This window comes from Haematobia irritans, chromosome 4 (assembly GCF_050003625.1).
Source record: "Haematobia irritans isolate KBUSLIRL chromosome 4, ASM5000362v1, whole genome shotgun sequence".
In the NCBI taxonomy this organism is placed as follows: Eukaryota; Metazoa; Arthropoda; class Insecta; order Diptera; family Muscidae; genus Haematobia; species Haematobia irritans.
In genome coordinates, this window is record NC_134400.1 from 43,254,249 (window position 1) to 43,322,754 (window position 68,506).

At 36.0% G+C, this 68,506-nt stretch overlaps 2 protein-coding genes across 3 annotated transcripts; one reads left to right on the plus strand and one right to left on the minus strand.

Annotated features, from left to right (window-relative positions):
• Positions 1-116: 116 nt before the first annotated feature.
• On the minus strand, positions 117-6,826 carry LOC142232850 (sulfotransferase 1 family member D1-like). Of its 2 annotated transcripts, none has more exons than XM_075303548.1 (5): positions 6,413-6,826; positions 6,204-6,336; positions 883-1,207; positions 756-828; positions 117-316 (listed from the first exon to the last, which is right to left on the minus strand). In XM_075303548.1, the coding sequence occupies exons 1-5, from the start codon at positions 6,733-6,735 to the stop codon at positions 181-183; spliced, it is 990 nt and encodes a 329-aa protein (XP_075159663.1). In that variant the 5' UTR covers positions 6,736-6,826; the 3' UTR covers positions 117-180. The 2 variants fall into 2 exon arrangements, with proteins under 2 accessions (XP_075159663.1, XP_075159664.1); XM_075303549.1 differs by having other exon boundaries at positions 117-338.
• A 21,772-nt stretch (positions 6,827-28,598) lies between these two features.
• Positions 28,599-56,322, plus strand: LOC142232846 (serine protease inhibitor 77Ba-like). Its single transcript, XM_075303540.1, has 6 exons — positions 28,599-29,091; positions 44,363-45,218; positions 51,336-51,612; positions 51,675-51,870; positions 55,814-55,992; positions 56,055-56,322. The coding sequence occupies exons 1-6, from the start codon at positions 29,073-29,075 to the stop codon at positions 56,313-56,315; spliced, it is 1,788 nt and encodes a 595-aa protein (XP_075159655.1). The 5' UTR covers positions 28,599-29,072; the 3' UTR covers positions 56,316-56,322.
• The last annotated feature ends 12,184 nt before the right edge of the window (positions 56,323-68,506 follow it).

Genomic DNA, 68,506 nt, shown 5'->3' on the forward strand with positions numbered 1-68,506 from the left:
CCGTGTAATATTAATTTTATTATCTCGAATAAAGAATTCCTAACGGCATTTGTTGGTCTAAAATATTTTTTTAGGATTTTTGTTTTGCGTGGACTCCTAAAATTATAGGCTGGGTCTTTTCAATTGACCTGTTATACATTTATTTAGTTTCTATCTTTATTTTTGCATATATTTTTAAATTTAAATTTCACCAAATATATCCTCAAAATTGATATTAAATTTTCTTAAATTTTCCTCTGTCCATTTATCCAACATCTCTTGTGATTCGCGAGATAATTCGTCTTTGAATGAGCCAACTATGCCGCGGCGCATAAACCTACAAAAGACAAAAGGTGTGACTAATATCAATTAATAGAAAAAAAAACAGAAAAAATATCTTCAACATTTTTTTAATTAAGTCCTCAATTGAATTCGTTTGAAATATTAAATTTTCAAAGTCAATAGATTCATTTAAAATTTTTACCATAAAAAAATCAGCGATATAAAGTAATTGAATCTTCCGTGTTCCAAAAATTCGAAATCGGAAATAGCTTTCACTTTCTTTTTCTTATAAAGAAAAAAAATCGAAATATTCTCGGAAATCAATTCGAATCGAACTTCTCATTAAAAAGAACTAGATTCCAAAATTTTAATTTTATGCAGTTTGGTGTTAAAGTTAGTACTAATTTTTGATTAATTAATATCGCCAAATGAAAATTTAGCTATTTGCTATACCGAATATCGAAACACGGAATTATAACTTTTTTCCTACTTACTCAAAATCCGAAGCAACATGAGGACTTCCAAGACCAGCTTTTATAGTGAATGTTTGATTGGTACGGGGACTTGCTGCAAATGGAAATCCATGAAAAATATATCAATACATGTACTATTACACCCTACCCTTCATATTTGCAAAGGATAAATGATTTGTTAATTTTTTCAAATTTTCTTCGCTCAACGGAGGTTTTTCCAGAAAGCGATTTAGATCGATGAGTACTTTTTTCAAATCCTTATGCATTCTCTCATACGTGGTAAAGAATATATTCTCGATATCACGCATTTGCCAAAAATCCAAGACGTGATGCCAAAATGGTGTATACATGATGTCATTATTGATTAAATCCTCAATAAATTCATTGATGGTACCCTCCCACGTGCCGAGTCCCTTATGAAAATGAAAATAAGACACAGCGGTATCTTTGGGATTTCGGGCACAGTAGATAATCTGAAAATTGATACAAAATATTGTTATTTTAAATTAATTTGAAGTATATTAAGATATTTATCCGCTAATAACGGATGGCTACATTGAGATCAATGTTGATAAAAAACAAAAATTATTTAGGAAATTTTTTTTTCTAAATAATTTCCGAATTTCCGGAAAGTTCAAAATCTAGAGGTATTTTCGGTTCATAAACAAGTGTGCCGATGATGGTGTGTATTGGTCCATACTTCGGTATAGCCCCCATATAGCCCGATCTCTTGATTTGACTTCTTGGGTTTCTGGAAACGTATCCCATTTGCCTTAAATTGTAAATCTAAAGTTATTTCAAGTCCACACATAACTGTGCACACAAACAAATATTTTTTGTCTTCAATCACGAAATTAATTGATCCAATTAATTCTTAATTGAAATGTCTTCAATCGCAGAAATGATAGTATCAATTAAACATTCAATTGAAAGTCAATTACAAAATTAATTGATCCAATGAAAATATTAATTGATGCTATTAATTATACCCTGCGCCACACTATGGAACAGGGTATTATAAGTTAGTAAAGGGTGATTTGTTAAGAGCTTGATAACTTTTTTTTAAAAAAAAAACGCATAAAATTTGCAAAATCTCATCGGTTCTTTATTTGAAACGTTAGATTGGTCCATGACATTTACTTTTTGAAGATAATTTCATTTAAATGTTGACCGCGGCTGCGTCTTAGGTGGTCCATTCGGAAAGTCCAATTTTGGGCAACTTTTTCGAGCATTTCGGCCGGAATAGCCCGAATTTCTTCGGAAATGTTGTCTTCCAAAGCTGGAATAGTTGCTGGCTTATTTCTGTAGACTTTAGACTTGACGTAGCCCCACAAAAAATAGTCTAAAGGCGTCAAATCGCATGATCTTGGTGGCCAACTTACCGGTCCATTTCTTGAGATGAATTGTTCTCCGAAGTTTTCCCTCAAAATGGCCATAGAATCGCGAGCTGTGTGGCATGTAGCGCCATCTTGTTGAAACCACATGTCAACCAAGTTCAGTTCTTCCATTTTTGGCAACAAAAAGTTTGTTAGCATCGAACGATAGCGATCGCCATTCACCGTAACGTTGCGTCCAACAGCATCTTTGAAAAAATACGGTCCAATGATTCCACCAGCGTACAAACCACACCAAACAGTGCATTTTTCGGGATGCATGGGCAGTTCTTGAACGGCTTCTGGTTGCTCTTCACTCCAAATGCGGCAATTTTGCTTATTTACGTAGCCATTCAACCAGAAATGAGCCTCATCGCTGAACAAAATTTGTCGATAAAAAAGCGGATTTTCTGCCAACTTTTCTAGGGCCCATTCACTGAAAATTCGACGTTGTGGCAGATCGTAAGTCTATTCATGATGAAATGTCAAAGCATACTGAGCATCTTTCTCTTTGACACCATGTCTGAAATCCCACGTGATCTGTCAAATACTAATGCATGAAAATCCTAACCTCAAAAGAATCACCCTTTACATATGTTTAAAACACCCAGAAGGAGATGAGATAGACATATGGTGTCTTTGGCAAAAATACTCAGGATGGGCTCCTGAGTCGATATAGCCATGTCCGTCTGTCTGTGAACGCATTTTTGTGATCAAAGTCTAGGTCGCAGTTTTAGTCTAATCCACTTCAAATTTGGCACAAGTATGTATTTACCAAATAATATATCACAACCCACACTTCACCACATATCTTGTCAAGATCTAACCAATATCCTTGTAAAATCGTCACTGCTGAGTAGCAAATCTCGAATACATAAGTATCGCCTTGTAAATCATAAATGTTCTTTTGTACAATTGCATTAAAATTTCTCTCGCTTCATATTTCGCATATGTTTGCAACACCGAGAAGAAGACGAGATAGACACATGAAATCGGTTCAGATTTAGATATACCTCCCATATATATCTTTCGCCCGATTTTCCGTCATATGACCAAAGAGTTCAAAGTTGTAGTCCGATTTACGTGAAATTTTGCACAGGGAGTAGAATTAAAAGACTAAGTATGCATGTCAAATTTGGTTGAAATCGGTTCAGATTTCTATATAGCTTCCATATATATGATTTTCCGATTTGGGCAAAAATGACCAAAATACCAACATTTTCCTTATAAAATCGCCACTGCTAAGTCGAACACTTGTAAAAGTGACTCAAATTTGCCTTTATTTATAATACATATCTATCGGCCGATAAATCATAAATACACTTTTGCGAAGTTGCCTCAAAATTGGTTCAGATTAAAATGTTTCCCATATTTATACCTTGCGCCACACTGTGGAACAGGGTATTATAAGTTAGTGCATATGTTTGTAACACCCAGAAGGAGACGAGATAGACACATGGTGTCTTTGGCAATAATGCTCAGGGTATGTCCCTGAGTCGATATAACCATGTCCGTCTGTCCGTCCATCCGTCCGTCCGTCTGTCTGTGAACACATTTTTGTGATCAAAGTCTAGGTCGCAATTTAAGTCAAATCGCCTTCAAATTTGGCACATGTTCCTAATTTGGTTCAGAATAGAACCCTATTGATTTTGAAAGAAACCGGTTCAGATTTAGATATAGCTCCCATATATATCTTTCGCCCGATATGCACTAATATGGACCCAGCAGCCAGTGTTTTATACCGATTTGGTTGAAATTTTGTACAAGCATAACACTTAGTCGTATAGTCAAGTGTGCAAAATTTGATTGAAATCGGTTCAGAGTTAGATATAGCTCCCATATATATCTTTCGCCCGATATGGACTTATATGGCCCCAGAAGCCAGATTTTTGGCCGAATTTGGTTGAAATTTTGCACTAGGAGTACAATTAGTAGTATAGTCAAGTGTGCAAAATTTGATTTAAATCGGTTCAGAGTTAGATATAGCTCCCATATATATCTTTCGCCCGATATGCACTTATATGGACCCAGAAGCCAGAGTTTTGACCGAATTTGGTTGAAATTTTGCACAGGGAATAGATTTAGCATTATAGCTATACGTGCCAAATTTGGTTGAAATCGATTCAGATTTAGATATAGCTCCCATATATATCTTTCGCCCGATATGCACTTATATGAACCCAGAAGCCTGAGTTTTATCCCGATTAGCTTGAAATTTTGCACAAGGAGTACAATTGGTGGTATTGTCATGTGTGCTAAATTTGATTGAAATCGGTTCAGATTTAGATATAGCTTCCATATATATATTTCGCCCGATATGGACTTATATGGCCCCAGAAGCCAGAGTTTTGGCCCAATGTGGTTGAAATTTTGCACTAGGAGTACAATTAGTAATACAGTCATGTGTGCCAAATTTGATTGAAATCGGTTCAGATTTAGATATAGCTCCCATATATATGTTTTTCTGATTTCGACAAAAATGGTCAAAATACCAACATTTTCCTTGTTAAATCGCCACTGCTTAGTCGAAAAGTTGTAAAAATTACTCTAATTTTCCTAAACTTCTAATATATATATCGAGCGATAAATCATAAATAAACTTTTGCGAAGTTTCCTTAAAATTGCTTCAGATTTAAAGGTTTCCCATATTTTTTTTACTAACATTGTGTTCCACCCTAGTACATTAGCCGACTTAAATTTTGAGTCTATAGATTTTGTAGAAGTCTATCAAAATCTTTCCAGATCGAGTGATATTGAAATGTATGTATTTGGGACAAACCTTTATATATAGTCCCCAACACATTTGACGGCTGTGATATAGTATTGCAAATTTAGATCTACAAAGTGGTGCAGGGTATAATATAGTCGGCCCCGACCGACTTTAGACTTCCCTTACTTGTTTTTTACTAAAATTGTGTTCCATCCTAGTGCATTAGCCAAATTAAATTTTGAGTCTGTAGATTTTGTAAAAGTCTATCCAATTCTGTCCAAATCGAGTGATATTTAAATGTATGTATTTGGGACAAACCTTTATATATAGCCCCCAACACATTTGACGGATGTGATATGGTACCGAAAATTTAGATATACAAAGTGGTGCAGGGTATAATATAGTCTGCCCCGCCCGATTTTAGACTTTCCTTACTTGTTTTTTACTAACATAGTGTACCATCCCAGGGCATGAGCCGACTTAAATTTTAAGTCTACAAATTATAAATTTTGTTCAGATGGAGTCAGATTTAAATGTATGTATTTGGGACAAAAACCTTTATATATGTAGCACCCAACACATTTGACGGATTTGATATATTATCGAAAATGTGGATTTACAAAGTGGTGCAGGGTATAATATAGTCGGCCCGTCCGACTTTGAATTAAACAAATTTTTGAATGAATTAAATTTTTAATTGAATACTTTTTAAAACTCAATTAGGGCTTTAAGTGGAACAAAATTCGTGATTTTTTTCTGTGTGACGAAGTTTGTGTGTATCGGTCCATGTTTTGGGATTTCCCTCCCGATGTGAGCGTCTAAATATTCCAATTTTTTCCGATTTTCCTAAAAATCAAAATCTAGAGGGATTCTACGTCCACATATAAGTACCCAGAATATGTGGCGTATCGATCCATTTTTGATATACCACCCACTAAAACCGGTGCAAATTGCATCCGTGTGCAAATTTCATCCGATCCGATTGAGATATAGACCTCTAATAACCGTGCGAAATGTGGGTCCCATAGGTTCATAATTATTTGTAGTTTCCTCTATGTAAACCGATCAAGAACTTAATTGTTTTATGTAGATAATTAATCTGCTTCCATATGGGTTAAGGCAACTCAAGTTATTCAAGATTTTTTAAGATACCTTGCCAAACTTTAACACAACCGAATTAATTCGAATTTTGTACATAAGATTCGGCCTGGACGAACTTACGACCGTATATACTTGTTTCGATTAAATTCGCTGACAATAGGGCATATAGGACGATGCACCCCGATATAAGCCAATTCTCTGTTAATTAAATGTAGGCCCCTTTTTAAATCGTTCATCATCAACCCATGGACATACAAATTTCTTACCTTCTTATCACCCCATTACCTTGTTTTTGTGTTGCCATATTTGTTTGGGTATAAGATGAGCTGGTAAATGAGTTTTCAATAGCCTGGGTTCTTTAGCATTTCTGGCCAGTTCCACGGTATTGCTCGGTACAGATTCATACAAAGCTGTTAATCTAGAAAAAATACAAAAGGCAAACAATTTATTTATTTATCTCTGAAAAAAAAGTTTTTTTTTTTTTTAATATTTACTCCATGAAAACACTGCGATAAGGTAGATCGATATTTTGGGCTGTTTCAAAATCCAAATTGTTCATTAGTAACCATGAGGCTTCTTGTATCCAAGTTGTACCACATTTAGGATAGGTGACCAAGAAAACATCATTTGATTTTACTTCGAATTCATAGACTTCTTTTATATACCGTTCTCCATCCATGGGTAGCGTACACCATCGTTCTGTCCAATCGATTTCAGTCAATGGAATATTTGAACCTGATGCAGTTACATTAAGAAATTTTCGTTGTTTTTGTCTTTTGGAAATATTTTCCGATAATCGTAAGTGACTTGTAAACATTCTTGGTCAACTGGTTGTCCATGGACACTTATCGACGATAGTAGCCCAGCAATGTCATTCACTTTTTGCATTGGCTGAGAGACACACTTTGCTATGCTTGCCATTGATCAAGAATTTTAATTGCAGATATGAGCCAGGGATGGAAAATGCTGTTGAAAAAAAAGTACTAAAAATGTGTTAAAAATGTACTTTTCAAAATTTTATTTTTGCGGAAGTTTTATCAAAATTTTATTTTTGCTGAACTTTTGTCCAAAATTTTATTTCTGCGTTAATTTTGTAAAAATTTTATTTCTGCGGAAATTTTGTAACAATTTTATTTCTATAGAAAATGTTTTCAAAATTTTAATTCTATAGAAAATTTGTTCAAAATTTTATTTCTATGGAAAATTTTGTCAAAATTTTATTTCTATAGAAAATTTTGTCAAAATTTCATTTCTATAGGAAATTTTGTCAAAATTTTATTTCTATTGGAAATGTTGTCAAAATCGCATTTCTATAGAAAATCTTGTCAAATTATTATTTCTATAGAAAATATTGTTAAAATTGTATATCTATAGAAAATTTTGTCAAAAGTTTATATTTGTGTATTTCGTCTCCTTTTGGGCGTTTCAAATATATACACTATGTATGTATCAAAAAAAGCACAAAAGTGTCAACTTTATCAACCCTGATATGAGCTCTATGTAAATGATTTTACATGAGAGAGTGAGAGAACGAATGGGAGATATATAATAAAGAGAGTCAATAATATCTTGAACTATATACGAGGTTAGCTTAGAAAGTTTCTAGAAGGCAGTGTTGGCTGGTTAGGGGTCCCCCCCCCCAAATTTAGGGACCTTTTTCAAGTTTAGGGGGATTTTTAGGGGTAAAATTTATTTGGGGGGATTTTTGGGGGTAAAAAAAATATTAGATCTTATAAAGTGCAGCAATTCTCAACCTACCCAGCAAAAACTAGGTAACCACATCTCATTACAATTGACATTACCAGGAGTAAAGCTGTCATTACACGTTGCATTACATTGCGGCGAGTTATAATGACTAACTTGTAATGACAAAAATAAATACTTCTCGGTAATTTTCGAATTGTTATTCTCAAATTTTTAGGCAGTTGTAGTTAACGAATTAATAAAAAAGAATAAATGATGGTACCATTAGGTATAATTATTCACATAATCGAGCACTTACATAAAATATCAAAAAGAATATGTAATGTAACGGTAATTCTGAAAATTGTTCCGTTAAGAAATTTTTATCACAAATATTTCATAATAATTGTGTTTAATGACATTGTCATATTATGTTTTAAATAAATGCTTTCTTATACCTCATTCACATTACACTTCCAAAATGCGCTTAAACTAAATTTCAAATGCCATTTGCCTTATAAAAAAAGAGACTTAAAATCCACTTTTAGTAGATTTTGAACCTTATGTGAATTGGTAATTGGATATATTATAACGTAATTCCCGAATCCAATTCCCTTAAACAACCTACATTTATTTCTATTTTAAGTGTGAAATTAATTTGCATCTTATTTAGATTATTTATTAGATTTTTTGTTTATTTATACAATATTCGTTTCTATTCAAGTAGTTCTTCTATTACAGCATCACTCGCCATATTTTGATTCATTGTAATCGGCGATAGAAATCAATATTTTCGAGATTTGGTTGCCTGAGGCAATAAGTGGCTATTTTGCAAGGTTTGGTGTATCTACGAATAAGTCATTACATATTAGCTGATTATATGCTTTAAATGCACTACTTATTTTATGGCCGAAAGTATGCCTGGGGAGAAGTACTTTCCTTCTAGGACATGCGTATGTAAATGTAATCCGAAGCGATGCCAATTAATAAGTGGTTATTAATTTTTAAATAGGCTTACCTACAAGATTACCGGGTAATGAGAGTTTTTGCTGGGTAGTTTTGAACAATTCTGGCATGAATTTGGAGAAAAAAAGATACAGGAAGCCAACCAAAGTTCCTAAATATAAGCAAGTATGCATTACCATTATTTTCATTATCGTTTTCACAAGCAGAGAAGGAATACGATCACCCCAAAAATGTTTTAAGAGCAAAATGTTATTTTTGGACGGTGAACATGGAACGGACACCCAGATTTGGTTTGCGGAGCCTCTACGAGAAGCATATTTCATATGATCCGGTTGAAATTTGGTACATGATGTTGGTATATGGTCTCTAACAGTCATGCAAAAATTGGTCCACATCTATTCATAATTATATTTAGCCCCCATATAAACCGATCCCCAGATTTGGCTTGCGGAGCCTCAAAGCGAAGCAAATTTCATCTGATCCGGCTGAAATTTGGTACATGATGTTGGTAACATATATAGTCTCCAAAAACCATGCAATAATTGGTCCACATCGGTTCATTATTATATTTAGCCTTCATATAAACTTCTCTCCTGTTCTGAGAGAAGTTTATATGCCTTCCAAGTTGTTCCTGCTAACCTATCTCATCTGTCAGCAAATTGTTCCTGCCTCTACCGTTCCATTTGTCTCTTCTATTTACTGTACTCCTGTATTCCTGTAATCTGATCACTTCAATTTTTCCTGTCACCGGCTTACATTTTTTTTGTTCCTGCTTGTGACTATTCCGTTATTATGCCAACGTACACCAGTTTTTTTTATACCCACCACCATAGAATGGTGACGGGGTATAATAAGTTTGTCATTCCGTTTGTAACACATCGAAATATCGATTTCCGACTATATAAAGTATATATATTCTTGATCAGGGAGAAATTCTAAAACGATATAACGATGTCCGTCTGTCCGTCTGTCTGTCTGTCTGTCTGTCTGTCTGTCTGTTGTAATCACGCTACAGTCTTCAATAATGAAGCAATCGTGCTGAAATTTTGCACAAACTCGTCTTTTGTCTGCAGGCAGGTCAAGTTCGAAGATGGGCTATATCGGACCAGGGTTTGATATAGTCCCCATATAAACCGACCTCCCGATTTGGGGTCTTGGGCTTATAGAAATCGTAGTTTTTATCCAATTTGCCTGAAATTCGAAATCTAGAGGTATTTTATGACCATAAAGAGGTGTGCCAAAAATGGTGAGTATCGGTCCATGTTTTGGTATAGCCCCCATATAGACCGATCTCCCGATTTTACTTCTTGGGCTTATAGAAACCGCAGTTTTAATTCAATTTACCGGAAATTAGAAATCTAGAGGTGTTGTAGGACCACAAATACGTGTGCCAAAAATTGTGAGCATCGATCCATATTTTGGTATAGCCCCCATATTAACCGATCTCCCGATTTTACTTCTTGGACTTATAGAAACCGCAGTTTTAATTCAATTTACCTGAAATTGGAAATCTAGAGGTATTACAGGACCACAAATACGTGTGCCCAAAATTGTGAGTATCGGTCCATGTTTTGATATAGTCCCCATATAAACCGACCTCCCGATTTGGGGTCTTGGGCTTAAAGAAATCGTAGTTTTTATCCAATTTACCTGAAATTTGAAATCTAGAGGTATTTTATGACCATAAAGAGGTGTCCCAGAAATGGTGAGTATCGGTCCATGTTTTGGTATAGCCCACATATAGACCGATCTCCCGATTTTACTTCTTGGGCTTATAGAAACCGCAGTTTTTATTCAATTTACCTAAAATTGGAAATCTAGACGTATTGTAGGACCACAAATACGTGTGCCAAAAATTGTGAGCATCGGTCCATATTTTGGTATAGCCCCCATATAGACCGATCTCCCGATTTTACTTTTTGGGCTTATAGAAACCGCAGTTTTTATTCAATTTACCTGAAATTGGAAATCTAGAGGTATTACAGAATCACAAATACGTGAGTATCGGTCCATGTTTTGGTAAGGTCTCCATATAAAACGACCTCCCGGTTTGGGGTCTTGGGCTTATAGAAACCGTAGTTTTTATCCAATTTGTCTGAAATTGGAAATCTAGAGGTATTTTAGGACCATAAAGAGGTGTGCCAAAAATGGTGAGTATTGGTCCATATTTTGGTATAGCCCCCATATATACCGATTTCCCGATTTTACTTCTTGGGCTTCTAGAATCCGAAGTTTTTATCCTATTTGCCTGAAATTGGAAATCTAGAGGTATTTTCGGGTCATAAAGAGGTGTGCCGCAAACGGTGAGTATCGGTCCATACTTTAGAGTAGCCCCCATAGGAACGATCTTCCGATTTAACTCCTTGGGTTTCTAGAAACCGTAGTTCTTATCTGATTTGCCTGAAATTGTAAATATTCTGGTATTTTAGGCTCACAAAAACGTGTATCGGATTAAGTTTTTATTGGTCCATTTGGTAATGCCTCCATATAGACCGACTTCACTTCTTGAGGATGTAGAAGGCGCACTGATCATGAAAGTTGCTTGAAACTCAATGTAAAATTTCCAGATTTTAGTTCTACAGATTTAAGATTTCAAATCAAGACGTTATTTTATAATTTTCTTGCACACTTACAAGAGATGTTAATGATTCCTCTAAAATTCACACAAAAACGATTCTTATAAATCCAGAATCTGATATAGTCTTCATAGGTGAAATCTTTAAATTTATCTTCGGGAAGTGTCCACAAGTCCTCAAGCCCTGAAATTTCAAAGGAAACCCTAATATTTGGTTCATGGTGGTGGGTATTTAAGATTCGGCCCGGCCGAACTTAGTGCTGTATATACTTGTTTTCTTCTCAACTTCTTTTTTTCTGGTTGTAATAGTCACATTTTAAAGAAGTTGAATCTATATATTTTGTTCATAAAACCCAGTTAGGGTATAAACTTCAAGGTATAAACATCACCACTACTGTGGTGCAGGGTATAATTTTTATCCTTACTTATTTTTTTCTGGTCCGTATTTGTTTTTAACTTTAACGTAATTATAAACTTATTGTATTATTGAATTTATCTTCAATCTGGCTTACCATAGCTGAATAAATAAACCGATCCCCAGATTTGGCTTGCGGAGCCTCTAAGAGAAGCAAATTTCATCCGATCCGGTTGAAATTTGTTACGTGGTGTTAGTATATAGTCTCTAACAACCATGCCAGAATTGGTCCGGATCGGTCCATAATTATATATAGCCCTTATATAAACCGATCCCCAGATGTGAACTCCGGAGCCTCTTAGAGGAGCAAAATTCACCGGATCCGGTTGAAACTTAGTACGTGGTGTTAGTATATGGTCTCTAACAACCATGCAAAAATGGTCCATATCGGTTCATAGTTATGTATAGCCCTTATATAAACCGATCCCCAGATTTTACCTCCGGAGCCTCTTGGAGGGGCAAAATTCATCCGATCCGGTTGAAACTCAGTACGTGGTGTTAGTATATGGTCTAGTATATGGCCGATAACAACCGTGCCAAAATTGGTCCGTATCGATCTATATTATATATAGCCCCCAAATAAACCGATCCCCAATCGCAAAAAAATCACCATTGCCAATCTACCAAAATTTTATTGCCATAGAAAATTTTATCAAAATTTTATATCTATAGAAAATTTTGTCAACATGTTATGTCTTTAGGAAATTTTGTCAAAATATAATTTCTATACAAAATTTTGTCAAAAATTTATTTCTATAGAAAATTTTTTCAAAATTTTATTTCTATTGAACATTTTGTCAGAATTTTGGAGAGCAAAATTTTGCAAAATCTTCCAAAACATCAAGAATTCTACCAATCTACCAAACAGTAAAAAATCTGCCATTTTTGGTAGACTCGTGTTCAAAATTGTATATAGCCCCCATATAAAGCGACCCCCATATTTCAATTCTCGCTCTATAATTACCGCACAAAAGTTAATATCGGTTCGTAATTATTTCTTCCCTATATATATATCGGTCAAGAACTGAAAATATACGTATTTAATCGACCATTCTTTTGTCTACTACATATCCCCCATTTGTTAAGAAGTTCTAAGATGCCTTGCTATCGGCCGCAACCCAAGTAATTTAATTGTGGATGACCGTCTTTTGTAGAAGTTTCTACGCAATCCATGGTGGAGGGTACATAAGATTCGGCCTGACCGAACTTACGGCCGTATATACTTGTTATACCCTTCACCACTACTGTGGTACAGGGTATAATAAGTTTGTGCATTTGTATGTAACGCCAAGAAGGAAAAGTCGGAGACCCATCGTTTAGTATACCGATCGTCTTAGAATTAAATTCTAAATCGATTTAGCGATGTCCGTCTGTCTGTCGGTTCATGTATTTTTGTGCGCAAAGTACAGGTCGCAGTTTAAGTCCGATCGTCTTTAAATTTGGCATAGGGTCGATTTTTGGAACAAAGACAATCGCTATTGATTTTGGGAAAAATCGGTTCAGATGTAGATATAGCTGCCATATATATTTATCCCCGATCTGGTCATAATTTGCGTGTTTATCAACCGATGTTCTTCAAATTCAGTACATCCGAATATTTTATGGGTCTCGAGAAACTTTCAAAATATCAGCCAAATCGGTTCAGATTTAGATATAGCTCCCATATATATCTTTCGTCCGATTTAGACTCATATGGCAACATAGGCCAAAGTTTACTACCGATTTTCGTGAAATTTTGTACAGAGAGTAGAATTGACATTCTACCAATGCTTGGTAAATTTGATGGAAATCGGTTCAGATTTAGATATAGGTCCCATATATATCTTTCGTACGATTTGCACTTATATGGCCTCAAAAGCCAGAGTTTTGCCCTGACTTGCTTCAAATTTTGCACATGGAGTACTTTAATAGTATCGGTATGTGTGCCAAATTTGGTTGAAATCGGTTCAGATTTAGATATAGCTGTCATATATATTTATAACCGATCTGGTCAGAAATGACGTATTTATCAACTGATCTTCTTCCAATTTCGTATAATCGAATATTTTGTGAGTCTCGTAAATGCAAATTATCGTATATAGCTTTCGTCCGATTTACACTGCTATGACGTCAGAGGCCAAATGTTTACTCCGAGTTACGTGAAATTTTGCACAGGGAGTAGAATTAGCATTATAAATATGCGTACCGAATTTAGTTAAAATTGGTTCGGATTTAGATATAGCTCCCATATATATCTGTCGTCCGATTTACACATATGACCACCGTAGATCAAAATTTTCCTCCGATTTACGTAAAATTGTGCACAGGAAATGGAAATAACATTTTTACTATGCATGCCAAATTTAGTTGAAATTGGTTCAGATTTTGACATAGCTGTCATATATATCTTTTGTCCGATACGAACTTATATGGCCCCAGAGGTCAAAGTGTCGGACTAACCTTCTTGCAACACATGCCAAATTTGGTTGAAATCGGTTCAGATTTAGATATAACTCCCATATATATCTTTCGCCCGATTTAGATTCATATGATCACGGAGGTCAAAATCTCATTTCGAACATTTTGAAGTTTGGCACGAAGCGTTCAATTAAAATTTTAGCAATGTGTGTCAAATTTTATCAAAGTCGGCTCAGAATTAGACAAAGCCCCCTTGTATATGTTCTTCCGATTTTAGGAAATATGGCCAAAATACCCACATGTTTCTTGTAAAATCGTCACTGTTAAGTCGAAAACTCGCAAAAATGATTCAAATTTACCTATACTCTAAGTAGTATATATCGGCCTATAAATCATAAATGCAGATTTGCTAAATTTTATGCAATTTAAATATTTCCGATATTTTTTACTAACATTGTGGTCCGTCCCGGTCATCAACCAATTTAAATTTTAAGGCCAGACATTTTGTGAAAGTTTAAAAAATTGTGTCCAAATCGGTCCATATTTAAATATTTGTATATGGGAATATAAACCTTCATATAGTTCCTAACAAATTTGAAGGTGTTAAAGGGTGATACGGTCAAAATTTGTAAATCGGTGAAATCGTTTATTTAAAAAATCAAATTAAATTTCTTTTTCAAGTTCAATTAGTATAAAATTCAGGAAAAATATTCTGTTAGGCTTTCGCTTTTCCAAATCCGAATTGCCGGGCCTCACGCTTGACACCTGCCATCAGATTTTGTACAGCCACCTTGTCCACCTTCTTCGCCGCAGAAAGCCAGTTTGCCTTGAACTGCTCGTCCTTAGCAGTTTTTTTGGTCTTCTTTAGGTTCCGCTTGACAAAAGCCCAGTATTTCTCAATTGGGCGGAGCTCTGGCGTGTTGGGAGGGTTCTTGTCCTTGGGAACAACCTGCACGTTGTTGGCGGCGTACCACTCCATGGCCTTTTTACCCTAATGGCAAGATGCCAAATATGGCCAAAACTTTGCGAACTTTGACAGTTTTATGTGCTTGAAAATATCTGCTACCTTTCCCCTTCCTTTTGCCGTATAAAACTCCTATCCCGGAAGCTGCTTGTAGTCGGCTTTGACGTAGGTTTCGTCGTCCATTACCACGCAGTCAAACTTCGTCAGCATCGTCGTGTACAGCCTCCGGGATCGCGCTTTGGCCGTCGTATTTTGTTTATCAACGCGATTTGTAGTCACTACCTTCTTGTAAGTCGATAGTGCGGCTCGTTTTTGGCTCGATGTACGATTGTATACGTTACACCCAGCTTATTTGCGGCATCTCGGAGAGAGAGGTTAGGGTTTAGCTTGAAACTACCGGCAACTCTCTTTGTCGTCTCAGCGGCTTCCGGTTTTCGATTTCCCCCCGATCCAGACTTCCTGGCTGTCGACAAACGTTCCCCAAACACTTTAATTACATTTGTAACGGTTGATTTGGCAACTTTTAGCGATTTTGCCAGCTTTGCGTGCGAGTAGCTCGGATTTTCGCGATGCGCGAGCAAAATTTTGATACGCTGCTCTTCTTGCTTGGACGGCATTTTGACAACTGAAGAGTGAATTCCGAAATCAAAATAGAAGCAACATTCTACACACACACACACCTTCAAAATGAGGGGTGTTCAGGTTTTCTAAATGCAAAATTGAAAGAAATACGTCAAGTTTATATTGACCAAATTTTGACCGTATCACCCTTTAAGATGCTATCAAAAATATTGATATACATATTGGTGAAGGGTATAATATAGTCGGCCCTGCCCGCCCGACTTTAGACTTTCCTTACTTTTTTTTACTAACCTTGTGTTTCATTCCAAGGCGTTAGCCGATTTCAATTTTAATTCTAGAGATTTTGGAGAAGTGCAAAAAATTGTCTCCATTATAAGTATTTGTATCTGGAATTGCAAACCTTTATATAGCTCCCAGCAAATTTGAAGTAGTTGAGATGGTAAGACAAATGTTGGTCTACCTAGCCGTGAAGGGTATAATATAGTCGGCCCCGCCCGACTTTAGACTTTACTTACTGGTTTTTAACTGATTTATGGCGTTTTCTTTTCTTGTAAAAAGTGCACACTTTTTTTGCATTTTGCCCGGAAAATGTACTCTTTAGGTTCTTTTCTAAAAAAACAGGCAAAAGTGCGAAAAGGCTTCGAATTCTGTTGTGAAAATAGCGCCACGCATAGAGGCAAATTACGGGCATTTTCAGCACTGCCAACAAACGAGAGTGCTGCCATTGCCCTGTTTCCTTCTTTGAATTCTTTTCTGCCCGCTGAAATGATAGCATTTTTTTAGGTTGCTGGTAACATTTTAAAAATGCGCATTCTGTACAGACAAAATGAAGGCAAAGCACTTTTTTCAGAAAAGAAAACACCATTAGTCTTTCGAGATTTATTATAAAGGTAATTGATTCAATTGATTTTTTAATTAAAAATTTAAAAATTGACTTAATGTCAATTTTTAATTTTTTTTGTGATATTTTCTTCCGTGTTTTAGTCAAACATTTCATCCATTGAATCGTCTCTCAATTAGGTTACATAGTGTATTTAAAACCGAAATTTTATTTTGACATATTTATCTATTCTATTCTCATTGCGCATGCATTCAATAAAAGCTCACAAATCGCCAAACAATTTGTGTTTAAATGGAAAAATATTAAAACTGGTTTTTCTGTTGTGAAGGTGGGGAGATTTGATGAGTGAGTGTCTGGAATGATGACGCTTATTTTCTAAGACAATAAATAATTGAATAATTAGTGAGAAAATAGTTTTATTGGTCAAAGACGATTTTATTTTGAACTACAATAAATCTTTTAAAAATCTAAAAAAAAAAATATTTAAAGTGGAATTTATTCATCAGCTTACCCGTAGAGAATGAATACGATCTACTGTTGGAGCAAAATTTTATTTTTAGATGGGGAACATGGAATAATTTTGTCTCAAAAATGTTGTTTCTCGCCAAACACAATTCTCGAAATCAATTACATAATGTCCGAGAAAATAACATGGTTGCGACAAACATCTATCTAGGAGGTGATTATATTCAATTTCTGGGTGTAGAAAGGCCTTTGTGTGTGGCGGGAGGACTTAACGCCCTCAAGAAAATTTTTAGCTACCCAAAAATTTGAAAACCTATTTACGATTTTTTACTATATATTAATACTGTATTCTGAGATAGGAAGCAATAGCCCTCTAGATGAAAAGTGCCAAGATAATTTAATGAATATATTTCAAGTTGGGCTAGGGACCATTTAAAACATTGGAGTACCTTTTTTTCACTACTTGAATTTTTTTAGGTATTTCCTAAAAAATCGAGCAAGGGGAAAATATCTAAGAAATAGTTTTTAAAATTTTATTATAATTATGTTTGGTTGCCGCTTCATTATGCTGTAGGGTATAAAAAGCTCACAACCATCATTCGTATGTTTGTTCTTATTCGTAGAAATATGAACAATTTGCGAATGAGTGTATTGGGCGTTTTAGTTAATTAGTGATATTTTTTTTTCGAACATTTAAGCGTCATCTCTTCTAACTCTGAAACACGTGCGGAAGCACACTACAAGAAAAAAAGTCGAAAGTCGCGACTTCAAAAGCTGATTCTTCATTAATCGCAAAAATTTCGAAAAATCGCAAAAATCAATAATCGCAAAAATTTCGAAATGTCGAACAATTGAAAGTAATATTTTTTCGATTTTTTCAAAATATTGAAAATGCGACTTTTCATATTTGGGAAATGTCGATTTTATAATTTTTATATCCTAAACCACATAGTGGTTAGAGAATAATAAATTTGATCTGCAAAACAATGTGCATAATAGATATATTAATTTTAGACCCTGTAAAATATCGACTCAGAATCTCCTCCCAAGTCCATGGGTGTCCGTCCGTCCGTCGATCGAATTATATATAGATGTAGCCCCATATGCATATATGTATCCCCCGATTTTAAGTGAATTTTTTCCAAAAAAAAAAAAAAAAAAACAATAAAAATCTACTCTTCCAAAACTCGAATATCGATCTTTCAAATTCGGAAATTTAAATTCCACTCTAGCCAAACTAAAAAAAATTGCCTTTGCCAAACATCATTACAATTCCAAAAATCGCCTAATTGATTGCAAACAAAAAACCCGAAATGTCCTATTTAAATAGACTCTACACCGAAAAAAGTGAACTGTTTTATAAGAAGAATGAACTACCACGCACGAAAATTGAACTATATTTTACTCCGCATTTTGAGATTTCCACAAAGCTTTGTTAAAACCAGGAAAATTTAATGCCCTGTTGTACTTTTTAACTGCATTTCACGAAATTACTTCCTCTCATAGAAGAAACAAGTACGGAAAGTCTAAAGTCAGGCGGGGCCGACTATATTATACCCTGCACCACTTTGTAGATCTAAATTTTCGATACCATATCACATCCGTCAAATGTGTTGGGTGCTATATATAAAGGTTTGTCCCAAACACATACATTTAAATATCACTCAATCTGGACAGAATTTGATAGACTCCTACAAAATCTATAGACTCAAAATTTAAGTCGGCTAATTCACTAGGGTGGAATACAATGTTAGTAAAAAACAAGTATATACGGCCGTAAGTTCGGCCAGGCCGAAGCTTATGTACCCTCCACCATGGATTGCGTAGAAACTTCTACTGAAGACTGTCATCCACAATCGAATTACTTGGGTTGCGGTAACACTTGCCGATGGCAAGGTATCTTAAAACTTCCTAACACCGTAATATATACCACATAGTCCATACGAGGTATATATTAAACTAAAAAAGGCCATTTAAATACGTATATAATTAAGTTTAAAGTTTCTATAGAAATAAAATTTTGGAAAAATAAAATTTTGACAACATTTTCTATAGAACTAAAATTTGGATAAAATTTTCTATAGAAATAAAATGTTGACAAATTTTTTTATAGAAATAAAATTTTGACAAAATTTTCTATAGAAATAAAATTTTGACAAAATTTTCTATAGAAATAACATTTTGACAACATTTTCTATAAAACTAAAATTTTGGTAGATTATTTTTGGCTCGAGTGGCAACCATAATTATGAACCGATATGGACCAATTTTTGTGTGATTGGGGATCGGCTATATATAATATAGACCGATATGGACCAATTTTGGCATGGTTATTAGCGGCCTTATACTAAGATTTCAACCGGATCGGATGAATTTTGCTCCTCCAAGAGGCTCCGGAGGACAAATCTGGGGATCGATTTATATGGGGGCTATATATAATTATGGACCGATATGGACCAATTCTTGCATGGTTGTTAGAGACCATATACTAACACCACGTACCAAATTTCAACCGGAACGGATGAATTTTGCTCCTCTAAGAGGCTCCGGAGGTCAAATCTGGGGAACGGCTTATATATAATTATTGACCAATTTAGACCAATTTTTGCATGGTCATTAGAGAATATATACCAACACCATGTACCAAATTTCAGCCGGATCGGATGAAATTTGCTTCTCTTAGAGCAATCGCAAGCCAAATTTGGGGGTCCGTTTATATGGGGGCTATATATAATTATGGACCGATATGGACCAATTTCTTCACGGTTGTTAGAGACCCTCTACTAATACCATGTACCAAATTTCAGCCGGATCTGATGAAATTTGCTTCTCAAGCCAAATTTGGGGGTCCGTTTATATGGGGGCTATACGTAAAAGTGGACCGATATGGCCCATTTGCAAAACCATCCGACCTATATCAATAACAACTACTGTGCCAAGTTTCAAGTCGATAGCTTGTTTCGTTCGGAAGTTAGCGTGATTTCAACAGACGGACGGACGGACGGACATGCTCCGATCGACTCAGAATTTCACCACGGCCCAGAATATATATACTTTATGGGGTCTTAGAGCAATATTTCGATGTGTTACAAACGGAATGACAAAGTTAATATACCCCCATCCTATGGTGGAGGGTATAACAAGTAAGTTAAGTCTAAAGTCGGGCGGAGCCGACTATATTATACCCTTCGCCACTATGTAGACAAACATTTGTGTTACCATCTCAACTATGTACTTAAAATTTGCTGGGAGCTATATAAAAGTTTGCATTTCCAGATACAAATACTTTTAATGGAAACAATTTTTTGTACTTCTACAAAAACTCTAGAATTAAAATTTAAATCGGCTAACGCCCTGGGATGAAACACAATGATAGTAAAAACAAGTAAGTAAAGTCTAAAGTCGGGCGGGGCCGACTATATTATACCCTTCACCACTATGTAGACCAAAAATTTGTGTTACCATTTCGACTCCTTCAAATTTGTTGGGAGTTATTATGAAGGCTTTTATTAGAAATATTTATATAATTTATATACAATATGGAGACAATTTTTTGTATTTGTATAAAATCTCTAGAATTAAAATTTAAATCGGCTAACACCTTGGGATAAAACACAATGTTAGTTACAAAATATGGGAAATATAAAGCTAGAGCAATTTTAATGCAATTTTACGAAATTATATTTACGAATTATCGAGATAAAGGAAAATTTAAGTAATATTTAAAATTTTTGCTACAGTGGCGCTTTTACAAGGATAGTGGTTAAATCTCGGCATTATATGTGGTCAATTAAGGGTTGTGATATATTTTTTGGCCTAGTTTATTTAAAACTCGACAGTTTTGTGGAAAGTGTGGTATTACAGTGTGAAATATGACTACGAAATCTGAACCAATTAGACCAAAAAGCATATTAAATATATTCTCTGTGGAAACTATCGAGTCAACTGAAGGAAACTCCCATTGAAATTGGGTCTAAAATATGAAACATTCTACTCAACTCTGGGGTATATATACAAAATTTGAAGCAAATCAGGCTTCAACTCTGGCTTTTGTGCACATCGGATGAAATATATATATATATATATATATATATATATATATATATATATATATATATATATATATATATATATATATATATATATATATATATATATATATATATATATATATATATATATATATATATATATATATATATATATATATATATATATATATATATATATATATATATATATATATATATATATATATATATATATATATATATGTATATATATGGGAGCTATATCTAAATTTGAACCGAGTTCAAACAAATTTGGCACAGATCACCATACTATTAAACGCACTCCTTTTGCAAAATTTGAAGCAAATCAGGGTTAAATTCTGTCTTTTGAGGCCATATAAGTGCAAATCTGACGAAAGGTATATATGGGAGCTATATCTAAATCTGAACCGATTTCAACCAAATTTGGCACAGGTTATCATATTATTAAACGCACACTTTGTGCAAATTTTGAATGAAATCAGAGCAAAATTCTGGCTTTTGAAGCCATATAAGTGCAAATCGGACGAAGTAATATCTAAATCTGAACCGATTTTAACCAAATTTGGCACAGTTAACAATATTATTAAACGTACTCCTTGTGCTACATTTGAAGCAAATCAGGGTAAAATTCTGGCTTTTGAGGCCATATAAGTCCAAATCGGTCGAAAGCTATCGATTTCAATCAAATTTAGCAAGCATGGGTAGAATGTCAATTCTACTCTCTGTGCAAAATTTCATGATGATCGGTAGTAAACTTTGGCCTCTGTTGCCATATGAGTCTAAATCGGACGAAAGATATATATGGAAGCTATATCTAAATCTGAAACGATTTCAATCCAATTTAGCAAGCATTGGTAGAATGTCAATTCTACTCTCTGCGCAAAAATTCACTAAAATCGGTAGTAAACTTTTGCCTCTGTTGGCATATGAGTCCAAATCGGACGAAAGATATATATCGGAGCTATATCTAAATCTGCACCGATTTCAATCAAATGTAGCAAGCAATGGTAGAATGTCAATTCTACTCTCTGTGCAAAATTTCACGAAAATCGGTAGTAAACTTTGGCCTCTGTTGCCATATGAGTCTAAATCGGACGAAAGATATATATGGGAGCTATATCTAAATCTGAACCGATTTGGATAATATTTTGCAAGTTTTTCGAGGCTCATAAAATATTAGTATGTACGGAATTTGAAGAACATCGGTTGATAAACACGCCAATTATAACCAGATCGGGGATAGATATATATGACAGCTATATCTAAATCTGAACCGATTTTTGCCAAAATCAATAGCGATCGTCTTCGTTCCCCAAAAGGACCCAGTGCCAAATTTGAGGACGATCGGACTTAAACTGCGACCTGTACTTTGCGCACAAAAATACATGAACAGACAGACGGACGGACAGACAGACAGATAGACGGACATCGCTAAATCGACTTAGAATTTAATTCTAAGACGATCGGTATACTAAACGATGGGTCTCAGACTTTTCCTTCTTGGCGTTACATACAAATGCACAAACTTATTATACCCTGTACCACAGTAGTGGTGAAGGGTATAATAAATATGGGAAACGTTTAAATCTGAAGCAATTTTAAGGAAACTTCGAAAAAGTTTATTTATGATTTATCGCTCGATATATATGTATTAGAAGTTTAGGAAAATTAGAGTCATTTTTACAACTTTTCGACTAAGCAGTGGCGATTTAACAAAGAAAATGTCTGTATTTTGACCATTTTTGTCGAAATCAGAAAAACATATATATGGGAGCTATATCTAAATCTGAACCGATTTCAACCAAATTTGACACACATAGCTACAATGCTAATTCTACTCCCTGTGCAAAATTTCAACTAAATCGGAGTAAAAGATTGGCCACTGTGGTCATATGAGTGTAAATCGGGCGAAAGGTATATATGGGAGATATATCTAAATCTGAACCGATTTCAACCAAATTTGACACGCATGGCTACAATGCTAATTCTACTCCCTGCGCAAAATTTCAACTAAATCGGAGTTAAAAATTGGCCTCTGTGGTCATATGAGTGTAAATCGGGCGAAAGCTATATATGGGAGCTATATCTAAATCTGAACCGATTTTGCTGATATTTCGCAAGTTTTTCGAGACTCATAAAATATTCGGATGTACGGAATTTGAGGAAGATCGGTTGATACACACGCCAATTATGACCAGATCGGTGAAAAATATATATGGTAGCTATATCTAAATCTGAACCGATTTTTTCCAAAATCAATAGGGATCGTCTTTGAGCCGAAACAGGAACCTATACCAAATTTTAGGACAATCGGACTAAAACTGCGAGCTGTACTTTGCACACAAAAATACATCAACAGACAGACAGACAGACGGACAGACGGACAGACAGACGGACATCGCTAAATCGACTCAGAATTTAATTCTAAGCCGATCCGTATACTAAAAGGTTGGTCTATGATTACTCCTTCTTGGCGTTACATACAAATGCACAAACTTATTATACCCTGTACCACAGTAGTGGTGAAGGGTATAAATATGGGAAACATTTAAATCTGAAGCAATTTTAAGGAAACTTCGAAAAAGTTTATTTATGATTTATCGCTCGATATATATGTATTAGAAGTTTAGGGAAATTAGAGTCATTTTTACAACTTTTCGACTAAGCAGTGGGGATTTAGCAAGGAAAATATTGGTATTTTGACCATTTTTGTCGAAATCAGAAAAACACATATATGGGAGATATATCTAAATCTGAACCGATTTCAACCAAATTTGGCACGTATAGCTACAATGCTAATTCTACTCCCTGTGCAAAATTTCAACTAAATCGGAGCAAAAAATTGGCCTCTGTGGGCAAATGAGTGTAAATCGGGCGAAAGCTATATATGGAAGCTATATCTAAATCTGAACCGATTTCCACCAAGTATGACACGCATAACTATAATGCTAATTCTACTCCGTGTGCAAAATTTCAACTAAATCGGAGGAAAAAATTGGCCTCTGTGGACAAAGGAGTTTAAATCGGGCGAAAGCTATATGGGGGATATATCTAAATCTGAACCGATTTCAACCAAATTTGGCACGCATAGCTACAATGCTAATTCTACTCCCTGTGCAAAATTTCAACTAAATCGGAGTTAAAAATTGGCCTCTGTGTTCATATGAGTGTAAATCTGGCGAAAGCTTTATATGGGAGATATATCCAAATCTGAACCGATTTCAAGCAAATTTGGCACGCATAGTTACAACGCTAATTCTACTCCCTATGCAAAATTTCAACTAAATCGGAGCAAAAAATTGGCCTCTGTGGGCAAATGAGTGTAAATCGGGCGAAAGCTATATATGGGAGCTATATCTATATCTGAACCGATTTTGCTGATATTTTGTTTTTCCAGACCAATAAAATATTCGGATGTACGGAATTTGAGAAAGATCGGTTGATATACACGCCTATTATGACCAGATCGGTAAAAAATATATATGGCAGCTATATCTAAATCTGAACCGATTTTTTCCAAAATCAATAGGGATCGTCTTTGAGCCGAAGCAGGACCCTACACCAAATTTTAGGACAATCGAACTAAAACTGCGAGCTGTACTTTGCACACAAAAATACTCAACAGACACACAGACGGACAGACAGACAGACAGACGGACATCGCTAAATCGATTCAGAATTTAATTCTAAGCCGATCGGTATACTAAAAGATGGGTCTATGACCACTATTTCTTGGCGTTACATACAAATGCACAAACTTATCATACCCTGTACCACAGTAGTGGTGAAGGGTATAAAAATTCTGTCATATTTTGTCAAATAAATAATTTTAAATTTTTTTTTTAATTTTTAATGGATTCTAAAGCTTGTCCGAGACGTTTGACCTCAAATATTTTCAAAAATTCACAATTTTTATACCCTTCACCACTACTGTGGTACAGGGTATAATAAGTTTGTGCATTTGTATGTAACGCCAAGAAGGAAAAGTTTGAGACCCATCTTTTAGTATACCGATCGTCTTAGAATTAAATTCTGAATCGATTTAGCGATGTCCGTCTGTCTGTCTGTCTGTCTGTCTGTCTGTCCGTCTGTCTGTCTGTCTGTCTGTTGGTGTATTTTTGTGTGCAAAGTACAGCTCGCAGTTTTAGTCCGATTGTCCTAAAATTTGGTATAGGATCCTGTTTCGGCTCAAAGACGGTCCCTATTGATTTTGGAAAAAATCGGTTCAGATTTAGATATAGCTGCCATATATATTTTTCACCGATCTGGTCATAATTGGCGTGTATATCAACCGATCTTCCTCAAATTCCGTACATCCGAATATTTTATGAGTCTCGAAAAACTTGCAAAATATCAGCCAAATCGGTTCAGATTTAGATATAGCTCCCATATATAGCTTTCGCCCGATTTACACTCATTTGCCCACAGAGGCCAATTTTTTGCTCCGATTTAGTTGAAATTTTGCACAGGGAGTAGAATTAGCATTGTAGCTATGCGTGCCAAATTTAGATGTAGCTCCCATATATATGTTTTTCTGATTTCGACAAAAATGGTCAAAATACCAACATTTTCCTTATAAAATCGCTTAGTCGCAAAGTTGTAAAAATGACTCTAATTTTCCTAAACTTCAAATACATATATATGGAGCGATAAATCATAAATAAACTTTTGCGAAGTTTCCTTAAAATTGCTTCAGATTTAAATGTTTCCCATATTTATACCCCTCACCAGTACTGTGGTACAGGGTATAATAAGTTTGTGCTTGTGTATGTAACGCCAAGAAATAGTGGTCATAGACCCATCTTTTAGTATACCGATCGGCTTAGAATTAAATTCTGAGTCGATTTAGCGATTCCGTCTGTCTGTCCGTCCGTCTGTATGTATATGTAATTTTGTGCACAAAAGTACAGTTCGCAATTTAAGCCCGATCGTCCTCAAATTTGGCATAGGGCCGTTTCTTGGGACAGAGACAATCGCTATTGGTTTTGGAAAAAATCGGTTCAGATTGAGATATAGCTGCCAAATATATTTATCCACGATGTGGTCATAGTTAGCGTGTTTATCAACCGTTTTTCTTGAAGTACCGTACATCCAAATATTTTATGAATCTCAAAAATCTTGTAAAATATCAGCCAAATCGGTTCTGATTTAGATATAGCTCCCATATATATCTTTCGTCCGATTTAGACTCATATGACCACAGAGGCCAAAGTTTACTACCGATCTTCGTGAAATTTTGCACAGAGGGTAGAATTGACATTCTACCAATGCTTGGTAAATTTGATTGAAATCGGTTCAAATTTAGATATAGCTCCCATATATATCTTTGCTCCGATTTGAACCTATATGGCCACAAAGCCAGATTTATGCCGTTATTTGCTTCAAATTTTGCACGTTTAATAGTATCGTTAAGTGTGTCACATTTTGTTAAAATCGGTTCAGATTTAGATATAGCTCACATATATATCTTTCGCCCGATTTGCACTCATATGACCAGGGGGGCCAAAGTTATACTCCCATTTACGTGAAATTTCGCATGGTGAAGGGTATAAAAATATGGGAAATATGAAGCGAGAGAAATTTTAATGCAATTGTACAAAAGAGATTTATGATTTATCAGGCGATACTTATGTATTCGAGATATAGGACAATTTGAGTAACATTTACAATTTTTGCTACTCAGCAGTGACGATTTTACAAGGATATTGGTTAGATCTTGCCAAGATATGTGGTCAAGTGTGGGTTGTGATATATTATTTGGTCAAGTCGGGCGACTTGGAGCCTTATTTAAAACTCAACCGTTCTGTGGAAAGTCTGGCATTACAGTGTGTAGGATATGACTAAGATATGGGGAAATTATCACAGAATTTTGTGTAAAGTGTGGGAATTTTGGCCATATTTGTATAAAACGGAAAAACGAATATATGAAGGCTTTATCTAATTCTGAACCAAATTAGATCAAACTTGACACACTTAAATATCATATTGAATATATTCTCCGTGGAAACTATCCAATCAATTGAAGGAAAATCCCATTGAAAATGGGTCTAAAATGTGTAACAGTCTACCATATTTTCCCAACTCTGGTGTACATATTTATGGGAGCTATATATAATCCGAACCGATTTTGACAAAATTTGACATGCATAGTTAGAATAATAATTCTGCTATATCTGCAAAATTTCTCGTAAATGTGAGTATAACTCTGGACCCGTGGTCATTTTAGTGTAAATCGGACGAAAGATATATATGGGAGTTATATCTAAATCTGAACCGATTTGGCTGATTTAGCTTTTGCAAGATTTTTGAGATTTATAAAATATTTGGATGTACGGTATTTCAAGAAAATCGGTTGATAAACACGCTAACTATGACCAAATCGGGTATCAATATATGTGGCAGCTATATCTAAATCTGAACCGATTTTTTCCAAAACCAATAGCGATTGTCTCTGTCCCAAGACACGGCTCTATGCCAAATTTGAGGACGATCGGACTTAAATTGCGAGATGTACTTTGTGCACAAAATTGCATATACAGACAGACGGACATCGCTAAATCGACTCAGAATTTAATTCTAAGCCGATCGGTATACTAAAAGATGGGTCTATGACCACTATTTCTTGGCGTTACATACAAATGCACAAATTTATTATACCCTGTACCACAGTAGTGGTGAAGCGTATAACATTAAAACGAAAATTCGACTTTATTAAATTTGGCAAAATCGACTTTTGCTAAATTCTAAAAGTCTACATTAAAATTCCTAAAATCGACTAATTTACCTTAAATGAATAACTCGCTTATTATTACGAGCAAGAGTCAAAAATGGCCTTTTTTCAAAAATTGCAAAAAATCAAAAATTTTTAAAATTCAAAACGGAAAATCGACATTATATATTTGGCAAAATCGACTTTAGTAAATTTTGTAAAAATCAACATTTTGATAATGTGAAAAACTGGACCTTTTTCGAATTCGAAAAAATACAATAATATCGATTTTAACAAATTGAAAATCTGCTATGAAAAGTTGATTTTTACTCTGAAAACAGTAGATTTTTCCAAATTTTTAAAAGACTTTTAATTTGGTCAAGTTTTAACAAGACGGAATAATCGAAATTTGCAGTATTCGAAAAACTCGAATATCGACTTTTCCAAATTTGCAAAATGTCGAAAAATTTAAAATCGACGAAATTTCGAATTTTCCAATCATAAGAAAATCGAAAAATCATTCAAATCTCGAATTTAGGTTTTAAATAAGGCCTCATTATCATTGAGTTTATCTTAGAATTGGGTAGCACTCATTGGTAAAAGATAACTTCACCCTCTGGGACAAAGAACTATCACTGTAATGTTTGAAAAATAATGATTTATTTTTTTTATAAATTTTCTGCTCTTTCCTTTTTTTGTGCAAATTTCGCCAGTTTTTGATCATCGGTCTTATACTTATGACGATAGAGATTAAAGCTGGTTTTAACTCAGATAAGAGCTTATTTTAAGATATGATTCTTGATGTTTTAGTTTGATTATTAAAATTTCCCATATAAACAAAATGAAGATCATATAAGAGACTATCTTAAACTGTCTAATGATTTGCTGGGTCGCTGGCAATATCAAATACAAAATGAATCAATGGATCCCAAATATCCGAAAGTCTCAGTCATCCATTTGAAGAATTGAAAGCTCTGATGTTATTCCCAGAGAATCTTAATAGGCAAACAGGTGAATTGTCAAGTTTGCTTGGTTGGTTAGTATATTGGCGGCATTGGTTAAAAGCGGTTGTGGTTCATTGCAAAGACTAACGTGTGAACTGTGTTTTTTGTGGAGTATTCCAAATGGAATATTAACAGAAAAAAGCGAAAACAGAAAATAAAACCCAAATTCATATAAAAGTCAAAATAAATCTAAGTAAACAAAGCAAGCTCATTATACACAGCAACCAAAACAAAAAAACCTAAAATTTACTCTAGTCACAAATTACGTAGATTTGCATTAAGTAATCCAGCAGGTTTATTTCTTGCTAATTTGGTAAAACAAAAAAATTGGATTTTAGCAAAAAACAAAAAAATTTAAAATACAGATCATAACGCTTTTATTTGTCGGGATTAATTTGTGGAATAATTTCCTCACACCTACTTCACCTACCTTGTGCTAGTCACTTTGCTAACCGGCTTTGCTAATCCAATAAACAATCTTATTACCGGAGATATTTAAATATGAGAATTTATTTATACGGTAAGTCTACAAAAAAAAAATATTCTTTCCTCGGAAACGAATTTTTATAGTTTTTGGGATTAGAGAACAAAATAAATTTTAAACATCGAAAATGGCACTGTTGCAAGCGTTTGAACCAAGCACTTTTGTGTGAGAGCTCTCACAAAATTTGAAGTAAATAGACTTAGACTGCGTCCTAGACTTGGATTACAAAGATGTGTTCACAGGCAGACGGACATGGCTAAATAGATAAGGGTATGAACACAAATTTTTACGTACTTATTTTCTTCGATTTAATTCACAGAAAAAATATCACAAAAATATTTCCAATTAAAAAGTTAATTGAAGCTGAGCACTTTTTCAAATAAAACAATAATTAATACAAATAACTTTTTAATAAATTTTTAGGTTAGCATGCCCGCCTTGCATACACAAGGTCGTGGGTTCGATTCCTGCTTCGACCGAACACCAAAAAGTTTTTCAGGGGTTGGATTATACCACCTCAGTAATGCTGGTGACATTTCTGAGGGTTTCAAAGCTTCTCTAAGTGGTTTCACTGCAATGTGGTACGCCGTTTGGACTCGGCTATAGCCCCCCTTGCAAAAAATTAATAGACTGAAGTTATAGGTTCAATTCATGTTTTATTTTATAAAAATGAATAAAAAATCAGACTTCAATGGTAAATTTAAGCTACACTAATTCGACCGTTTTATGAATTTTTATTTTATTTATTTTATACCAAATTATATAAGAAAATAAATTCAAGTTTGGTTCACTTTTTCGCTCACGATGAAAATTATAGCGTCTTGAAATCAGCCGTAGTCAAAATGACGAAGGATGACGTTAATGTACAAAAAATAACGATGGCTGTCCAGGGTTAAAAGAAAGTTAAAGAATCCTTACCAATTCACTATTAAATTACAGGCAAAGCAGTAATAAAAATTTGTCCAAATTTTAAGGGGTTATTCTGAAATTAAATATTTTTTTTTACATTAAAAATATTACATTAGTTTCCAAAAAATTTGATTAAAGAAATACTAAAATAAGGTATTAAAAACCTGTAATTTTGATTATAGAAAGGTCATAAAAATGTAAATATTCTAGTTGAAAGAAAGCCAATTTTTAAAAGAAAACTTACCAATTCTCTATTTTTTAAATTTGTTCGAATCCATCTGGAGTTGCTCTGAAATTAAATATTGTTTTTACAACAAAGAAAAACATTAAACTGGTTTTCAAAAAAAAAAAATTAACAAATAACAAGTATATACGGCCGTAAGTTCGGCCAGGCCGAATCTTATGTACCCTCCACCATGGATTGCGTAGAAACTTCTACGAAAGACTGTCATCCACAATCGAATTACTTGGGTTGTGGTATCATATACTATCACCACGTACCAAATTTCGAGCAGATCGGATGAATTTTTCTTCCCCAAAAGGCACCGGAGGTCAAATCTGAGGATGAGTTTATATGGGAACTATATACAATAATGGACTAATAGGAACCAATTCCTGCATGGTTGTTGGATACCATATAATAATATCACGTACCAAATTTCAACCGAATGGGAAGAATTTTGCTCTTCCAACGGGCTCTGGAGGTCAAATCTTGGGATCGGTTTATATGGGGCCTATATATAATTATGGACCGATACCGACTAATTTTTGCATGGGAGTTTGAGGCCATATATTAACACCACGTACCAAATTTCAACTGAATCAGATGAATTTTGGTCTTCCAAGAGGCTCCGGAGGTCAAATCTGGTGATCGGTTTATATGGGGGCTATATATAATTATGGACCGATGTGGACCAATTTTTGCATGGATGTTAGAGGCCATATACTAACACCAAGTACCAAATTTCAGCCGGATCGGATGAAATTTGCTTCTCTTAGAGGCCTCGCAAGCCAAATCGGGGGATCGGTTTATATGGGGGCTATATATAATTATGGACCGATGTGAACCAATTTTTGCATGGTTGTTAGAGACCATATACTAACACCATGTACCAAATTTCAGCCGGATCGGATGAAATTTGCTTCTCTTAGAGGCCTCGCAAGCCAAATCGGGGGATCGGTTTATATGGGGGCTATATATAATTATGGACCGATGTGGACCAATTTTTGCATGATTGTTAGAGACCATATACTAACACCATGTACCAAATTTCAGCCGGATCGGATGAAATTTGCTTCTCTTAGAGGCCTCGCAAGCCAAATCGGGGGATCGGTTTATGTGGGGGCTATATATAATTATGAACCGATGTGGACCAATTTTTGCATGGTTGTTAGAGACCATATACTAACACCATGTACCAAAATTCAGCCGGATCGGATGAAATTTGCTTCTCTTAGAGGCCTCGCAAGCCAAATTTGGGGGTCCGTTTATATGGGGGCTATACGTAAAAGTGGACCGATATGGCCCATTTTCAATACCATCCGACCTACATCAATAACAACTACTTGTGCCAAGTTTCAAGTCGATAGCTTGTTTCGTTCGGAAGTTAGCGTGATTTCAACAGACGGACGGACGGACGGACGGACGGACATGCTCAGATCGACTCAGAATTTCACCACGACCCAGAATATATATACTTTATGGGGTCTTAGAGCAATATTTCGATGTGTTACAAACGGAATGACAAAGTTAATATACCCCCCATCCTATGGTGGAGGGTATAATAATATACATAAAAAATATTCTTTTTAAAAGAAAGTCATATTAAAAAAATACTTACCAATTTATGAATAAACTATACGCTGAGATATAACAAACATTTTCCAAATTCATCTGGAATTGAATATTATTTTTTTACATAGAATAATAAAAATTTCAATACACTTTCAATTTCAACATATTTCCCTAAATATTCTTAACAATTTTTTTCTAAACTACCGATAAAATATTAATAATTTTCATTTAAAAGGTTTAATAAATAAACACCAATATATGTCTCACAAATCCAAAATATTCCATGCCTTTATATTCCCTTGTTGCATACCTACTTAAAAGATGCAACAGCCCACGCCAACGCCAACTGTACAACTGAAGCATGCCAAACAAAACCAAGCAAAGCCAAAACATTCCTACAACAACAAAAACACATGTGCCTTTATTGAAAACAACACCTCATCCAGCCAAAAACCATCAACGAATAACAAACACACACACACAAACCACTAAATGAACAAAAATAAAAACAACCCCACGCTCGTGTATGCACAACAAAACTCAAGTAACATCATCTTTACATTAATCACATTCCACTATGTCGATAAAGATCTCTGTACTATGCATTAGTTCATCGCATCTGCTGACAATTTACTCTAAGAATAATATTCGTAAAGGCACACCAGTTTATGAACGATGAAACGTTTAACTTAAAATTTGCAAAATTTTCATGAAATGTTATCTCCCATTTTTGACGAAAATATCTATAAATTTAATTACATGTGAACTAAAAATATTTCATTGTGTAATTTTTTACCAACAATTATTAACTATAGGGATTGTCAGTAAGAAATTGCTATCCACTTTCAAGTTCATTTTTCGTAAAAAAATATTTTCTCATACAAAAAAATCTTGTAGTAAATTGCACTTATTATTTAGAAAATACTTTACATTTCACAAGTAGTTTTATAGCATGACAAACGAATTTTTAACTACCAGTTAAGAAATTTTTTGAGGAAATTTCCATCGTATTTTGTAGGCCATGAACTAAACGATTGCTACTTAGAATTTGTAAAATTTCCTTTCCAGTAGTTAATTTTCGTTCAAGATACGAAAAATGAACTAAAATTCTGGAAAATTCTTGTAATAAATTATTGTAAAAATCTTCTTAAATTTACGAGACACTTTTTTCTGTGGAGATAGACACATGGTGTTTTGGCAATAATGCTCAGAGTGGGTCCCTGAGTCGATATAACCATGTCCGTCTGTCTGTGAACACATTTTTGTGATCAAAGTCTAGGTCACAATTTAAGTCCAATCGCCTTCAAATTTGGCACATGTTCCTAATTTGGGTCAGAATAGAACCCTATTGATTTTGGAAGAAATCTTTCGCCCGATATGCACTAATATGGACCAAGCAGCCAGAGTTTTATACCGATTTGCTTGAAATTTTGTACAAACATAACACTTAGTCGTATAGTCAAGTATGCAAAATTTGATTGAAATCGGTTTAGATTTAGATATAGCTTCAGATTTAGATATAGCTCCCATATATATATTTCGCCCGATATGGACTTATATGGCCCCAGAAGCCAGATTTTTGGCCGAATTTGGTTGAAATTTTGCACTAGGAGTACAATTGGTAGTATAGTCAAGTGTGCAAAATTTGATTGAAATCGGTTCAGATTTAGATGCAGCTCCCATATATATCTTTCGCCCGATATGGACTTATATGACCCCAGAAGCCAGAGTTTTGGCCCAATTTGGTTGAAATTTTGCACTAGGAGTACAATTAGTAATATAGTCATGTGTGACAAATTTGATTGAAATCGGTTTCGATTTAGATATAGCTCCCAAATATATGTTTTTCTGATTTCGACGAAAATGGTAAAAATACCAACATTTTCCTTGTTAAATAGCCACTGCTTAGTCGAAAAGTTGTAAAAATGACTCTAATTTTCCTAAACTTCTAATACATATATATCGAGCGATAAATCATAAATAAACTTTTGCGAAGTTTCCTTAAAATTGCTTCAGATTTAAATGTTTCCCATATTTATACCCTTCACCACTACTGTGGTACAGGGTATAATAAATTTGTGCATTTGGATGTAACGCCAAGAAGGAAAAGTCTGAGACCCATCGTTCATCTTAGAATTAAATTCTGAGTCGATTTAGCGATGTCCGTCTGTCTGTCTGTCAGTCCGTCTGTCTGTCTGTCTGTCTGTTCATGTATTTTTGTGCGCAAAGTACAGGTCGCAGTTTAAGTCCGATCGTCCTCAAATTTGGCACACGGTCGATTTGGGGAACAAAGACGATCGCTATTGATTTTGGAAAAAATCGGTTCAGGTTTAGATATAGCTGTCATATATATTTATCCCCGATCTGGTTATAATTGGCGTGTTTATCAACCGATGTTCTTCAAACTCCGTATATCCGAATATTTTATGAGTCTCGAAAAAACTTGCAAAATATTATCCAAATCGATTCAGATTTAGATATAGCTCCCATATATATCTTTCGTCCGATTTAGACTCATATGGCAACAGAGGCCAATGTTTACTACCGATTTTCGTGAAATTTTGCACAGAGAGTAGAGTTGGCATTCTACCAATGCTTGATAAATTTGATTGAAATCGGTTAAGCCAGAGTTTTGCCCTGACTTGCTTCAAATTTTACACGAGAGGTAGGTTTAACGGTGTCGTTATGTGTGCCAAATTTGGTTAAAATCGGTTCAGATTTAAATAAAGCTCCCATATATATCTTTCGTCCGATTTGGACTTACACGCAGAGAAGGAATATGATCACCTCAAACATGTTTCAAGACCAAAATGTTATTTTTGTATGGTAACCATGTAACATGTTTGTCACTAAAATGTTATTTTCTCGTCAAATATAACCTGCTTGCCGAAATCAGGTGCATGCTTTCCGAGAAAATAACACGGTTGTGAAAACCATGTTACATGGTCACCACCCAAAAATAACATTTTGCTCTTAAAACATGTTTGAGGTGATCATATTCCTTCTCTGGGTGTATATGACCTCAAAAGCCAGAGTTTTGCCCTAACTTGCTTCCAATTTTGCACATGGAGTACGTTTAATAGTATCGGTATGTGTGCCAAATTTAGTTGAAATCGGTTCAGATATAGATATAGCTCCCATATATATCGGCTCAGATTTAGATATAGCTGTCATATATATTTGTAACCGATCTGGTCTGAAATGATGTATTTATCAACCGATCTCTTTCCAATTTCATATAATCGTGTATTTTGTGAGTCTCGTAAATGCAAAATATCATTCCCATCGGTTCAGATTCAGATATAGCTCATATATGAGAGCTTTCGCCCGATTTACACTCCTATGGCCTCAGAGGCCAATCTTTTGTTCCGATTTACGTGAAATTTTGTACAGAGAGTATAATTAACATTATAAATGTCCACACCGAATTTGGTTGAAGTCGGTTCAGATTTAGATATAGCTCCCATATATAGCTTTCGCCCGATTTACACTCCTATGACGCCAGAGGCCAAATGTTTACTCCGAGTTACGTGAAATTTTGCACAGGGAGTAGAATTAGCATTATAAATATGCGTACCGAATTTAGTTAAAATTGGTTTGGATTTATATATAGCTCCCATATATATCTGTCGTCCGATTTACACATATGACCACCGTAGATCAAAATTTTCCTCCGATTTACTTAAAATTGTACACAGGTAATGGAAATAACATTTTTACTATTTTAGTTGAAATTGGTTCAGATTTTGATATAGTTTCTTCCGATACGAACTTATATGGCCCCAGAGGTCAAAATTTCACGCCGATTTACTTGAAGTTTTGTACAGAGAGTAGGACTAACATTCTTGCAACACATGCCAAATTTGTTTGAAATCGGTTCAGATTTAGATATAATTCCCATATATATCTTTCGCCCGATTTAGGTTCATATGACCACGGAGGCCAAAGTTTCATTTCGAAAATTTTGAAGTTTTGTATTGAGCGTTCAATTAAAATTTTAGCAATGTGTGCCAAATTTTATAAAAGTCGGCTCAGAATTAGACAAAGCCCCCATATATATGTTCTTCCGATTTTAGCAAATAAAGCCAAAATACCCACATGTTCCTTGTAAAATCGTGACTGTTAATTAGTATATATCGACCTATAAATCATAAATGCAGATTTGCTAAATTTTATGCAATTTAAATATTTCCGATATTTTTTACTAACATTGTGGACCGTCCCGGTCATCAACCAATTTAAATTTTAAGTCCTGACATTTTGTGAAAGTTTAAAAAATTTTGTCAAAATCGGTTCATATTTAAATATTTGTATATGGGAATATAAACCTTTATGTAGTTCCTAACAAATTTGAAGGTGCTAAGATGTTATTGATATACATAGTAGTGAAGGGTATAATATAGTCGGCCCCGCCCGACTTTAGACTTTCTTTACTTGTTTTTTACTAAAATTGTGTTCCACCGTAGTGCATTAGCCAACTTAAATTTTGAGTCTATAGATTTTGTAAAAGTCTATCAAATTCTGTCCAAATTGAGTGATATTTACATGTATGTATTTGGGACAAACCTTTATATATAGCACCCAACAAATTTGACGGATGTTATGTGGTATTGAAAATTTAGATCTACAAAGTGGTGCAGGGTATAATATAGTCGGCCCCGCCCGACTTTAGACTTTCCTTACTTGTTTTTTTAATAGATTAAAAAAGAGTAAAAGTTTTTAAATTGGTACAAATTTTTCAAATTTCGCCGCAAAAATATCCCTTCTAGAAAATGTTAATATTTTAATAATTTTTTAAAATATTCGACAAACAAGCTTTATAATGCATTAAAAATCATAAAAACTTTTATTCGGGAAAATACCATAAAATTCACCTTATAGTAAAGAAACCAACTTGCAATTTAGAAGACAATGTTAAGAAATAAAATTATATATTGCCATCGGCAACTGCTACCACAATGCAAAGTCGTAAATAGGTTTTCAAATTCTGGGGGGGGCTAACATTTTTCTGGGGGGGGTCTAAGCCCCCTCACCCAGAAGCCTTCCTACGCTTTTGATTGAATAGGATGAAATTTGCTCCTCCAAGAAGTTCTTGAGGTCAAATCTGGGTATTGGTTTATATGGGGAGCTTGTTTCGAAGTTGCGTCGCTGTTGAATTAATACTGCTTTTCACTTTGCGTCGTTAGATTTTCAAAGTTGCGTTATTATCTTTCTCCAATCTTTGCATAGTTTGCCATAGAAACTCATAATTCACTTTGCGTCGTGTTTTTTTGGAACGTATCTGCGACGCAAAGCGAGGTCTAGGTGTACATATAATTATGGACCGATATGGACCAATTTTTGCATATTTGTTAGAGACCATATATTAACACCACGTACCAAATTTCAACCGGATCGGATGAAATTTGTTTTTCTAAGAGGCTCAGCAAGCCAAATCTGGGGGTCGGTTTATATGGGGGCTATACGTAAAAGTGGTCCGATATGGCCCATTTGCAATACCATCTGACCAACATCAATAACAACTACTTATGCCAAGTTTCAAGTCGATAGCTTGTTTTGTTCGGAAGTGTTACAAACTGAATGACAAATTTTTTATACCCTATCACCATTCTATAGTGGTGGGTATAAAAATGAGCAAAAATTTTCTCGGTTTTGTTAAACAATAAATTGTTCGAATTAATAATTTAATTCAAAAACTTAATCGATTTTGATTACAAAACTCAATTAATTCTTTAACTTATTCAATTGAAAATTTAATTGGAAATTAGTTTGAAGTTTAACTAAATTATTAAATGAATCATTTAAGAAACTGATTGAGTTTTCCAATCGACATCAAGTAAATTTTTAATTGAATCGATTAAAATGGAAATTTTCAAATCAAATCAATTAATTTTAAATCAAATAATTTTTTGGTATACAATTAAAACTGTGATTGATACTATCATTTTCGTAATTACAGACATTTCAATTAAAAAATGGATTATATCAATTAATTTCGTGATTGAATCGTAACAAAATTTTTGTGTGTTCTCAGGAAACATAGAGGGTTTATTTTTAAAAATAGAATATTTATTTATATTTAATACTAAACTTATAGTAAATACAAGTATATACGGCCGTAAGTTCGGCCAGGCCGAATCTTATGTACCCTCCACCATGGATTGCGTAGAAACTTCTACGAAAGACTGTCATCCACAAATTTCAACTCACATGGTTGTTAAATATCATATACTACCACCACGTACCAAATTTCAACCAGATCGGATGAATTTTGCTTCTCCAAAAGGCACCGGAGGTCAAATCTGGGGATCGGTTTATATGGGAGCTATATATTATTATGAACTGAGAGGAACCAATTCCTGCATGATTGTTGGATACCCTATACTAACATTACGTACCAAATTTCAACCGAATGGGAAGAATTTTGCTCTTCCAAGGTGCTCCGGAGGTCAAATCTGGGGATCGGTTTATATGGGGCCTATATATAATTATGGACCGATATCGACCAATTTTTGCATGAGTGTTTGAGGCCATATATTAACATCACGTACCAAATTTCAACTGAATCAGATGAATTTTGGTTTTCCAAGAGGCTCCGGAGGTCAAATCTGGTGATCGGTTTATATGGGGGCTATATCTAATTATGGACCGATATGGACCAATTTTTGCATGTTTGTTAGAGACCATATACTAACACCATGTACCAAATTTCAGCCGGATCGGATGAAAATTGTTGCTCTTAGAGGGTCTGCAAGCCAAATCGGGGGATCGGTTTATATGGGGGCTATATATAATTATGAACCGATATGGACCAATTTTTGCATGGTTATTAGAGACCACTAACACCATGTACCAAATTTCAGCCGGATCGGATGAAATTTGCTTCTCTTAGAGGCTCCGCAAACCAAATCGGGGGATTGGTTTATATGGGGGCTATATATAATTATGGACCGATATGGACCCATTTTTGCATGGTTGTTAGAGACCATATACTAACACCATGTACCAAATTTCAGCCGGATCGGATGAAATTTGCTTCTCTTAGAGGCCTCGCAAGCCAAATTTGGTGGTCCGTTTATATTGGGGCTATACGTAAAAGTGGACCGATATGACCCATGTGCAATACCATCCGACCTACATCAATAACAACTACTTGTACCAAGTTTCAAGTCGATAGCTTGTTTCGGACGGACATGCTCAGATCGACTCAGAATTTCACCACGACCCAGTATATACACACAAAAAAATTTTTCTGATTCAATCACCAAATTAATTGATCCAATTAATTTTTTAATTGAAATGTCTTCAATCACGAAAATGATAGTATCAATCACAGTTTTAATTGGGCATAGAAAAAATTCTTGATTAAAAAATTAATTGATTTTTTAGCAAATTTCAATTAATTTTTTAATTGATTCAATTAAAAATTTAATTGATGTTGATTGCAAAACTCAATTAATTTATTTTATAAAAGGTAACTATTTTTAATTACTTTCTGAATTGGCTTAGAGTTTTTATTTGGATTAACAAATGATTGTTTGAAATACATTTTTAATTAAAAACCAGTAAGGAAAGTCTAAAGTCGGGCGGGGCCGACTATATTATACCCTGCACCACTTTGTAGATCTAAATTTTCGATACCATATTACATCCGTCAAATGTGTTGGGGGCTATATATAAAGGTTTGTCCCAAATACATACATTTAAATATCACTCGATCTGGAAGAATTTGATAGACTTCTACAAAATCTATAGACTCAAAATTTAAGTCGGCTAATGCACTAGTGTGGAACACAATGTTAGTAAAAAAAAATATGGGAAACATTTAAATCTGGAGCAATTTTAAGAAAACTTCGCAAAAGTTTATTTATGATTTATCGCTCGATATATATGCATTAGATGTTTGGGAAAATTAGAGTCATTTTTACAACTTTTCGACTAAGCAGTGGCGATTTTACAAGGAAAATGTTGGTATTTTGACCATTTTTGTCGAAATCAGAAAAACATATATATGGGAGCTATATCTAAATCTGAACCGATTTCAACCAAATTTGGCACGCATAGCTACAATGCTAATTCTACTCCCTGTGTAAAATTTCAACTAAATCGGAGTTAAAAATTGGCCTCTACGGTCATATGAGTGTAAATCGGGCGAAAGATATATATGGGAGATATATCTAAATCTGAACCGATTTCAACCAAATTTGGCACGCATAGCTACAATACTAATTCTACTCCCTGTGCAAAATTTCAACTAAATCGGAGCAAAAAATTGGCCTCTGTGGTCATATGAGTGTAAATCGGGCGAAAGCTATATATGGGAGCTATATCTAAATCTGAACCGATTTCAACCAAATTTGGCACGCATAGCTACAATGCTAATTCTACTCCCTGTGCAAAATTTCAACAAAAAATTGGCCTCTGTGGTCATTTGAGTGTAAATCGGGCGAAAGCTATATATGGGAGCTATATCTAAATCTGAACCGATTTCAACCAAATTTGACACGCATAGCAACAATGCTAATTCTACTCCCTGTGCAAAATTTCAACTAAATCGGAGCAAAAAATTGGCCTCTGTGGGCAAATGAGTGTAAATCGGGCGAAAGCTATATATGGGAGCTATATCTAAATCTGAACCGATTTGGCTGATATTTTGCAAGTTTTTCGAGACTCATAAAATATTCGGATGTACGGAATTTGAGGAAGATCGGTTGATATACACGCCAATTATGACCATATCGGTGAAAAATATATATGGCAGCTATATCTAAATCTGAACCGATTTTTTCCAAAATCAATAGGGATCGTCTTTGAGCCGAAACAGGACCCTGTACCAAATTTTAGGACAATCGGACTAAAACTGCGAGCTGTACTTTGCACACAAAAATACATCAACAGACAGACAGACAGACGGACAGACAGACAGACAGACGGACATCGCTAAATCGACTCAAAATTTAATTCTAAGACGATCGGTATACTAAACGATGGGTCTCAGACTTTTCCTTCTTGGCGTTACATACAAATGCACAAACTTATTATACCCTGTACCACAGTAGTGGTGAAGGGTATAAAAAAAATCAGCACTTTTTTAACTGAGTTAGTCTTCCGAATTTGATTAAAAAGTTAATTGTATTAATTAATTTTTTAATTAAAATTTTTTAAATTTTCAATCATTGACTTAATTAACTTAATGTTTCTATCATGATTAAAAAGTTAATTGTATCAATTAATTTATTAATTAAAAAAAATTCAACTTCAATTAACTTTTTAATTGGAAATATTTTGGTAATTTTTTTTTTTCTGTGTATATACCTTATGGGGTCTTAGATCAATATTTCGATGTGTTACAAACGGAATGACAAAGTTAATATACCCCCCATCCTATGGTGGAGGGTATAATAATATTAGTATGCCAGCCAAAAAAGCGTCGCCAAAAAAGTAATGAAAATGTTCTTTTTGGATCCGGAAGTGGTGCAAAATTGACGCAGAAGCGATGAATTTAACATGGGCTTGTCGTAGGACGGAAGTCCTCCTTTTCAATAGCCGTTGCATTGAATTTGCATCACTTCTTTAGGTGTGATCCGAATTCAATCTTTTGGATGTAAATTAAAAAAATTGTGATATTTTGTCAAATGAATAATTTTTATAATTTTTTATATTTTTAATGGATTCTACCGCTTGTCAGAAACGTTTGACCTCAAATATTTTCAAAAATTCACAATTTTTCAGATTGGATTTAGCTTTTTTTCGACAAAATTTAAATGACTTGTACCATTTTATGAATTCTTACTCTGTTTTTAACCTATTTGAAACAAAAAAAAAACTTAAAATTACCAATTTAAAGTATGAAAAAAACCAAGTTATAAAAAATTGAATTAAAAGAACTTCCTGGGAAGTTAAAATAAAGAACATCGTTGGGAGTGCATCTTCGGGAAGTGCTTTTAAAGTTGTGCCTGTAGAAGAACTTCAATTTTTTTTTTGCTGGGATAGAATAGGAAAAAGAAGCTAACAGAATCTTAATTTTGCTGTATGATATGGAGAGGGGCACTTTGCCTTTGAACAAACGAGCTTGAAATTCACAGTAATCGTAGAGAATAATCCAAGGACAGGATGCCGTAAATAATTTATTTGATTTGTATGAAATTCACACTGAACATAAGGCGTTTTTTATACAGTCAAAATGAGTAGACTTTTCGTCTTTTTAGTCTTTAGCAAAATTTGGAAAATTTAACTTAATGGCCGACATGAAATATGAGTATAGCCGACATGAATTATGAATAAACATATCAAAAACCCGCCTTTTTTGATCAAATGTCTATTATACACACTCACTAACCCAACTCTCTGCAGATAGTATTGCAAATGGACCATATCGGACCACTTTTAATTATAGTCCCCATATAAACTGACCTTCAGACTTGGCATACGGACCCGACTGCATGTATGTAATATGCCCTTTAACAACCATACAAAAAGTTGTCCAAATCGATCCCTAGAGTTTAATTCGGATCTTCTGAAAATAATAAATTTTTAAATTTGGTACGTAAAATTGGTATGGTTGAATTTTGATGCTTGGTGTTAGTATATGCCCTCCAACAATCATATAAAAATTGTGCGATATCGGTTGAAAATTGTGAAAAATTGCAGATTTCCTTTCTGCTGTTGCCCTTAATTCCAGTTTAGTTTCTTTTAAGTTTCTCTACACGCAGAGAAGAAATATGATCACCTCCTAGAGCAAAATTTTATTTTTGCATATTGTGTAAATTGCGCATCCTAAAATTTAGTTTATGTAATCTTTAGTATCACGTCAATACTTTTTTCAGTGCAGACACACAAGTACTCCTTTGATTAAAGAGTAGTTGTAGTCGGTGTCTGGATCCACCACAATCCATGTCCTCCCATACATTTTCGATCGATCGATGTTACAATTATTAGCCTCTGGTGTATGTTCTCGGATCGCGAAATCTCTGGAGCGTTTGCCCGACATAGGGAATCTCTACACGCAAAGAAAAAAAACGTTTGGAAAACGTGTGCCGAAAACGTTTTTCTTTTGTTAGAGTTTTTTGAATTGCTTCGAAAATTTTAAACTTTTATCACCAAAAAAATTCGTTTGTTACAAATTTTTTATTTTTTCAATAAAAACATAGTCCATTTCGTTTATATCAAACACTGTTCTTTTCTGACTTTAGGTCTTTAATAAGACACATTTTACAGTTCAACATTTAATATAGTACAATGTAATGTTGAACATTTTTTCGGAATCTTCCGCATATATCTGGAATATATGTAAAAAAAAAAAAACAAAAGCAAAAAAAAAAAACTTTGGCCGAAGCAGGGATCGAACCCACGACCCTTGGCATGAGAGTCGGACGTAGCTACCACTGCTCCACGGTGCCAAACTAAATGTTTGTTTCTGTTAAATAAACTTTGTTTATTCGGTTCGTGGGCGCCGCAAGCTATGCTATATAAATATAACTTATATGGATATTTATCTATTGATGACCATAACAGGTACATAGCTCAGTGGTTAGTGTGTTGGCTTACAATGTGCATGGTCCGCGGTTCGATTCTCCGTCCAGGCGAAAGGTAAAAAAAATTTTAAAAATTTATAAAATCGTATAATTTCTTCTACATTGTTTGTATTACAGGAAAAGGTGTTAAGAACTAAAAATCCTCGTGGATGTGAGAAAGATGTGAGGGACAATGCAATTAGCAAGAAAATAATGTTTTTTTTAGCTAGTCTTTATGAAATTGTTTTTACATCCTGGAAAAGAATAAACGTTTATCACAAAAATTATATACTTTTCTTCCAAATACACTTCCTTACAGCGAAAAGCAAATGAGAAACGAACTTTGTTTGTCTAAAATTTCGTTTGGGAGGAAAGAATTATTTTTTTGCGTGTAATCGGCGCCATCGTAATCAATCTAAGCTCTTTTTTTAAGTTTGTTATCTAAGGTTTGTCCCAAATATGTAATTCTAGGACCTTTCCCATCCAACTCTCTCGTTATATAGGGCTACAGTACTTTTCCGGGTAGACAGACAGATCGCTCTGATCTCCTGCAGATGCTGTAAGGACTCATCCATTCGAATAATAAATGAGTTAAAATCCTTCTATGACAGTACAAAGAAAAACCTTTACTCGTCTATATCCCAGTTAAAAGGTATTTTCCTTTGGGCACTATCGCAACATCTTTTTGTTCTCTAAACAGGGAATAAGACTGTTCGCACGTCTTATTGGGGTGAGCGTCTGTTTAATTTTTTGCTTAATAGTAGGATTCTTCATTTTTATTTCTCATGTTTCTAACGTTGTTGCACAGATGTGGCTTAGCCGTTAAAGGCCCTGTCCATATGTCTTTGAATGTTACATGTCCCTAGGGTGGCTATAATAGGTTTCGTTATAAAAATTTCGCTTATTTGTTAGTCAATGTTGAAACACCCTCATTGCCAGATTGTCGATTAGTTCAGGACGTCAGGTATCTATGCTTTTGTCTTCTATCTTATGGTGAATCTAAGAACTTATATTCAGAATCCTGGTAGAAGAATATCTTCCCGACGATCTTTTACTTTACTAAAAAATTCTTCTCTTTTTCTATTTGCAGCTTCTCTCATCCTTGCCTTCGTTGGGATCGTGAGTAATGTGCATGCTCAAAAGGATTTCAGTTCATTGGATGATACTCAATCTTGGAGTAACCATCACCCTAGGGATTTAGTATTTGCCTCTTCGAACAATCAACCGATAACGAGTAGACCCAATACAGATGGAACGAATCAATTGCTATTTTCTAGCTCTCCCCAATCTAAACCCTACGATGAGACCATATTTCAAACATCCAACGTTTTCTTTCCCCGACATCAAGAGAATGAAGATAGACCACCAATATTTGCATCAAATCCCACACTAAGTCCAAGAGATTCGGGACTTCCTATATTTGCTTCAGCGCCTGCGACATCAAGGCATTTACATAGTTCAAATCCAATGATAGAGGATTATGATATGGGCTATTCAACCAGTGCTCCATCTTTCAGTGCCGGTAGATCATCATCGTCGTCATCATCATTACCTTCCTCCTTGCCGGCATTAACATCATCTTTGGGCTTACCCGAAATAAATGTTAAAATTCCATCTGGTCCTCCCATATTTGCTTCTAGTAATATGGTGCAATCATTGCGTCCAGCAGGAGATTTTGGTTTGTATGCCGAACAAAGTCTAAGAAATCTCTCCAAGGGAGCTGAAGAATTTTCTTTAAATTTTTTGGCAAAAATATCCGATGAACATTTGGCTGTACCTCATCGCAGTTATATGGTCTCTCCGTTATCGGTGTGGTCTCTCTTGGTATTACTTACCGAAGGTGCCGAGGATAATACTCTCAAGGAACTACGTCACACTTTGAGAATAAAAGATACTACGCCACAAAGTTTAAGATCAGCCTATAGGCAAATCAATCAACGTTTAAAGTAAGTTTCATGGATGGGGACCTGCAAATTTTGTAGGAGAGAGAATAGGGACGTTTGAGCTTAGATTAAATAGTGGGTCTAAGGGTAATCCAAGGCAATTCTATCCGAGAGCTGTGAAAGTAGCCACGTCTAATAATTTTGAGAATTAAGTATTAAATAATTCCGTACGGTGATAACCTTCTAAAGGAAATTTGTAGACTGTCAGACAGAAAGCAAAAGTCTAGTGGGTGTGGATGTTAAGACCCTAAGCTTTTGTGTGGGAGCTTCGGGGAACACTGATGATACTCAATTAAGTATTAAATAATTCCGTACGGTGGTAACCTTCTAAAGGAAATTTGTAGACTATCAGACAGAAAGCAAAAGTCTAGTGGGTGTGGATGTTAAGACCATAAGCTTTTATGTGGGAGCTTCGGGGAACACTGATGAGTCTTGAACTTCGAAGGCTTTCCCCTTGATGGCAGAAATTTCCCTCAGAAAGAATCGAAATTTCTTCTTTCATGGTTATGAGTTCGTTCGCTTATGCTAACGAATATTTAAATTTCAATTCCAATAATTTGAAAGTGATTGGCCTAAGTGGGCCGTTATTGAAAACAGACATTTTCTGGTCTTTCGGTCAAAGACCAGCAAACGTCACAAAGATTCCGGAAGCAGTTTTACCACCAAAATTTTTAGAACATGTTTTGATGGCTGAACTTAATCATGAAATTTCCTGAGACATAAGAATAATGGCAGACAGACTGATCGACCGAAATCGGCTGCACAAAACGTTAGACTTGGAGATATTTAACATTCTACCCACATGTAAGACACTTTGTAATCGTAAATTGATCTCTATGCCAGTTCTCAGCTCCATAAAAAGGTAGCGTTCTGCAACCAAATTGGCAACTCGCAGTTGCAGCCAACCTCACAATCACATCTAATAAATTATGAAAGTAGAAGTCTAAGACGAAAGTCTATTGTTCTCAGGCCAGACTGTTCCCCATGATCTTCAGCCAAGAAATTCCGGAGGGACTGATTGGTAAAGGCAGCATTTGATTGTCGAATATCAAGGAAACAATAAGGTCATCCATCCTCATGGAAGCCACTATGGAGATCTAAATCGATCTAGCTGGTGATACTTTTGGAATTCAAGGTTAGCTCAGGCAATCGGCGACTCACAGACGGATGTAGAAGCCTAATATGAAACTCGAGACTCGTCAGGCCAGAGATTCCCCTATGATCATCAGACAAGAACGTTCTGTTCAAGATGGTAAAAGTTGGATAGGGGTTGAGTATTACTTAGGAGATGACCTGGCTCAGAACATTTGGAATTCCAGAATTTTTGAATACTAAGAGCAGCCTCTTACTATACAGTCCGTCCGCTTGAATGTCTAAAACCTAAAACATAGATAGTTCTTCCATTCTCAAGGAAGACACTATGATGATCGATCTAGATGACGATAATTTTGGAATTCACTGTTAGCCTTCCGCAGGTAATTCGCAGACGGGCGCAGACGGGTAATGGGCCGTTTTTGTCAGTCCACATTATTGATAGACAGGTTGGAAACCTAAATCGATCTGACTGTGGATACTTTTACTTGTCATCATAAAGTTCCATACAAAGAAAGTCTTCTACATGTAAATTGGAAATTCGAAAACACAGACAATCTCCGATTCACACCTAAATTAAAATGAACTAAATAAAGTAGAATTTTTAGACAAAACTCCTATGATCATCAGCTATTCTCATCCCGTTCAATGTGGTGGGGACGGACTGAATAGTAAGAGGATGCGTTTGATTGTAGAATCTAAAAAACAGTTAGTTTCTCTATCTTCGATCTAGCGGACTATAATATTGGAATTCGAGGTTAGCCTTCCGTAGGCATTTCACAGACGAACTAAGTACTAAAGGGTTGTACTTTCATTCCACCCTTTTGAGAGACACTTTGGAGACTTACGATCATCTCATAAAATTCCATAGAAATGTTAACTTTCCGCAGGCAAATTGGTAATTCACAGACGGACTGAATAGCACGAGGCCGTTTATGATTTGTCCAAAACATTTGGCACATGTAGGCATTTCACCCTCTTGGGAGACATTATGGACCCTTACACCGATCTAGCCGGCGATGCTAGATTGTCATAAAATTCCCCACTATGTTAGCTGTCCGCAGGCTAGTTCTCGAGCATAAGACCAAGGCGGCAATATTTCGATACAGATTGGATGGCGAAACTCTGGTTGGACTGAATATTAAGAGGCCGCATTTGATTTCCAAAGCCTGAGACACAGTTAGTTCTTACGTCCTCATGGAAAACACTATGATTACCTAGTTCAATCTATCTGACGACAAATTGGGAATTCAAGGTTAGTCTTTTGCTGGCAATTAGCAGATGGACCGAATAGTAATAAGTCGTATATGATTGTACAAATTCTTGAAATTCATCACTAGACGAAACTCTATTTTTTCTCAGGCAAGACAATATCCCAAAGTCATGCGGCGACATGTTTTCGAAACTATAAGCCAGGATAAACTCAGTGAGTTACAGGGTCGTCACAAACCATTTGTTTTTCTTAGACTTCTTGAGAGAGAAAAACTAGTTGTCATTTTCTTACAGATTTACAATTATTTATTGTAAAACGTTATTTGTACAATCACACAATTAATGGTAATTACAATTTAGAGTTCAGTTTTCCACACACGGGCAGTAATTTTCCACAATGTGGGGATGGACGGACGGGTCTCGGAGTATGTCTCCTACTGTTCGTGACAAGGAGGTTTAACGAAGATTTAGGTTAGGTGGTAGCTCTATGTATCAGGCTCACTTAGACTATTCAGTCCATTGTGATACCACATTGGTGAACTTCTCTCTTATCACTGAGTGCTGCCCAATTCCATGTAAAGCTCAATGACAAGGGACCTCCTTTTTATAGCCGAGTCCGAACGGCGTTCCACATAGCAGTGAAACCACTTAGAGAAGCTTTGAAACTCTCAGAAAGGTCACCAGCATTACTGAGGTCGGATAATCCACCGCTGAAAATCTTTTTGGTGTTCGGTCGAAGCAGGAATCGAACCCACGACAAGGCGGGCATGCTAACCATTGCACCACGAAGATTTAACTTCGCAGGCACTGGGACAGGAGTTTGTCTACGAAAAATTATACTTCGCTGGCGCGGGGAAGAAGTTTGTCTGACGAATATTATACTTCGCAGACGCGGGGGTAGGAGCTTGTTTGCTGAAGATTATACTTCGCACACTCGGAGGGGAAGCAGCTTGTGCGACGAAAATTATACTTCGCAGGCAAATGGGGAAGGGTTCGACCAATGAAGATTTTACTTTACAGGTGCAGTGAAGTAGTTTGTCTGACGAAGATTATACGTCTCCGACAAAGTTTGTCCAACGAAGATAATACTTCACTGAGCCGGTGGTTCTCTTCAGAGGTTTAGTTTATTTTATTATACCTCCACCATAGGATTAACTTTGTCATTCCGTTTGTAACACATCGAAATATTGCTCTAAGACCCCATAAAGTATATATATTCTGGGTCGTGGTGAAATTCTGAGTCGATCTGAGCATGTCCGTCCGTCCGTCTGTTGAAATCACGCTAACTTCCGAACGAAACAAACTATCGACTTGAAACTTGGCACAAGTAGTTTTTATTAATGTAGGTCGGATGGTATTGCAAATGGGCCATATCGGTCCACTTTTACGTATAGCCCCCATATAAACGGACCCCCAAATTTGGCTTGCGAGGCCTCTAAGAGAAGCAAATTTCATCCGATCCGGCTGAAATTTGGTACATGGTGTCAGTATACGGTCTCTAACAACCGTGCGAAAATTGGTCCACATCGGTCCATAGTTATATATAGCCCCCATATAAACCGATCCCCCGATTTGGCTTGCGAGGCCTCTAAGAGAAGCAAATTTCATCCGATTCGGCTGAAATTTGGTACATGGTGTTAGTATATGGTCTCTAACAACCATGCAAAAATTGGTCCACATCGGTGCATAATTATATATAGCCCCCATATAAACCGATCCCCCGATTTGGCTTGCAAGGCCTCTAAGAGAAGAAAATTTCATCCGATCCGGCTGATATTTGGTACATAGTGTTAGTATATGGTCTCTAACAACCATGCAAAAATTGGTCCACATCGGTTCATAATTATATATAGCCCCCATATAAACCGATCACCAGATTTGACCTCCGGAGCCTCTTGGAAGTCCAAAATTCATCTGATTCAGTTTGGTACGTGGTGTTAATATATGGCCTCAAACTACCATGCAAAAATTTGTCGAAATCGGTCCATAATTATATATAGGACCCATAGAAACCGATCCCCAGATTTGACCTCCAGAACCCCTTGGAAGAGCAAATTTCTTCCCATTCGGTTGAAATTTGGTACGTGATGTTAGTATATGGTATCCAACAACCATGCAGGAATTGGTTCCTATCAGCCCATAATTATATATAGCTCCCATATAAACCGATCCCCAGATTAGACCTCCGGTGCCTTTAGGAGAAGCAAAATTATTCCGATCTGCTTGAAACTTGGTACGTGGTGATCGTATATGATATTTGACAACCATGCCAAAAGTGGACCATATCAGTCCATAATCATATATAGCCCCATATAAACCGATTCCGAGATTTGGTTTTGGAGCCTCTTGGAGGAGCAAATTTCATCCGAGTCAGTTGTAATTTGGTACATTGTGCTAGTATATGGTCGTTAACAACCATGCCATATCGGTCTATAGTTATATATATCCCTCAGATAAAGCGATTTCCAATCACACAAAAATTGGTCCATATCAAGTTCATAATTGTATATAGCCCCCATATAAGCGACCCCCATATTTCAATTCTGGCTCTATACGTACCGTGCAAAAAGTCCATATCGATTCATAATTATTTGTAGACTTAACTATACATAACTTTTTTGTCTAATATATACCACGTATGGACTAACTCACAATTTAGAAAACGATGTTAAGAACTTTTAAGATACCACAACCCAAGTATTTCGATTGCGGATGACAGTCTTTCGTAGAAGTTTCTACGCAATCCATGGTAGAGGGTACATAAGATTCGGCCTGGCCGAACTTACGGCCGTATATACTTGTTTGATCCTGAGATTAACTCGGCTCCAACTAAAATTCGGTGTTACCTCCTTAGCGATAGCCAATCCACTGTTCTGTCTGTTGTCGAGCTTTCAGACGATTTTTGCCATTACAGGCATCAGACAAGAATATCGTGTTCAAGACGACAACATGTCGACATATAGTGGGTCTTGTCTTAACAGAGATTGCTCAGCACATTTGACATTCCGATAGGACTGGATAGTAAGACGCCGCATTTGACGCAGTTTGCGATTTCACCTTCTTGGATGGTACTGTGGAGATTTACACCGATCTAGCTAGCGATACTTTCGGTAGACATATTGTCATGGAGTTCCCTGCAATTGTGGCCATTCGCAAGAAATTTGGCAACATTTCTGGTAGACCATTCTATTCCCTACAAGAATATCCTTCTGCAGGCTTGGCTTCGAAAATTCTGAAAACATTACAGTAAACTGAACCTTTTTTCTAGCGAATACTCTCAATTCGTATCGCAGCATATTTGAAATTCAATACTGGAAAAATTGTAAAAATGTGAATATTTCGAAGATCAATATCCTAAGATGGTACATGTAACATATTTTCAAAATCTTTGAGCCAGATTTTCAAAATATGTTACATGTAGTGGGAGACCAGCAATATGGTCGTCCATCAGTGACAACTTTTCAGTAAAATAAGAGCCAACTTTACAGACAGATGACTGGATAGGAAGAGGAAGCATAAATAATCGACTGGGACTTGTATACCATATGGATCAGTTTGGAAACTTCACCAGAACCCCTGGCTCTCAAATATTATTGTGCAGATCAAAGCTATACTTGATGCAGTTGGACGTAAAGTAAGATAAAAAGAAAATGTATGTTCGGCGATTCCCGCAATTCCATTATGGCCTACTGTCTTTAGGAGAAATTTTTATAGAGAGTCTTGTGATGGAGGTTTTCAACGCTTGCTTTGGCAACATTTTTGACCTTCGTAACATATTTCAAATGTATTTATGTTATATTTATCTCTCTTTTTTAGCACTGTTACCAATTTTGTTGAAGTGGCTGCGTATCAGGCCATATTTACCGATATCAATAAACCAGTGCAACGTGACTATGAAGATATCATTGAAAGGGAATATCGATCGGTTCTTACCCCTGTAAATTTTGCCGATATTAATACCACATTTGTTAAAATCAATGATGACATTTCGAAAGCCACCAGGGGTTTATTATCTCATAGTGTTTTACCCCAAGACTTGATAGATGTTCATATGCTAATGATTTCTTCATTGTATTTCAAAGGAAAATGGAAGGTTAGTTCTTGAAATATTCACCATCACCTTCTATTTGCTATGAACGAAAACTTTTATTGTAGTCTCCCTTTGAGTCGTATAACACACATTTGGTGCCCTTCCATGATGAAGCAGGTAATGTTACTGGAAATGTTGAGATGATGATGCAAGCTGGCACCTTTAACTATGCCCAAGTGAAGAGTATAGATAGTCATGTTTTGGAATTACCTTATGGGGACTCAAATCATATATCTATGTTGGTTATTTTGCCCAGGAAAGGTAAGTCGTGAGAACTTGTAGGGAGCTAAGAAATAATTCGATATACTTCTAATGTCGTGGCATAAAGGACAGATAATCGAACGCCTGGCTTCGTTGGCTATAATTTTGTAAAATATAGGTACCTGCCAATGGCTCCCAATTTATAGATCCCCCATAACTGCCTTCTGTCGATGCTCCGCGAATGTAACTCGGACAATGCATGAGATCTTACCTCGTGGGTCAGACGACTTGGTATATAGTCATGACCATGAATTCAGATGACGGTGATGATTGATTTAGGGACAGACAACATCATTCGCGAGAAACTAACGGAAATATTTACTTCGATAACTCTACTCTCTACTTCAGCATATCATCCGCTCATAGAGGAGCAATTTAACAGCATAGAGAAGCCGCAGCATGTGTCCATTCTTCTAGCATGGAACTAACCCTTAATACGGTGTCCGTACCAACTTCTTAGGAGATATTATGACGACCTCAATGACCAATTTTCTTAAGGGTTGCTTGGCTTGTTACATGGTAGCTACTGGTAGACATTTTTATGTGAAATTTTGTGGTCAAGCATCTTTGGCTACGAGGAACAAGAGAAGTGTTTCTCGAAGTAGAGGTTCGGTTTACACGGCAATGGTTTCTCCAGCAGTTCAAATTTACTAACTGTTATTCTCAAGAATCATGTAGCTTGAGGTGATTATTTGGGTTCTCTCTAATCTGCACACGGGCACATCTTTGTTTAATGTAATCTGCAAATTTCTGACCCCAAATCGACAGCACCCATATTCACGTCTTGAATTAAAAAGTAGAGCATTCCACATCCAAGAGCTCCATTGTTTTGCTGTTAAATATGATAACCTCTCGTCTCTGCAGTAAACATGTGGGAATGGTTGGCAAAAATGTTTGGGACCAGAAATCGGATACACAACCGATTGGTTGTAAACTCTTAAGGGATAGAAAGGGAGATAATAAGAAGTACCCAAGATTTTGTAAGAGCACCTCCACCATGAGTCCGAAATTGTCTCGTGAAAAATACATTCTATACTTCTCACTCACCCCAGCCTATAAGAAGTGGTAGTATTTAGACAACCTAAAGCATCATACTGTTTTTTGTTTTTGGGAGCCACCGTGGTGCAATGGTTAGCATGCCCGCCTTGCATACACAAGGTCGTGGGTTCGATTCCTGCTTCGACCGAACACCAAAAATTTTTCAGCGGTGGATTATCCCACCTCAGTAATGCTGGTGACATTTCTGAAGGTTTCAAAGCTTCTCTAAGTGGTTTCACTGCAATGTGGAACGCCGTTCGGACTCGGCTATAAAAAGAAGGGCCCTTGTCATTGAGCTTAACATGGAATCGGGCAGCACTCAGTGATAAGAGAGAAGTTCACCAATGTGGTATTACAATGGACTGAATAGTCTAAGTGAGCCTGATACATCGGGCTGCCACCTAACCTAACCTATCATACTGTTTGAAATATCAAACTCATCGGGCGGGACTTCAGAAGAGATCGATATTCACATTGATCGGAGACCCAAATAATGGGTGAATCTAGGATATCTTATCCTACCATGGCAGTATTGTAAGGATTATACTAAATATTCATGATTGGATTGGTGGTCCCCTTCTCGATATCACGGCGGAAGTGGGGAAATCTCAAGATCCCAAGACTTTGGAAGAGCATTTGCGGCATAAGCCAAGAAGACCAAGCCTATCATTGTAGGGATACAAAGAGGGACGAGAAGGGTACTGTCCACTTCTCACCCACAAGGGCACTCCCTTTCTGAAAGGACCAACCTTCTCATGTTTGACTTCTGAAGAATCACTTAAAAATCTGACCGGAGATACCAACGATGAGGATAAGGAAGCGATACAAACCATCCACCATTCGAAAGGTTGTCAACTCTTCGCTTTCACGGCGGAAATGGGAAAATTTCGGGTTGCCACTGGAAGAACACCAGTAGCATACGTTCATAATTTTCTCGGCAAAGAAACTCTGTACGCTCCTCACTCACCAGCACAGAAAAAGTGCAGTCACCTAGACCAGGCACCCCATGTTTGACATCAGAAGAAATGGAGAATCACTTAAAAGGTGACCGGTGATAACAAATCTGACCGTAGATAACAATACTCGATTGGTGGTCACCTCTCGATTGGAACACCTGCAGAAGAAGTCCAAAATTATCTCGGCAAAGAAACTCTGTACGCACCTCACTCGCTAGCACAGAAAAAAGTGCAGTTACCTAGACCAGCCAAGATCATCAAGTTCAACTTCAGAGGATAATCGAGATTCATTTATCCGGAGACCTAGTGAACTTTTGTATTGGGTAGAAGACCGTCACCGACGAGAGCGGTGTTTCCTAGGAATTCTGCATACTCTTCCCTGACAAGAACATAACAAAGATGAGCAATGTAGACCACTTAACCATGTCCTTTTCTGAAAGAACCAAGTTGTTGTTGTTGTTGTTGTTGTAACAGTTTATTGTGATCTCATCCATTTCATGTTATACGCTTGGTACATCAGCTTGTTGGCAGATCAAGGAACTCTGCGACTAAGATGGGGTGTGTCCAGAGTGATCTGGTGGTAAGTCGGGTTGGTTTGGCTGGGCAAGAGAAAAGATGACGCGTGTCGTGTGGCCCTTGGTTGCAAATTGGACAAACGTCAGCTACGCTGCTATCAATCAACGATAAGTAGGAATTGAGGCGGCTGCACTTGCCTGATCTTAATTGGGCCAAAACTACCCTAGTCTGCCGTGGGAGGTCTCTTTCCTCCGGTGCTATGGGCGGTGGTCGGACTCCAAGAACAGGATTAACCTTGTAGCTTCTCACCGCTTCAGCTACAGTATCCTCATGAATCCTGTTCAAACCTGCCTGGTACGCTGCTTGATCTAGAGGCTCTCTTTTATAGCGCTGGATCTCGCGCTCTAGATTATGTATATCAACCCTTACGTTCCTGGGTGGTGGTTGTGTATCCATAAGATGGTGGTTTGGATGATTACTGCGATAACAACCCAGGAGATACTGCTTTGACAACATGTAGTTGTGTCTTCGCACAGGGATGATCTTTGTCTCCACATAAAGGTGATCCAGGGAAAGAACCAAGTTCCTCGTGCTTGACTTCAGAAGAAATGAAAAATCACTTAAAACCTGGCCGGAGATAACAATGATGAGGATACGGAGCGATACAATCGGTTGGTGGTCACCTCCTTGCTTTCACCATGGGGGAATGCCTAGGTTGCAAAATTTTCTCGGCAAAAAAACTCTGTACGCTCCTAACTCACCAGCACAGAACAAAGTGCAATAACCTAGACCAGTCACTCTAAAAGAAGCAAGCTCATCATGTTCAACATCAGAGGAAAATCGAGATACATTTGTTCTTAGACCCAGTGAGATGTTGTACTGGGTAGAAGACCGTCACCCATTAATGAAAATGAAAGACGATTGCCAGAAAGACGAGAACGGTGTTGTCCCAGCTACAAGTACTTGACGTGCGAGGCCATAACAAAATTGAGCAGTGTAGACCACTTAAGCCATGTCCCTTTATAAAAGAACCAATGTCTTCAAGTTTGACTTCAGAAGAAATGACGAATCAGTTAAGAACGTGACCGAAGATTCCAATGAAGATCCAGGCTATCTCTTCATACAAGTACAAGATTTCGCTGAGAAGAGGATTGGTCACCTTCTAGGTAAGATGAGAAAATACTTCCCCATGAAACGAGATAGGTTGTGTGAGGCCATAGCTGGGTGCGGTATCTAACCAGAAACCTGTAGGGATTCACAGTATCAGGCACTTTTTGTGGGTCTAGCAGACCCTACAACAGATCTCACACCAACTTCCAGTTGAGGTACCTCCCTTTCACGGACTGAATCTGGGGACTTATGAATAACCATTTAAATTTGGGTTTATTTTGCAATTTCTTTCCTGATCCTTACATTCTATTTTACTATTTTAGGGACTAAATTAAATGACGTTGTACATTCTTTGTGCAATACTGGCATCTCTAGCATTTTAGAAAGACTCCAGGAAGAGGAACGATCAGCAGCCCAGGATGGATTCCCATCTGATGTTGAGGTATATTTACCCAAATTTACAACTCAATCTCATTTCTCGGTGAAATACATTTTGGAAAATGTAAGTAGACACAACGATTTTGAATTCTCTTTGATTTTAATTTGATTCGGTTTTTATTCTAGATGGGTCTAATTGATATCTTTCAACCTTCTTATGCGAATCTCACGAAAATTTCCAAAGATGTCTATGTCTCCAGTATCTTTCAATCAACACGTATCATTGTAAATGAAGAAGGCACCGAAGCGTCTGCATTATCAGTGGCTGCTTTAGTGAATAAGGCATCGCCAGTGAGATTCTATTTTGATCGTCCATTCGCTTATTTGATTGTAGAAAAAACTGCAAATCTTTTACTGTTTGCTGGAGAAATAAAATCACATATGTAAATACTAATTTTTGGACATTTTAATAGGAGAAAGGCATTAAAACAAGGGACATGAGGATTAACTTAGATTTTTGAGGATAAGGGTGGGAAAATGCTTTATGCACCTGACACTTTGTCCACCCGTTCATCACAATCGACAATTCTGGCTATAAACCTCTCCTTCTTCCCACAGATTATGATTACCATCTCGGAATTGCTTTCGCATTACTTCAAGGTTTAGTCCGCAACTAGACTGAATCTTAAATTACGCATGATGTCGTGTCTATGTCAACGTGTATACAGCCTCCCAGTTATGCGCCGTTCAGACCAGATATGATCTGTATCGAGCTATTTTAGTTTTGCGACTGTCGCAAAGTTGTAAACGTCGTAAACGTCACATACCTGTCGTAAATGTAGAAAAAGTAGCAAACGTCGCAAACTCAAAATACTTCAGTCCCTTCAGCGAGGCAGCGAACCTTGAGAATAGCGTTATTTCAATTGGAGACTTATTAAGTTTTCAAAATTGTTGCTAGTCATTCGTTGATGCAACTAAGGCTTGGGTGGACATTATGGACCACGCAAACCAAGAATAGCTCCAAGTTGCGAATGAGAGATGTAAAACTGGTATTGTTTTGAATAAATACAACATAAAGCATTTTTCATCCCTTTTATCGGGGAGCCTAACTAAATTAAATTACAAGTGAGTAAAGTAGAAAGTCGGGCGGGGCCGACTATATCATACCCTAAACCACCCCTACTGAATTGGTAAACATAAGCATTTGTGCACCCTCAAAAAAAATCGCTTCTCTAACATATGTTCCAAACATATTTTGCAGGAAGCACATATATTATTGGATACTGCGAAACATTAATATGTTTGTTTCATGTGAGCATATTATATGTTTGGAAGCATTTTGAGTCCAAAAATAGTATATTCTTGGAAGAATCCTCAAAGAAGATTGTGCTCATTCCCTCACATAATTTTCACTTCCACGAAATTGTTGAGTTCTTCGCATCTTTTTCTGTAATACAAATATGCTGTTTTTTTTTTTCAAATGTCTATTCTCTTGGTTCCGAATGTCTATTCTCTTTATTCCGAATACTCATTCTAATATTCAAATTAAATAATATTTAGACTTAAGCATATTAAATTGTTGGCCTTATCATGAAACAGTTTTCCGAAACAACATATAAGCGGTTTCACAGAAATTGCTCTCATTTCATTCTCGCTGTGTTATGTTGATATCTTTTTATTCAACCCTCCCGGTTTCCATCTCTATTCCTTTCTCTATACTAACTCTCTCTCTCTGTCGCTCTCTGAATAAAGTATCACAACATATATATTTTTACTCGAAATGTGTAAATTTATATATGTATACATTCACACATATTATTTTTATGAAACATTCATGCCCCAAACATAATATATTGTAACATATTAACATATGAGTCCCAAACATTTTGTGTTAGTTTAGGAACATTACATGTTTGCACTTAAATATATTGTGTTTAAAAATTGTGCCCGAAACACATTTTGTTTATATAGGAACATATGAAAAATATATTTTTCTAACAGTGTGGGGTATCAGTGGTATAGGTTTTGGAGAACATAAAGGGGGGTACATGTTTATGGGTGTCTTGTCACAATCTGAGCAGAAATGTCTAATATTAGGAGCTATAGTTTATTTTGCACCAAAAGAGTTAATCTTTCCTCCCAAACGAAATTTTAGGCAAACAAAGTTCGTTTCTCATTTGCTTTTCGCTGTAAGGAAGTGTATTTGGAAGAAAAGTATATACTTTTTGTGATAAACGTTTATTCTTTTCCAGGATGTAAAAACAATTTCATAAAGACAAACTCAAAAAAAAAATTTGCATTTTCCCTCACATCCACGAGGTTTTTTAGTTCTTAACATCTTTTCCTGTAATACTAACAATGTAGAAGAAATTATACGATTTTATAAATTTTTAAAATTGTTTTACCTTTCGCCTGGACGGAGAATCGAACCGCGGACCATGCACTTTGTAAGCCAACACACTAACCACTGAGCTATGTACCTGTTATGGTCATCAATAGATAAATATCCATTTAAGTTATATTTATATAGCATAGCTTGTGGCGCCCACGAACCGAATAAACAAAGTTTATTTAACAGAAACAAACGTTTAGTTTGGCACCGTGGAGCAGTGGTTGCTACATCCGACTTTTATGCCAAGGGTCGTGGGTTCGATCCCTGCTCCGACCAAAAAATGTTCAACATAACATTGTAGTATATTAAATTTTGAACTGTAAAATGTGTCTTATTAAAGACCTAAAGTCAGAAAAGAACAGTGTTTGCTATAAACGAAATGGACTGTGTTGTTGTTTCAAAAATAACATTTTTTATTGAAAAAACAAGTAAGGAAAGTCTAAAGTCGGTCGGGGCCGACTATATTATACCCTGCACCACTTTGTAGATCTAAATTTTCGATACCATATCACATCCGTCAAATGTGTTGGGGGCTATATATAAAGGTTTGTCCCAAATACATACATTTAAATATCACTCGATCTGGACAGAATTTGATAGACTTCTACAAATCTATAGACTCAAAATTTAAGTCGGCTAATGCACTAGGGTGAAACACAATATTAGTAAAAAATATGTGAAACATTAAAATCTGAAGCAATTTTAAGGAAACTTCGCAAAAGTTTATTTATGATTTATCGCTCGACATATATGTATTAGAAGTTAAGGAAAATTAGAGTCATTTTTACAACTTTTGGACTAAGCAGTGGCGGTTTAAATGTTAGTATTTTGACCATTTTTGTTGAAATCAGAAAAACACATATATGGGAGATATATCTAAATCTGAACCAATTTCAATCAAATTTGGCACACATGACTATACTACCAATTGTACTCCTTGTGCAAAATTTCAAGCTAATCGGGATACAACTCTGGCTTCTGGGTCCCTATAAGTGCATATCCGGCGAAAGATATATATGGGAGCTATATCTAAATCTGAATCGATTTCAACCAAATTTGGCACGCATAGCTACAATGCTAAATCTACTCCCTGTGCAAAATTTCAACCAAATTGGGCCAAAACACTGGCTATTAGAACCATATTAGTCCACATCGGGCGAAAGATATATATCTGAACCGATTTCAATCAAATTTTGCACACTTAACTGCACTACTAATTGTACTCCTAGTGCAAAATTTCAAACAAATTGGCCCAAAACTCTGGCTTCTAGGACCATATTAGTCCATATCGGGCGAGAGATATATATGGGAGCTATACCTAAATCTGAATCGATTTCAATAAAACTTGACTATACGACTAAGTGTTATGTTTGTACAAAATTTCAATCAAATCGGTAAAAAACTCTGGCTTCTGGGTCCATATAAGTGCATATCGGGCGAAAGATATATATGGGAGCTATATCTAAATCTGAACCGATTTCAATCAAATTTTGCACACTTGACTATACTACTAATTGTAATCCTAGTGCAAAATTTCAACCAAATTCGGCCAAAAATCTGGCTTCTGGGGCCATATAAGTCCATATCGGGCGAAAGATATATATGGGAGCTATATCTAAATCTGAATCGATTTCAACCAAATGTGGCACGCATACACGGATGAAAAAGACTGTTTTTCATATGTTTGGCTATAAACATTATATGTTTGGAACACAAATTTTTAAACACAATATTTTTGAGTGCAAGCATATAATGTTCATAAACTAGCATAACATGTTTGGGACATATATGTTAATATGTTAGAACATATTATGTTTGGGACATAAAATGTTTGTAAATATAATATGCTTGGATGCAAACATATATTAATTTAGAAATAGCCTATAAACATATATGTGTTTAGTAGCTTGGAGCGCTATTTAACAGGGAGCGATATTGAATTAAGTTGGTGGTTGTTGCTTGTTATTACAAAATTAACATTTTATTTTCCCTTGGGCAATTGATCAGCTACTTCTTTGATCCTTACAAACTGTGTGGTCCGCTGTTCGAATCCCCGTCCGGCAAAAGGTAAAATGAAAATAAAAAAAATCATACAATTGAATAATTTCTTCTACAATGTTTGTATTACAGAAAAAGGTGCTAAGAACTAAAAAATCTCGTGGAAGTGAGAAAGATGTGGGGGAATATACAATTGGGCAGAAACAAAATTTTGAGCATTCAGGTCGAAAACCTATGTTACCTGTTTATTTTCATAATTCATTATGATTGTAAATATATAAATAAATAAATAAAATTTTGAGCACAATATTGTTTGGGAGAATTTTTTTAAGCATATAATATTTTTGGGTGCAAAATGCTTCCAAACATATTATATGTTCACATAATAACATATTGTTTTTTGGAAGACAACATTATTGAATTTGGATGCAAAAATACAAAATGTTTGGAACTTAGACTACCCAAACATATATTGTTTCAAACATATTATATATTGAAAGAGATCAAACATATAAATGTTTGGGCAATACCCAAAAATGTATATGCTTGAAGCAAAATATGTTTGGGAGTATATGTTACAGAATCGATTTTTTGAGGGCGTGTAGCTACAATGCTAAATCTACTCCCTGTGCAAAATTTCAAGCAAATTGGGCCAAAACTCTGGCTTTTAGGACCATATTAGTCCATATCGGGCGAAAGATATATATGGGAGCTATATCTAAATCTGAACCGATTTTAAACAAATTTGGCACACTTGACTATACGACTAAGTGTTATGTTTGTACAAAATTTCAAGCAACTCGGTATAAAACTCTGGCTGCTGGGTCCATATTAGTGCATATCGGGCGAAAGATATATATGGGAGCTATATCTAAATCTGAACCGATTTCTTGCAAAATCAATAGGGTTATATTCTGACCCAAATTAGGAACATGTGCCAAATTTGAAGGCGATTGGACTTAAATTGCGACCTAGACTTTGATCACAAAAATGTGTTCACAGACAGACGGACGGACGAACGGACGGACGGACAGACGGACATGGTTATATCGACTCAGGGACCCTCCCTGAGCATTATTGCCAAAGACACCATGTGTCTATCTCGTCTACTTCTGGGTGTTACAAACATATGCACTAACTTATAATACCCTGTTCCACAGTGTGGCGCAGGGTATAATAAAAATTGTGTAACAAACGAATTTTTTTGGTGATAAAAGTTTAAAATTTTTAAAGCAATTCAAAAAACTCTAAGAAAAACGTTTTCGGTACACGTTTCCCAAACGTTTTTATACCCTCCACCATAGGATGGGGGTATATTAACTTTGTCATTCCGTTTGTAACACATCGAAATATTGCTCTAAGACCCCATAAAGTATATATATTCTCGGTCGTGGTGAAATTCTGAGTCGATCTGAGCATGTCCGTCCGTCCGTCTGTTGAAATCACGCTAACTTCCGAACGAAACAAGCTATCGACTTGAAACTTGGCACAAGTAGTTGTTATATATGTAGGTCGGATGGTATTGCAAATGGGCCATATCGGTACACTTTTACGTATAGCCCCCATATAAACGGACCCCGAAATTTGGCTTGCGATTGCTCTAAGAGAAGCAAATTTCATCAGATCTGGCTGAAATTTGGTACATGGTGTTAGTATATGGTCTAACAACCGTGCAGAAATTGGTCCATATCGGTCCATAATTGTATATAGCCCCCATATAAACCGATCCCCCGATTTGGCTTGCGGAGCCTCTAAGAAAACCAAATTTCATCCGATCCGGCTGAAATTTGGTACATGGTGTTAGTATATTGTCTCTAACAACCATGCAGAAATTGGTCCATATCGGTCCATAATTACATATAGCCCCCATATAAACGGACCCCCAAATTTGGCTTGCAATTGCTCTAAGAGAAGCAACTTTCATCAGATCCGGCTGAAATTTGGTACATGGTGTTAGTATATGGTCTCTAACAACCATGCAGAAATTGGTCCATATCGGTCCATAATTGTATATAGCCTCCATATAAACCGATCCTCCGATTTTACTTGGGGAGCCTCTAAGAGAAGCAAATTTCATCCGATCCGGCTGAAATTTGGTACATGATGTTGGTATATGTTCTCTAATGACCATGCAAAAATTGGTCCACATCGACCCATAATTATTTATAGCCCCCATATAAACCGATCCCCAGATTTGAACTCCGGAGCCTCTTAGAGGAGCAAAAGTCATCCGAAATTGAAATTTGGTACGTGGTGTTAGTATATTGTCTCTAACAATCCCGTTATTATGCCAACGTACACCAGTTTTTTTTCTTCTCAACTTCTTGTTTTCTGGTCGTAATTGTCACATTTTAAAGAAGTTGAGGCTATCTATTTTGTTCATTTTATCCAGTTTTTTTTTATCGTTACATAATTTTTTTTTCTGGTCCGCATTTTTTGTTTAACGTTAAAGTATATATAAACCTATTGTACTAATGAATTTATCTTCAAGCTGGCTTACCATAGCTGAATGAATAAATAAATAAATAAATAAATAAATAAACAACCATGCCATAATTCGTCCATATCGGTCCATAATTATATATAGCCCCCATATAAGCCGATGCCCAGATTTGACCTCCGGAGCCTCTTAGAGGAGCAAAATTCATCCGATCCTGTTGAAATTTGGTACGTGGTGTTAGTATATGGTATCCAACAACCATGCAGGAATTGGTCCATATCGGTCCGTAATTATATATAGCCCCCATATAAATCAATCCCCAGATTTGGCTAGCGGAGCCTCTAAGAGAAGCAAATTTCTTCGGATCCGGTTGAAATTTGGTACATGGTGTCAGCATATGATATCGGTTCATAATCACTTACATTGCCACTCGAGCCAAAAATAATCTACCAAAATTTTATTTTTATAGAAAACATTATCAAAATGTTATTTCTATAGATAATTTTGTCAACATTTTATTACTATAGAAACTTTTGTCAAAATTTTATTTCTATAGAAAATTTTTTCCAAATTTTATTTCTATAGAAAATTTTTTCCAAATTTTATTTCTATAGAAAATTTTGCCGAAATTTTATTTCTATAGAAAATTTTTTCCAAATCTTATTTCAATAGAATTTTTTTTTCCAAATTTTACTTCTATAGAAAATGTTGTCAAAATTTTATTTTGTCAAAATTTTATTTATATAGAAACTTTAAACTTAATTATATACGTATTTAATCGGCCTTTTTTAGTTTAATATATACCACGTATGGACTATGTGGTATATATACGGTCTTAGGAAGTTTTAAGATACCTTGCCATCGGCAATTGTTACCGCAACCCAAGTAATTCGATTGTGGATGACAGTCTTCAGTAGAAGTTTCTACGCAATCCATGGTGGGGGGTACATAAGCTTCGGCCTGGCCGAACTTACGGCCGTATATACTTGTTTTTTCTCTGCGTGTATATATGGGACCTATATCTATATCTGAACCAATTTCTATAATATTTTGCAGGTATGAATGATACCACAGAAGGTCACTTTGGGCAAAATTTGAGTACGATTAGTTAATAAATGAGGCCCCTATGGTCAAAAATAAGGTTATTAGGGGCAAATTTTTCAAAATCGGGTGATACGTATATATGGGAGCTGTATCTAAATTTGAACAGATTTCGATGAAATTTTGCACATACAGTTAGTGCTATAGAAGATTAAATTTAGCCAACCTTGGTTACGATCGGTTGATAAATAAGGGTTTTGGGTCCAAATTTGGCAAAATCAGGCGATAAATATATATGGGAGCTATATCTAAATCTGAACCGATTTCGATGAAATTGCTCACATACAGTAATAGGTATAGAAGATTATATTTAGCCAACTTTGAGTACTATCGTTTGATAAATAAGGGTTTTACGGCCAATACATATATATGGGAGCTATATCTAAATCTGAACCGATTTCGATGAAATTTTGCAGACTTAAAGGGTGATGAAAAAGTTTACTATGTGCAAAATTTGATGACGATCGGTTTTTAAAAAAGCGCAACGTGACTCAATTTGTCGAAATCGGGCGATACATATATATATATATGGGAGCTATATCTAAATTTGATCCGATTTCATCCAAATTCAATAGCGTTCGTCCTTGTGCCCAAAAAAAAACCCTGTACCAAATTTCATCCAAATCGGTTAATAATTGCGATCGGAATCCTGTGAACAACAAATACATGGACAGACGGACACCAAGCGCTAGATCGACTCAGGAGGTGATTCTGAGTCGATCGGTATATATTTTATGAGGTCTAAAATCAATATTTCTGGTAGGCACATTTTTTGGCCGATCAAACTTATTATACCCTGACCACTATGTGGTTTAGGGTATAAAAAGAGGGAATCGCGCAAGTAGTGTGGGTAATAAATCCAAATTTCTGAAAATAGGGCTATAGATTTATGTAATAGCTATATGTAAATCTAATTACGATCGGCTAATGCATGTACATTTGAAATTTGAGCAACATTGATTAATGAATAAGAGTATTATGGCCAAATTTGGGAAAATCGATCGATGCATATATATGGGAGCTATATCTAAATCTTGTTTGTACCACAGGAAGTTACCTTGTGCTAAATTAGAGTAAGATCGGGTATTAAATAAGGCTATTAGGATCAGAAATAAAATTATAAGTAGTAATTTTTTCAAAAACAGGCGATAAATGTATTTTGGATTATATATTGCCTGTTTTGTTGATTTGTTGATATTACAGGCGATTACCTTGTGCTAAATTTGAGTAAGATCGGTTAATAAATGAGGCCACTATGGTCAAAAATAAGGCTATAAAGGGGAACTTTTTGAAAATCCTGCGCTATATATATATGAGAGCTATATCTAAATCTGAACAGATTTAAATGATATTTTGCACATAGAGTCAGTGCTATAGTAGATTTGAGTAAGCCAAATTTGAGTACGATCGGTTGATAAATAAGGGTTTTATGGCCAAATTTGTGAAAATCGGGCGATACATATAAAGGGTGATTCTTTTGAGGTTAGGATTTTCATGCATTAGTATTTGACAGATCACGTGGGATTTCAGACATGGTGTCAAAGAGAAAGATGCTCAGTATGCTTTGACATTTCATCATGAATAGACTTACTAACGAGCAACGCTTGCAAATCATTGAATTTTATTACCAAAATCAGTGTTCGGTTCGAAATGTGTTTCGCGCTTTACGTCCGATTTATGGTCTACATAATCGACCAAGTGAGCAAACAATTAATGCGATTGTGACCAAGTTTCGCACTCAGTTTACTTTATTGGACATTAAACCAACCACACGAATGCGTACAGTGCGTACAGAAGAGAATATTGCGTCTGTTTCTGAGAGTGTTGCTGAAGACCGTGAAATGTCGATTCGTCGCCGTTCGCAGCAATTGGGTTTGTGTTATTCGACCACATGGAAGATTTTACGCAAAGATCTTGGTGTAAAACCGTATAAAATACAGCTCGTGCAAGAACTGAAGCCGAACGATCTGCCACAACGTCGAATTTTCAGTGAATGGGCCCTAGAAAAGTTGGCAGAAAATCCGCTTTTTTATCAACAAATTTTGTTCAGCGATGAGGCTCATTTCTGGTTGAATGGCTACGTAAATAAGCAAAATTGCCGCATTTGGAGTGAAGAGCAACCAGAAGCCGTTCAAGAACTGCCCATGCATCCCGAAAAATGCACTGTTTGGTGTGGTTTGTACGCTGGTGGAATCATTGGACCGTATTTTTTCAAAGATGCTGTTGGACGCAACGTTACGGTGAATGGCGATCGCTATCGTTCGATGCTAACAAACTTTTTGTTGCCAAAAATGGAAGAACTGAACTTGGTTGACATGTGGTTTCAACAAGATGGCGCTACATGCCACACAGCTCGCGATTCTATGGCCATTTTGAGGGAAAACTTCGGAGAACAATTCATCTCAAGAAATGGACCGGTAAGTTGGCCACCAAGATCATGCGATTTGACGCCTTTAGACTATTTTTTGTGGGGCTACGTCAAGTCTAAAGTCTACAGAAATAAGCCAGCAACTATTCCAGCTTTGGAAGACAACATTTCCGAAGAAATTCGGGCTATTCCGGCCGAAATGCTCGAAAAAGTTGCCCAAAATTGGACTTTCCGAATGGACCACCTAAGACGCAGCCGCGGTCAACATTTAAATGAAATTATCTTCAAAAAGTAAATGTCATGGACCAATCTAACGTTTCAAATAAAGAACCGATGAGATTTTGCAAATTTTATGCGTTTTTTTTTTTAAAAAAGTTATCAAGCTCTTAACAAATCACCCTTTATATGGGAGCTAAAACTAAATCTGAACCGATTTCGATGAAATTTGAACACTTAAAGGGTGGTCAATCTGACCCCATTTATCGAAATCGGGCGATACATATATACGGGAGCTATATCTAAAATTGATCCGAAATTCAATAGCATCCGTTCTTGTGCCAATAAAGCGCTGCATACCAAATTCCATCAAAATCGGTTAATAATTGCGACTAGAATCCTGCGAACAACAAATACATGGCCGGACGGACACCAAGGGCTAGATCGACTCAGGAGGTGATTCTGAGTGGATCGGTATATATTTTATGGGGTCTAAAATCAATATTTCTGGCAGGCACATTTTTGGGCAGATCAAAGTTATTGTGCCTTGACCACTATGTGGTTTAGGGTATAAATATTCACAATTTCTTTAATTCAAAATTGTCATTCCATTTGTAACACATCGAAATATGGCTCTAAGACCCCATAAAGTATATATATTCTGGGTCGTGGTGAAATTCTGAGTCGATCTAAGCATGTCCGTCCGTCCGTCTGTTGAAATCACGCTAGCGTCCGATCGAAACAGGCTATCAACTTGAAACTTGGCATAAGTAGTTGTTATTGATGTAGGTCGGATGGTATTGCAAATGGGCCATATCGGTCCACTTTTTCGTATAAACGGACCTCCAGATTTCGCTTGCGGTTCCTCTAAAGAGGCAAATTTCATCCGATCCGGCTGAAATTTGGTACATGGTGTTAGTATATGGTCTCTAACAGCCATGCAAAAATTGGTCCATATCGGTTCATAACTATATATAGTCCCCATATAAACCGATCCCCAGATTTGGCTTGCGTAGCCTCTAAGAGGAGCAAATTTCATCCGATCCGGCTGAAATTTGGTACATGGTGTAATTATATGGTCTCTAAAAACCATGCGAAAATTGGTCCACATCTGTGCATAATTATATATAGCCCCCATATAAACCGATACCAGATTTGACCTCCGGAGCCTCGTGGAAAAGCAAAATTCATCCGATTCGGTTGAAACTTGGTACGTGTGTTAGTATAAGGTCTCTAACAACCAAGCAGAAATTGATCCATATCGGTCCGTAATTATGGTGGTGGATGACAGACTTTCGTAGAAGTTTCTCCGCAATCCTTGGTGGAGGGTACCCCACCACCTGGCTCAACTTACGGCCGTATATACTTGTTTACATTAGGTTTGCGACTTTTGCGACATACGTATTATACCGTCGTAAAAGTATGTCACAAAAGTCACAGTTTGCGACAGGCCAACCCTGATGTAGACTATAAGTGTATCTGGTCGAGTCCAACAATTCAATACATATCCCAGATGTTGGCCACACTATAAATTATGGTCGACGGTATCATCGATACTGCTGCTTGTTAATATGATAAATCACATACTTATGGACTATTTAGTTATCACCGACAATCCATAGCGATTGGCCACACTGTAAGATTTTTTACAAACACAGACATTCCGTCCGGATAAACTTATAAACCATCTTCTGGATTGTATTTCTCGGAGAGACTTGCCTAATCTTCAAGCGATGTCCTCATTTCTGCCCATCGGCTACATCTAAAGAATGTATACTCGACATCATCCGTGACCTCTTCGTCTTCGTAAATACAGTTTCTGACGTGCATTTCCCCATACGGTGCAGATACTTTCAAAGGTATCCATGATCAGAGAGCATCTCATGTCATGTAATACGTCACTTCCCCATATCATCTCTCTTGCCATAATTTTATGTCGCTTATAAGCCGGTGTGTGCATCTTCCCTTTGTTTCGTCCCTACCATTTATCTCTGATCTCTTGTCGGATGTTTGGTTTGGTTTGAAGTCTGTCACACCTTGTTGTTTGTCCTCGAAATCCTTTTGCCACTCCATAGCCAGGAGGTCTATTGGGATCGACCCTGCTATTATTAACGCGGCTTCCC

Bases quoted from the DNA above. Each gene is read 5' to 3' on its own strand.
- LOC142232846 (XM_075303540.1), top strand. The intron at 51,613-51,674 runs GTTAGTTCTTGA...CTTTTATTGTAG, and splicing joins ATTTCAAAGGAAAATGGAAG to TCTCCCTTTGAGTCGTATAA. The intron at 55,993-56,054 runs GTAAGTAGACAC...TTTTTATTCTAG, and splicing joins TGAAATACATTTTGGAAAAT to ATGGGTCTAATTGATATCTT.
- LOC142232850 (XM_075303548.1), bottom strand. From the start codon at position 6,735: ATGTTTACAAGTCACTTACGATTATCGGAAAATATTTCCAAAAGACAA. The intron at 1,208-6,203 runs GTAATGGGGTGA...ATCAATTTTCAG, and splicing joins TATGGCAACACAAAAACAAG to ATTATCTACTGTGCCCGAAA. The intron at 317-755 runs GTAAGTAGGAAA...TGTCTTTTGTAG, and splicing joins CATGTTGCTTCGGATTTTGA to GTTTATGCGCCGCGGCATAG.